Source organism: Cupressus sempervirens, chromosome 3 (genome assembly GCF_028749045.1).
Source record: "Cupressus sempervirens isolate cs-2001-9-10 chromosome 3, ASM2874904v1, whole genome shotgun sequence".
NCBI lineage: Eukaryota > Viridiplantae > Streptophyta > Pinopsida > Cupressales > Cupressaceae > Cupressus > Cupressus sempervirens.
The window spans coordinates 307379097-307451185 of record NC_143120.1 but is presented as its reverse complement, the minus strand read 5'-3'; the positions used below and the strand labels follow the sequence as shown (position 1 = coordinate 307451185).

General features: G+C 33.9%; 2 protein-coding genes and 1 pseudogene across 3 annotated transcripts; all 3 read right to left on the bottom strand.

The window, feature by feature from the left end:
* Positions 1–2182: 2182 nt before the first annotated feature.
* Positions 2183–5673, bottom strand: LOC149566204 (disease resistance RPP13-like protein 4). The gene has a single exon (XM_089819622.1). It carries the CDS (start codon positions 4953–4955, stop codon positions 2235–2237), a length of 2721 nt encoding a protein of 906 aa, XP_089675748.1. The 5' UTR covers positions 4956–5673; the 3' UTR covers positions 2183–2234.
* Positions 5674–40695: 35022 nt separating this feature from the next.
* LOC149566203 (disease resistance RPP13-like protein 4) lies at positions 40696–43656 on the bottom strand (annotated as a pseudogene). Its single transcript, XR_016362144.1, has one exon. The product of XR_016362144.1 is annotated as a disease resistance RPP13-like protein 4 (transcript).
* A 15787-nt stretch (positions 43657–59443) lies between these two features.
* Positions 59444–63503, bottom strand: LOC149566202 (putative disease resistance protein RGA3). The gene has a single exon (XM_089819621.1). It carries the CDS (start codon positions 63356–63358, stop codon positions 60629–60631), a length of 2730 nt encoding a protein of 909 aa, XP_089675747.1. The 5' UTR covers positions 63359–63503; the 3' UTR covers positions 59444–60628.
* Between the last annotated feature and the right edge of the window lie 8586 nt (positions 63504–72089).

Sequence of the window (72089 nt, the reverse complement as noted above, 5' to 3'; positions counted from 1 at the left end):
AAATATAAGAAAAAATTGTTAAAATATATAGCTAAAAGAAATTTAAATGGAGGGTTGACTAAGAGAAAAACAAAAGTTGTCATGTAAAGCCCATCACTTAATTAATATTTTTAAATTGACAATTCTACTCAAAAGTTTTGAACTTGGATGTTTACCTTGGGATTGTTGGCTTTAATTTTACTCCAATATTCCATGCCTTCCTTCAACTGCTCCCACCAAGGGCAATCTTTGTACTCGTTGCATCCACATGTCAACTCCTTGAGCATTTTTTTGGGCAAATGTAGCCGGAGCTACCATATATAAATATATAAAATAAAAACCTAGTTCAAGGGCTACACAGGGAAAGAACTAGGAAGAAAACTCTATTTTGCTATCCAATTATAAAAAAGATGAATCCAAATAATCGTCATTATCCATCAACTAGATCAACATTCCTTACTTGAACATTGCTCACTTTTTAGAATATCAACAAGCCCCTTATTCAAACTAAAACAATTTGTTGTAGAATGGGCTTCCAAATTAATACAATCATGCCCCAAATTTGAAAGGAAATCAACAACATAATTGTCATCTTGTTATGTATGAGATATCGTACAAATGTCAAAAGTATCCAAGAGTCTCCATATTTGGACAAAAATATAGGTCAACTTACAATTAAAAATTGTCCTCTTAATACACACACAAATAATTTAGTCTAATTTTATAATTTAAATAATTTATAAATAAAATATATATATTAGAAGTGTTGTTTATTTATAGATTAATTACTTTTTTTTTCCATTTTCTACTAATTTTTAAATAATATAAGTTTACGTTTTAATTTTAAAAAGTATTAATTAATTATTTATTTATAATTAGTATGATATATATAAGTGTGTTACATTTATATCTAATATATTTAATCTTAAATATGATAGATATTAAAATTTATTTTTGATGAATGTTTAATAAAGTGTACTAAAAATTTGACTCGTAGATTGAAAATCTTACATATTAACAAATACCATAAACAATGTGTAATCTAAAGCCTACAAATATATTTCCAACCATAAGTAGTAAATCTAACTCTAATATTACATATTAAAATAAATAAAAACTCATAATTACAATTATAATCCAAAACCAAATCCTAATCCTAATACTAATTATATCTAAAATCTGTTAAGTAAATAATAATTGAGCTTTTAGTACCTTCCAAAATCTACTCTCATTTTCAATGAAAAATTAGCATCACTTGATAAATGAATCCTTAAACCTAATCCTACAACTTATGCTAAACAAAATTTAATCTTAATTACGATCTAAATAAATTAACCTAATCCTATATTATATTATGAAATTAAAGTAGATATCATAATCATAAGCCAATCTAATATAATTTGAAAGATAACCCTAAATATAACTAATCCTATCAACTTACCATTCCACACAAAAATGTTCAACTACTAGTCAATTATATGTTAAAAAGATAAAGATTATTTTTTAAACAATATAACTTCATATATATGATTTCTATCACGTCCATTTTTAATCATTTTAACAAAACCTCCATAATAAGAAACTCACAATCAACTATTGTGTTGTATGCCTATTTTTAAAATTATATTTCAAAAGAATTAAGATAATTATAATTTTCTAAACATTTAATACTTTAAAACATTATTATATAAAAATATTAATTTATTGTTGTAAAAAAGATAAATTTGTTTGAAACTTTATAATAATAAACTACACTTTATTTACAAAAAGTGTGTTGACTATAAATTATACTAAATATTGTGATAAAATAAACTAGAAATAATTTTCAATATAAGTAAAAAATTAAAAAATTAAATAGATCAAAAATATATTATTTATTTATTATAAATAAAATGTTTATCTAAACAAATTTTACGTAACAAATATATTATGAAAAACTAATAGAAAAATTACATGAAAAAAATAATAAAGCAAAAAAAACAATTAAAAAAAAATTAATTTTAAAAAATTAGACTAATTTTAAAAATAAACTAAAGTAATTTAAAAATAAAAACTAAAGTCAAATTCTAATTTTCTAAAAGAAAACATAGATTTCTTAAATCATATTCTTATATTAAAAAATAATTAAAATATAAGAAAAAATTGTTAAAATATATAGCTTAAAAAAAATTAAATGGAGGGTTGACTAAGAGAAAAACAAAAGTTGTAAAGTAAAGCCCATCACTTAATTAATATTTTTAAATTGACAATTCTTCTCAAACGAGTGTAATTTTTACCTTGGGATTGTTGGCTTTAATTTTACTCCAATATTCCTTGCCTTCCTTCAACGGCTTCCACCAAGGGCAATCTCCGAACCCTCGGGTTTCACATGTCAACTCCTTGAGCGTTTTCAACCGCTCCAATCCCTCTCCCACTCTCTTCAGTTTCTTACACCTCGATATCTCCAACACCTCAAGACATGCCATCGCTCCATCCTCCAAATCAAACAACTCTTCTAATTCATAAAATCTATAAATTCTGAAAAAGCGGAGGTTTGGAAACCTTCTTGACTTTCCAAACGCCTTTGGCAATTCTCTGCAGCTCCCATTCCCTTCCAAATTCAAACTCACTAGATTGGAAAGCCTTTGCAACTCTGGATATTCACTACACTCACACGAATATAATCCAAGTCCCCTGAGATTTTGCAAATCACAGATCCATCTTGGCACTCGAAACTCGCTTAATTTAAGACTTTCCAGATGTTCCATTTTTCTCATATTCTCCGGCACGTGCAAAGGATCGTAATCTGGATGATCAGATGACAATACCAGACGACGCATATTCAACAGCTCCCATTTTTCCATCCTCTGCAACTCCTCCTCATTAGGAATACGTAACCATAGTTCCTGAAGCTGAGTCATCTTGCCCAAATCCTCCACCTGCTTACTTACTCTCACTGGGCATCGCAGCGTTCTCAAAGAGGCTAGCTTTGGTATTCCCTCCAGCGGCATGATGACCCCACCTCTGCTTTCTAAACGTTCAAGGCATTTACGTTCACTTATCCATTCTGGTAGGGAACTGCAATAATCAGGGAGAGTGAGAAACAAGAGACTTTTTAAGTGCCTCACACACTCTGGAACCAGGTCCATATCCGTACCTCCTAAGTTCAGGACTTTGAGAAGCTTCATCTTCCCAACGGATGCAGGCAACTCAGAGATGCTTGTCCCGCTCAAATCGAGAACCCGCAGTCTGCTCATACCACTCAAGAAGTTGCTGGGAATGCCTCTAATCTTGTCATTCTGAGAGAGTGAGAGTGTACGGAGACAAACTGGACGGCTGTCTGAGACGGCATTGTCGTCTATCTCTTTCTTTGCCACTAAAATCCGACAGCAGCTGCCACTGCCGTCACTTGCACTTGTACGGGCTTTCTCAAGAGAAAAAGCACATTTATTTTCTATCGATATATGGATGGCCAGATCTAGCAGCAAATCATGAATTCTGCAATGTTTGGGAAGCCTATAATGAGACACATCTTCCCATAGTTGAAGGAGACAAAGATTGGCAAGCTGATGTAAGCAATCCCATGCCACATCCAATTGGTTCTCTCCCGCAGGTATAAAACCTTCCCCAATCCACAGATATATGAGATACTCAGCATCTATCTCCTCGTCCTCGGGAAAGAATGAAAGATATGCAAAACAGGCTTTCAGGCGGGCAGGCAGAGAATCATAGCTCAATTTCAGAATGCCCATGATCGCCTCATTTTCGTGGCCAACAGAAACAATTACCTGCTCCAGCTGACGGAGCTTCAACTCCCATTTGTCCAGAGTTTTGGAGTTGGCCAGAGATGCTGCTATCGTTTTCACGGCCAGTGGCAAATTTCCACATTGCTTCACAATATTACGGCCAACTTCTTTTAGCTGCTGCTGCTGAGGCTCTACATCTTCTTCAAATCCTCCAAATGCATAAACACAAAACAGCCTCCAACTATCTTCATCTGTCATCAATTGGATCTCATACTCACGAGCATTCAAATTAGTAGAAACCACCTTGCTTCGTGTGGTAACGACAATTTTACATTGACTATTGCTCCCACTTGGGAGGCCAAGTCTGGACAACAAGTCTTCTTCTCTTTCAGCCCTCCACACATCATCTAAAACTACAAGACACCTTAAACCTTGCAACGTTTCATTAATCCTTTGACCTAATGTCTGCTCACTTATTCCACTATTTTTTCCTATCTCCTCACTTAAATCTTTATCTTTTAACTGAAAGACTATATCTTTTTGTAACATAGAAACAGAGTAACTTTGAGAAACTGATAGCCATATAGATTTCTCGTACCTTTCTTTTGCCTTGCTATAGACTTGTTGAAGAAGATAGGTCTTGCCTATCCCTCCCATCCCAACCACCGCAATGACTGGAATGGCTGAATTATTCAACAGGTTGAGTATGTCATCAACTTTGGACTGTATTCCCACCGGGTGTGAATCGCTGGGCGGAAGATAAGACCTCTTCAACTCTACAGGTACAATTTGAGATGTAGTGGGTAATGATGGTTCATCTGCAGCGCCCAGAAATTGACGACGTAGACTCAGCTGGGTGGCTTTTTTATTAATATATCGCAGGCGATCCTTGATGTCTCTAATTTGCCGCCCTCTCTTGTAGCGGAAAACCCATTGACTAAAACTGAAGCCACGAGATTGGGCATCGTTTCCATACATGGTTTCAAGAGCACACTCCTCCGAAATGTCCTCTGCTTGCATGGCAATATACCGAAGTTTTTGCAGCCACTTTTTGACATCCTCCTTATGATGAGACTGTTGATCAGCATCTTGCAAAAAAGCCCTTAAAGATCCGAGCTCATCGTTTAACCATATCAACTCTTCTCTGAAATTCACCACAGATTGTGTTGCCTCGGCTAATTTCTGAATGGCCCCCTGAACGGCCATCTCAGTAATTTTCCCCACAACAGCTCCACCAATTACAGATTCCATCTCTACTGAAGCTAAAAATGATAAATCCCTCTCTCAAGTCTCTATGCACAAAAAAGGAAAACAGAATTGCTCGAAGCACTAATAACAAAACAGACTTGATAAGCTTGAGTGCGATCATGTAGAGACCGGGCACTTATAGCAGCAACATCGAAGCTACTGGATTATTATTCACTCAAAGAAAAGCAAAATGCGTTTCTTGTGACTTGGGAATGAATTAAATTCGTTAACCCGAATAATATAAATGGCAGACAGATGGAAAAGCGAAAGAAAAAGAGGATAAAGAGGATATTGCAAGCTGAAGCAAAGTAGCATTACCTACTAAAGGAGATACGCCAGTCAATTCGTGCCTAAAGTTTGAGTTTAATAATAATATAAAAGGACGACTGTTATTGAGTATATTCTATTAGTTATGATAAATGGGAGACGGAGGAAAAATAGAAAAGGTAAAGAGAATATTGCAAGGTGAAGCAAAGTATTACCTAATAAAGGAGATAAACCTGTCCTTCATGGCCAAAGTTTGTGTTATAATTAAAGCAAGGATTGTTATTCTAGCAGCTGGAAAATGGAAAGAGTGAAGAACATTGTAAATTGAAGCAAAGTAATATTGCCTTTTTCTAATTGTCAAGAGACGGATAAATACCATTTTTTTAATTGGAATAAGATAATGAGGGACATATAGAAACAAAAGGAAGTGCACCAACGACTTCCAAGCTATTTAAAGACGTCATTATTAAAACCATTGTATGAAATAATATCCAATGTAAAATTAAGAAGAAACTAATTTATAGATTTAAAAATTGGTTTTGTATTGTAAAAGAAATGAAAGCTAAAACAAAAGCATTTTAAAGAAAATTATTAATTTTGTTATATAATAAATTTATTATTTTTAAAAACTAAAAATTAATGTAAAATATTGTATGTAATTATTTGTTTAATATCTAAATTTAACTAACAAAAATTCTATTTTCCTAATATTATTCTTGTTTTTCTTGTGTAGGTGACAAGTGAAAAATATGTTGGATCTAAATTTAGAACTGTGTGGTATTCTACTAAAAATCTTGGGCTTCCACATTAGATTTTGGTAGAGGAAATCATCTCAAACAAGATGGGGCAATTCTATTCACCCTCGACTATCTAGGTCACTCTTGATAGACAATTTGTGCTAATATTTAGAGTATGTAGGTTAGGCTCTAAGATGTGGTCTCAAAAATTACATATAAGTCTAATAACTATCTTTTTAATATAGAAATATCATTCTCTCAAGCTTCTTAGTATTGTATCTTCCATATCTCATTCTACTTATACATTTTGGTTGCAAAATAGGATATTTATGTTGATTCAAAGCTTGTGTCCTCCTAGGCCTAGTGCATTATTCTCCTATATATTGTAATGGAAATGAAAATAGGTGTAATATTTCCTATTTTGACATTTTATTCTAGTAATTATCCTTTCCAATACATCATGTATGTAAGGTCCTACACTTTCTTTTATTTTGTCATCAAATATCTTATAATATTCCTTAAAAGGGAATTCAACAAAATATTGGCACACTCTTCCACAGTTAAAACATTTTTAAGGCTTAAAATACCTTTATATTTTTTGGTTATTTTTTAGTCCTCTAAATAAATTTGCTTCTAAATGATCCTAATCATACCTTACACTGGGTACATCTGCAATCTTCTTAGCATCCTTGAATATCTTAAACTTCCTATCTTTGAGTTTATACATCTCAAAGGCGAAAATAGATTCATCAAATTTTCCAATGTAGATATTTACTCTGTTGAGAGTAGAGGATATTTTTGGAACTTAGGGAGAATATTAAGGTAGTGGACATGTTGTATTCATGAAATTTTTTGTTATGTTGATGTTAACATTTATTATGAAGTTGCATACTCAAATTTTTTATGAATTAAATAGGTTAATTATCGATACAATATAGAAATAATTAACAATTATTAATATGCAAGCATGATTTTGTGTTGCAAGATGAGTGTACACAATATTTCTATGGTCATAGTATCTTATCTGATAGCTTGGATGAGTTACAAAAGATTTAGTGAAGACTAGTAGCAGACAAGTAAGAAGAGAGTTATGCTTGACACATTTGTCATATATTAACTCTAACTCTATGGAGAGAAGGAATTAATTTTGGTGAGCATAGGATGATAGAATACTCATTGTTTCATACATTTCTATAGTTTTGTAGATGATTTGGCTAACGTAAGAATGGTCACTGGCATGAAATGTGTGATATGTTTTATTGGCAACTAACTAGATAGTGTAACATGTTTATTATTATTGAAAATATTTAACTATGCATTATATCATTTGTATTACTTATGTAGTGATAGTATAATTTATTGAAGATGCATGTATGCCTTAGCATGGTCCTATGTATTTAATTGTGCATTGGGAAATTTCTAGAACAAACCAGGTTATTTGCTTATTTGCAATGGTGCAAAGGTAAGTTATTATATAGCCATGATGATTTCCTCATGATTGCAAAATTATTGAATTATATATTTAATATTTAACATTTAATTTTCAGCATGACATCCCTATTTTACTCCCTACTTAAGAATTATTAGATACAAATTTATACAATTTGGGTTTCTATACTCTTATATTTAAAGGAGATTGATGCATTAATTGCTAACATATAAGGTTTTGGATAATTATTCACTTATCATTCCAAATGTATACATTACCCTTTACCACCCCTGAAGCATAAAATTTTATACACTTAAGATAAAAATCACTTAATACAAAACCATTTAGCCTTGTTCATCACGAAAATAAGAACCCAAAATATTCATAATGACCCAAAAAATATTAGTATCAGAGCCCAAGTTGCTACATTGGGAGCTCTGGGTATATTTTGGAACAACTAAAACTTTGAACTATTAAGTGTATTTTTTTTAAAACTTGAAACTAGGTGAACCGAAACAAAACTTGAACTGTTACTTGTATATTTTTCATACTTCAACACTTAGTTTCAAAACTGGAAAATCTTACTTAAACCTAAACATAGTAACTGAACTTAGTCTATTGCAACGTGTGATTGTAATAGTACTTTGTATTGTTGTAGGATGGTATCTGGGACTATGTCTTCTGTTAGAGGCCATGGTAGAGGCCGTGGAAGAGCCTATGATCGTGGTAGAGCTATTAGTGTCCATGAGTCTATCCACGAGGGATCGACTCATGTAGAGAGCAGGGAAGAGCACACTAGTAGGCAGCAGGAAGAGAGTCGTAGAGAGGACCAAGCTGAGTCTGAAGAGGTTGGTTTGAGATAGATGATGCAAACTATTCTAGAACATCTACCTCATGTTCAAGAACAACCCAAAGTGCATCAGATTGAACAAGAGCATAGAGCCAGGTCTAGGAGTCCTCGGAAGGATCGTCAAAGGTCCATTGTGTCCACTCAGATGAAGGATCTTTCAAGATGCAAGATCAAGCCTTTCAATGGGCAAGGTTCTGGTTATGTGGCCGAGCAGTGGCTTATTTCCCTTGACAAGATTTTTGCCATGCAAGATTTCGACAGCAGTGTTAAGGCAAGATTTGCGATCACAAATTTAGAGAATTTTGGGGCCACTTGGTGGACAATTGAGGAGAAGAATTTGGGAATCGATATGAGCAGTGTCATGTGGGAACTATTCTTAGAGAGTTTCCATGAACAATTCCTACCAGAGGAATGAAAACAGCAAAGGGCAGATGAATTTCATAATCTCAGACAATACACTATGTCAGTGACTGAGTATGAGCATAAGTTTTATGAGCTCATGTCTTTTTCAGGATTTAGTGAAAATTCAGCTCAATTGACACAACACTTTATTAGGGGTTTGAACAACCGTATAATTGGAGGTGTCAAGGTATTTGAGCCAAAAACCCTCAAGGATGCAGTACGTCGAGCTATCCTTGTTGAGCAAAGTGTCAACCTTGGTCAAGGAGGTTTTGTAGGAGCGCCAGTATCTTCATGATCTAAAGGCAATTACAATTCAGGTGGTAACAAGAAGCCTTCTTTTTCTAAGGTGAAACAATATCAGCAACAGAAGGGATCGAATTCTCAGACTCAAGGTGGTGGCAAAGGTTCTAATTCCAAGAAAAATTGCAATGCTCAATGCAATAAACAAAATCAGCCCAATCAGCCAGCTCAGAGTAGCCAGTCTTTTGCTAATAGGAACAGTCGTGGGCAATCAAATGTACCACCTATGGGTAGAGGATCTGGCAGGAATATAGAATATTTTTCATGTGGTCAAATTGGACATTATGCAGCTCGATGTCCATAGCGAGCACCTCAGTTTTCAGGACCATGGCCTATAGTTTCAGAGCCTACAGTGGGTGATGTAGGTAGAGCCCATAAAGTTTTTGCAGCAGTTGATCGCCGTTAGGCAGATCATCAGGGAACAGTGGTTGAGACCACAGGTGCTATTCAAGGTATATCTCTTTCAGTATTGTTTGATTCAGGAGCTATAGATTCATTTATTTCACCATCTATAGTTTCTAAGTGTAAGCTAGATGCGGTGAAGCAAGATCATGGTTGGCAAGTGGAACTAGCCTCAGGCATTAAGGTCTCCACAGATTCTGTAGTTCATAAGTGTGGGCTTAGCTTAGGAAGCTTTGATACTGTAGTGGATCTTCGAGTCATACCCCTTGGTTCCTATGATGTGGTTTTAGGCATGGACTGGCTTGGATCTATTAGAGCCAGTATAGATTATTATTATGTGCCAAGATGACCAAGGGAATGATGTGAAGATAGTTGGGGTACCAAGGCCTATATCTCTGCGGATGATTTCTGCTATGCAATTGAAGCGAAGTTTCTGTAAGGGATGTTAGATATTTGATGTTATGATAAATGATCTTGATGAGGAAGATCCTGTAAGGAAGACTTTAGATCACCCGATTTTACAGGAGTACGCTGATGTTTTTCCAAGTGAGATTCTGGGCATGCCTCCAAAGAGGGACATTGACTTTAGCATTGATTTAATTCTTGGAGCGGATCCTATCTCTAAAGCTCCTTATCGCATGACTACACAAGAATTGGGTGAGCTACATCTTCAGCTTGAGGAACTTCTAGCCAAAGGGAGCATTCGACCTAGCGTATCACCATGGGGAGCTCCAATGCTCTTTGTGAAGAAGAAAGATGGTTCTTTGCGCCTTTGTATCGACTACAGACAGTTGAATAAGGTGACGATTAAGAACAGGTATCCTTTGCCTAAGATTGATGACTTATTTGATCAGATCAAGGGAGCTACAGTATTCTCCAAGATTGACCTTAAGTCAGGATACCACCAGCTTTGCATTAAGGAGGCTGATATTTACAAGACCACTTTTCGAACGCGCTATGGGCATTATGAGTCACAGTGGTACCTTTTGGGTTGACTAATGCTCCATCGATTTTCATGAGTTTGATGAATGGTGTGTTCCGATCTTATCTGGACAGGTTTGTACTTGTGTTTCTTGATAACATATTGATATATTCTAAGACTCAGAAGGAGCATGAGGAACACTTGCAATTGGTATTGCAGTGTTTGAGAGACAATCAGCTTTATGCCAATGCAGCTAAGTGCTAATTCTTCAAATCAGAGATTCAGTATTTAGGGCATGTCATTTCAGGTGATGGTATTTCAGTGGATCCTGCAAAGATTCAGGTGATAATAGATTGGCCTACACTGACTAATGTGTCAGAGATTCATAGTTTCATGGGTTTAGCTAGTTATTATTGTAGATTTGTCCAGAACATCTCTAGGATAGCACATCCTATCACTTCTCTTTAGAGGAAAGGAAAGAAGTTTGTATGGACAGAGAAATGTGAGGAAGCTTTCCAGAAGCTCACGGGGCTTTTGACCAGTGCACCAATTTTAGTCGTACTAGATCTAGAAGGTGATTTCATGGTGTGTACAGATGCTTCTCTTGAAGGGATTGGGGCAGTGTTGATGCAGAATGGACGAGTGATTGCGTAGGAATCACACAAGCTCAAGGATCATGAGTTAAATTATCATATGCATGATCTTGAGTTAGCAGCAGTAGTTCATGCTTTGACAAGGTGGATACATTTCTTGTTGAGGCACAGATTTGAGCTACATAGCGATCATCGTAGTCTTCAGTACATTTTCACCCAGCCTAATTTGAATGCTCGCTAGAGATGATGGATGGAATTTATATGCAAGTATGATTTTGAGGTTAAGTACATTCAAGGTAAGGAGAATGTGGTGGTGGATGCCTTGAGTCGCAGGAGACATGTGGTATCATCAATGACTCTTAGTGTGGACTTGAGGAGTTAGATTCTTCAGGCACTTCCTATGGATTCTTGGTATTAGGAAGTGTGCAGAGAGATTGATTTAGGAAGACCTTTGGAAGGTAGGTTTACAGGTTACATTCAAGAATTAAATGGTCTTTTAAGACATTTGGGAAGGATTTATGTGCCATTACTGGATGAGCTTCGCACCTTGATTCTAGCAGAAGCCCACCGTACACCTTACTTAACACATCCAGGTGTCAAGAAGATGCACGCTGATTTGAGACGTTTGTTCTTTTGGTCTGGGATGAAGCGAGATATAGCTAATTTTGTGGCCAAGTGTCTTGAGTTTCAGGGAGTTAAGGCAGAACATCAGCACCAGACTGGACTTTTGCAGCCAAATCTCATTCCTTCTGGGAAGTGGGATATCATCTCCATGGACTTCATAGTAGGATTACCTATGACTGTTCGTTGTCATGATGCTATCATGGTCACCGTTGATCAGTTGACTAAGGTGGCGCATTTCTCACCGATCAAGTCTTCCTACACAGCAGCTTCTGTAGCTAATGTCTTCATGCATGACATTGTGAGATTACATGGTATTCCTAGAAAGATCATTTCTGACAGGGATCCTATATTCACATCCGCATTCTGGACATCGTTGCATCATGAGCTTGGAGCACAGTTAAACTTCAGTTCGTCATATCATCCGGAGACTGATGGTCAGATAGAGAGGGTGAATTAGGTTTTGGAAGATATGTTACGAATGTATGTGATGGATAGGCAGACACATTGGGAGGACTATCTCTACTTAGTGGAGTTTACTTACAACAACAGGTATCATAGTTATATTGGTATGGCACCATTTCAGGCATTATATAGATGTCCTTGTTGTACACCCTTGAGTTGGGATAGCCTTGAGGATCGCATCCTGTTGGGTCCTGAGATGCTTCGTGATATGGAGCAATAGGTAGTGCATATCCATGAGCACTTGACTATGGCATAGGATAGGTAGAAGAAGTATGCCGATGCTCATAGGACTGATAAGCAATTTTTTGTGGGTGATAAGGTTTTCTTGAGAGTGCATCCGTGAAAGAGTCTAATCTGATACGGAAAGGGTTCTAAGTTAGCACCTCGCTTTGTGGGACCATTCGAGATTCTAGAGAGGATTGGCCCGGTTGCTTACCACCTTGCTCTACCACCCAGCCTAGCTCGCATTCATGATGTTTTCCACATTTCAGTGCTTTGGCAGTATATTCCTGATATTTTACATGTTCTTGATTGGAATGCGTTACAGGTAGAGGATGGGCAGCTGGCTTTGGAGCCGGTTCGTATTCTAGAGCAGCGGGAGTTGACCCTCAGGGGTCTAACCATCGAGCAGGTAAGGGTCCAATGGGACCCTACTGATGATTATTTAGCTACATGGGAGGATTCAGCTAGATTACAGGAGTCATATCCCTACTTGTTTGTAGGCTTCCAGGAGTAAGCCTAACCCAAGGGGAGGTGGATGTAGTGACTGCCCTTGTTCACATCTTTTCCGGACATTGTTGCTATTATTATCAGACTATGTTGGACTAGTTTTATGTTGAAGGATTAGTAGTATTGTTTTGAGACTATCAGACATTATGTTATGGATTTAGTGGTTATATGATGAGATCATTTAGACTTTACATTTCATGTATGCATGATGATCATTATATTGCTTTCAGTTATTGTTGATGATTAGTTAGATGGTTTATTATCTCATGTGTTTTATTATGGATACTTACCCCATAGTTGCATGTGTATGGTGTGCGTGTTTTCATATTGTATGGCATTTTTGATATGGTTAAGGAAGGGAGTTGTAGCACCTGCTTAGTCGGGATCTACACGATGCACCACTTCCTGCCATTGTCTATTTAGCTTAGCATTATATATATTGTATGTACATGCATGGTTTTTTTGCAGGTTGCAGGTACCAGGTATCGACTTCCCTGAATTTCCAGGATGAGCGCACCCTATTATACTATCTCAATGATAAGAGAAGGGAGATAAATTCTCAAGTCCAAATCTCAAACCCTTAAGCCAATTGTCCTAGTGAGGTAGGACAAGTATCTGGATATTTTACCTACCGAATGTGTCGGATGACATAATTTGTGATTTTTAACCCTTTAGACTGATTTTGTGTGAATTGCTCTATGATGGGTTTTCATATTTTATCTTGGAGGTTTGTGGTGAATTTTCTATTAATTAAGTCTTAATAAATAGATTTAATTAATTAATTATTTGAGAAAATTAATATAAAATATCATGATATTTGATATTTTGTTTATAATTAATTAAATGAGAATTAATTGAGGAAAAAAGAATTAAATAAAAGAAAATTAGAAATTAAAATTAATAATAATTATAAAATAATAATAAAGTAATAAATAAATAATAATAATAAAAGTTATAAAAAAAATTAAAATGAAAGTTATAAATATTTAAATAGAAATTATATAAAAAGTAAATTGGAGTTATAAGCTTGCATGGGAATTAACGCATCTTTTCATTTCTTATATGTCAACAACACGGGGGTTAGTGCATCAATTAAGCACATGGTGTCTACAACCCTATGACTCATCTAGAAGGTTGGAAAAGACCCATGCTTAGTTGGTGACACCTTCTAGCTGTTTCTAGAAGCATTCTAGAGGTTTCCTGAGAGCTCTTTATTTTCAGGCATTCCTAAAAGCTTAGACATAGCGTTGGAGAGCAATTGGAGCATTGGAGGACTCGAGAACTTTGAAGGAGGGAGGAGCTTGCTCTGTGGGTTTTCTGAGGAAGAGCGAATTAGCATCAGAATTTGGGTAGATTCTTGTGATTTTACTTATGCTATTTCCGCATCTTGCATTCCTTGTCTTCTTCGTGTCTTCCATATGTCTTCTAAGGATTTTCTTATTTTTATTGTATGTATTCTCAATATGGGTAGTTAAATTTATTTGAAAATTTTATATGCATAGAAAAGAACACGGGACTAGGGATTAAATTGTAGCCAAGCCATTAGATAAACTATTGAGTAAATTTTGAGATCAAAAGTTTATAGGAAAATTTTGAGAATTAGAATTTATATATTGTGTATGTATATGTTTATATTTTTAAATCTAAATAAATATATGCATATGTGTGTGTGTGTGTGTGTGTGTGTGTGTCTATATGTTGTGATATTTGATTACACACACACACACATATATACATATATACTTTTATATATATATATATATATATATATATATATATATATATATATATATATATATATATATATATATGTATGTATGTATGTATGTATGTATGTATGTATGTATGTATGTATGTATGTATGTGTGTGTGTGTATGTGTATGTGTATGTGTATGTGTATGTGTATGTGTATGTGTATGTGTATGTGTATGTGTATGTGTATGTGTATGTGTATGTGTATGTATATGTATATGTATATGTATATATATATATATATATAGATATATATATATATACATATATATATACATATGTATATATACATATATATTTAATTAAAAGTCGAATGACATATATTTCGTAGCGAGCGAATGTTAAACGCATCGTGATTTACATTGGAGGGAAGCATTTTTAAGAAACATATTGATTGAATCAATCCTTAATAACCTAAGAAGAATGAATCATCATTTAATCTAATCAAAAACTTTGAGGACTTATCTAAATTCTAAGAACAATTAAGCTTTTAAATGAAATTAAATGGGAAGGTAAACAAGATAGATCAAGACTTATCTTCAAACCAACATTTAAATCTGTATCTAAGCTTAAAAATTCTAATTATAACATTAGTAGTAAATAACGTAGTGGCTTTGTTGGCTATTTAGGCTATTTTCAAATCCAAACTCCTCACATATTTTTGGTTTACTTTGTCAAGGAGGGATTACATCTTTATACCCTGGCTATGAAAGGCCACAATATCACCCTTTTGATTAAGTTTTCTAAATCATGGAACAAGGGTCAGGTGGAGATAGGGAGTATCAATTTCAGAAATACATAATATAAGAAATACATATATCATTCAGTGGCAATATAAGAAGTACATCTGTCATTCGGTGGCAAAAGTTTGTACCTAATTAAAGCATAAAAGAACATAATGTTATTTTAGTAAACATTGTTTTAGAATAATATAAATGAATGATAGATATAAAGTAAAAAGAGTAAAAGAGGATATTACAAGCTGAAGCAAGTAGCATAAGTACCAAAGGACTTATGCTAATTAAGGTCAGGAAAATTACAATTGGAGATAGACAGAATCTCATGTATCATGGCCTATTTTATTTACACACATTCACGTTATACAACAATTCAATAAAATTTAATTTAATAATATAAAATGTTAATTATTCTATAAACTAAATATTTTGAGGACAGATACAAGCCTTGTCTGACATGTGAAAATGACTCTGAAGTCATTTAAAGTAATCATTATTATTAAATCAATTGTATGCAATTAGATCGTTTGCAAATTTAAGAAAAAAATAATTTATATATAAATTTTTTTATTTTGCGTTAAAAGAGGAGGGGGAAAAAACTAAAAGAAAAGAATTACTGATTCTACTATATTATAAATTGTATTTGTTTTCCCTAATTATTGAAAAATTAAAAAATTAATATAATTTTTATGTAATTGTTTGTTTTATATACATAAAGTTAGACATCGTACAATTGTATTCAATTTTGTATAACTAGTGAATTATTTTAAAATTAATTAATTAATAAAATGAGCTATTTTTAACTAGTGAAATATTAGTTAAATTAATATATTATTTTATTATTCTAGTGTAATATCTAAATCATTTATCTCAATGACAATTGGTTCATTTCATTCGATGTTATGGGGTGTTATAGTTCGAACCCCTTTTATCATCCAGGAGGCTCCTTCCATATTAATTTTTTTTCACTAGTTATTTAATTTTATTAATTTTTTAACATGATCATTAATATAATTTTTTAAATGATCTTTGTTATAATTGAAAAATATTTTATTTTCATAATTTTTTTTGAAATGATAAATTAACATGTATTATTAAATTATTAATTTTTTGTCATATATTACTTATTTATCATTATCTTAGGTCATTTTATGATTAGAGAATTAATTTCACCAATTATATTTAACTATTTTTGCATCATTTAAAGTTTTGTTATTTATAAGCAAGAGCCTACAGTTGTTAAGTTGCAAATTTCTCATGGGGGAGGTCTTGGGTTTGAATTTTGCAATCTAAGCTTTAGGCTTCAGCCAATTACGTATTATAAAGAAATTTTTTATTTATTTATAAATTTATTATAGAAATTAGTTTTCTCATGATTAATTTGATTTGGTCTTATATGAACTCAACATTTTCTTTAAAAACAATCAATTGTATCATCATAAATAAATTTGGTAAACCTTTCTAATCTAATCTTTATCAAAAATTTATTTATACGAATACAAATTTAGAACTATTTTGTATGATAACATCTAAGATACTTATTTTTAAATTAAGTAAATATCTATATGTATTAGAAGTTTTATATATCCTCCATAAATTTATTTATTTTTTCTAAATTTCTATAGAATTAAAATATGCTATTATAATAGAAGCATTAAATTTATTATTTATAATTACTAATTAATATAAAAATTATAACGACAAGTACATGTCACCACGTAGCACTTATTTTATTTATAAACTATTCCTTATATTCACCAGTTCTTTTAAAAAAAAGCTTTCTCTTATGGTTATTTTCAAATATAAAAATTATGACAACAAGTACATGTCACCATGTAGCACTTATTTTATTTATAAACTAATATATTTACCAATTCTTTTTAAAAAAATGCTTTCTCTTATGCTTATTTTCAATTTTAAATTAAAAATAATAATTTATTCATAATTGATATTTAATAACAATTATTTCTTTAATCTTTTAAAACATTAAATAACTCATAATTTTAGAGTTTTAGATTTGGTAATGTAATCTATGTTTTTATTATAAATTTTATCATTATCCATTTTGACAAGCTTGATTTTGTTAAAACTCGAAAAGATTTGGCAAATTTGAAAATCTTTTATTTCATTAGAGCTCTTATTTATATACATATTGATTCTATGTTGCGAGAAGAGGGAGTTCAACCATGGGGGAAGCTCCACAATTAGAGTAGTGCAAGGATATTAGCAAGCCGATGTACTTAGGGAATAGCTAAAAACATAAAAAATACTACCAAAAATATAATTGGGTCCCAACAACAAGGCTTGATGAGGTACCCAAGCACAGCCAAATCTCTAAAAAGTGGAGAAATAAAGTAAATCACTTAGGAAAAATCCTACTCCAAGAGGAGATGGAAAAAATGTTGAAATAAGTAGTGAAGGACTAAAGAATCTTCCAAAGTAGAGAATGTCCCAAAATAGAGGAACAATATATAACCATGAAAAACACCATTGAAGCATGTAGAAGTTATAAAGCTCTGTCAAAAGTAATTGCTAATCTCGAGAACCTCCTCTGAAATAGCACCTAACCAAGTAGAGATGTCTATAATCTACATGAGTTCTCTCAAAAGAAACTACTTGAATCAAGAGTCACACAAAGGAAACCAACTAAACTTAAAGATACAAATGGCATGGAATACCAAAGCCTAAAGAGTTGATCAATCAAACATGGAACAATGCAACCAAAGTAGAATAGAAAGAAGAGTGTCTATATGGTAAATTATCCATCTCACCGAAATGTATAGGTACCCAACCACTTCATTCACCTAGTACATAAGAACAAAAATTGAATACATAGCTCACTCTATTGAACCAAGGAAGCATGAGAAACAACAGAAGAGCCCCCCTAATGCAAACAAGGGTGAAGTGATAGGCAACTGTAGAAATGGGCCAATAGAACCACATATTAAGGACCCAAGATCAAGTTGCACAAAATATTACATATGTATGTACTGAGGTGATCAATCTCAGACACATCATAATGATAATATCATGAAAGGAAAACTTACTAGAAAAGGGAAAATGGAAAACAAAAGCAAAAAATCAACCCCCCCCCCCCCCCATGGCACTTCAATCAGAGTAGTGCATGTAGAATAAGACACAAGATTTGGTGAATCGCAAGAATACAATAATCTACATGAGCGTCCTCAGATGAAACTACTCAAATCAAAAGATAAAATAAGGAAAAATAACTAGAATGAAAAGACGAATGTAGTATGGTACTTTATCTCAGTGAATTTATAAGAATGCATACAAACAATGTCTAAATAGACTAAAAGAGACATAAGGCTAATACAATAGATAGTACAAACCATGATGAATCATCTGAAGCAATGAAATTGATCCCTAGACCTGAAATAAACAAGATACCCACCAGAATGCAAAAATCCAAAAAACTAAATTGAATGTGCTTGGAGAAAAATCTAGAAAAAAATGGCATCACTAGAAAGAGCTCTAAAAGACCTTTCCAATAATATAAAGAATTCCAAAATTAGAGATTGGATGCTCAAGATCTATTTCCTAGTGTGAAAAAATAATTTCTGAATTTGATAGTGAAAAAATCCATACAAAGTGCATTAAAATTGAAACTCACCTAGACCACTATGACAGGCTTGGAAATAGCTTTTTGGTGATATCTAGTTTGTAGAAAATAGAGTCCGTATGCCTAAGATACGAGAAAAAATATGAAAGTAGGTCTAAATAGAGTTTAAAGGGCAAGTAAGTATGCTGATGCAAGCTAACATCACCAAGTGACTAGGCCAAATTTGATGGTCAAATGACCTTCAAGGAAAAAAAAGCTCAAAAAATGACCCCTACCAAAAAAAAATTCAATTGCAAGAAACAACCGAAAAGACAAAAAGTTGGTGCCAAAAACAAACACAATGGCCAAAATACTATGCATGTGCCAAATGTCAAGAGGAGATTCATTGACATGAAACCTCCAAACAAACACCAAAACTATCATGATGAAACTGAAATAGCTACTTCAAGCAATATACAAACTATCATTGTTAATGGAAAGAAATAAGTGGGGTTTGGCCTAACATGATGGAGGTCATAGTTGATGCAAATAAAGTGGGTGTTATTTTATAGCATTCCTGAAAACTAGCATTAAATCATGTTGACTAGTGCATGAAGCTAACAATTCAGCTGTGTGAAGTTGATGCAGAGAGAAAGCTGCACAAGACTAAAGGAAAAATGTGAGCGTTAAAAAAGGCTTACGTGCATTGTATTAGATTGTCTATAGGTATTGTCTAGGTAGGAGATCAGGAGTTCGAGCCATGTAGTAGAATAGAGCCTAAGGTGAGATTTGAAAGCCCATGAGGAAGTAGATATATTGAAGTTCAAACAACATTGATCAAAAGAAGAACATCTTGCAAGATCCTCAATAAGGGCTTATTCTCTAAAAAAGGTGCCCAATATTCCAAAGAAAGCATGTGTATTATCCTGGTAGGATAACCAAGACCCTTCCCATGGTGGTCCATCATGCTCAAAGAATGTGCCAGACATCATGGGATTGGTGGATTTTGAATCGCTGTGGGAGCAACCCAAACATTATTGTTACATGTACTCCCAATAGACAACATGTAGTGACCACTGAATGTGGGAAAATCTCCATGTGTAGGGGCCCAATTAAGTTGAGGCACTAAAAAATATGAAATTAGTGCCTGGATGCATGGAAGCACCCATGAGTCTAAAAATAAAACAAGAAACAAACTCCACCATGGCCCACCAATCATGAAGATGCCTAATAAAAAGGTAGGGGTGTGGATAAGGCAAGATTCCTAAAATGCATCCATGCAGCCCTATGTGCATTTTTATTGGAGCACAAACAGAGACCATCCTTATAAATGAGATCAAAACCCTAAAAAGGTCTAAGCTAGGTTGGATTATAATAATTATTAAAAGAATTAATTATTATATGCCTAAATTTAGCTTAATTAAAGTAGAGTTAATTAGAAAGTACCTAATTAGTAACAATTACTTTTGGTTTTATGTCTAGTGTTAGTGAGGAGTTTTTTATAAACTTGAAAGGGCATTTGTTGGATCATAGTTGTTTTTGGTAGGGAAGACAAAGTGATTTTGGTAAGCTTAGAAGGTTTAGGATCTTTAGGAAAATCCTTAAAGGTTTGGGGTTTTTAAAAAACCCTACAAGGTTCTTGGTTACTTTTGAAAACCCATTAGATCTTGGCTTTAGAGTCTTGCATTGTTAGCTATGTTTTTAGTTAGTTATATTTTGTTGTATGTTTCTTCTCACTATAATAGGTTTTGAGGCTTGTCAATGCCTCTCTATGTGATCAATTTTTAATTTTTCAAAGGGTTATTTATCACAAAATGCAACAATGAAAAACAACAGATAGTAGACCCTGACATACAAAAAGACAAATTATCCTGATGCATTCACCTTAAGGTACCAAGAGATAAATGTTTTTCTTTGCATCAATTAAATAATCCACACAAATGCATAAAGGATTTACTAATTTAACATATAATAAATTATCAATTATGATTCAAAGGGAAATTTGGATATTCTTTATTATTTCTAAGAAAGTACCAACCCAAAAACCCTTATAGATAACATGAAACCATAATTTATTTAAAGTTTCTCTAAATATTTCTACAAAGTTTCCCCCCCCACCCTCCCCACCTCCCTTGCTCCCCTTCCCTCACATTCAATTTTCCTTGTATTTGTAGGCCTCTTCACATAGCTAACTTCTCTTTGGGTTAATAAATAACTTACTTTTACACATTTCAAGAAAGGTTAATTAACCTCAAGATTTTGTGCGAAATAGGTTGGTTAATTAACCTTAATGAAATTAATCCACAATGAATAAAGTCACTAATTACATGATATAACTTGAAACATTTTTAGAGGAAAGATCAATTTTTTACTTCACTAAGATTAAGTTTTATCAATTTTTTTACTTCATTTTTGTGCTATCCATGCTACCATCTACCTCTACTCTTCCCATAAAGAAATTCACCAATAACTTGAAACCACGTCCATAATCCGTCCACTTGCATCTGCATTTGCTAAGTGCATCATGTTCTTCCATGATTATAAATAAACTTTGAATAATGGAAGGGCTTGTATGATGGTTTGATAAAATCTCTCACACATATCTTTGATATAATTGATTAGATCTAACAATTTATTACTCATCAAACACCAAATATTGAAATAAGCATATCCACATGCCTTCTTTAGCATGTCTCACTTTTCTCATTACACTTATTATTTTACCATTTAGTACACTGCATATAATTATTTATAGGAATATGCTATGAAATGTTGTGAAGAACTACTAGTGAACTTGATCATTGCTCAATGCTACAAAAATTGATGTACAAAATGTTGTAAGATGATAAGATCCTTGATAGATATTCGTCGACTCTTCTTCATTCCTTAACTTCATCATATGAGACCAATTCATTGGTAAATTCATCAAAGTATCCATTCTCTTGTACATCATCCCTAATGGAAACTTTTTTCCATGTATTCCAATTGACTTATATGTATATATGATATAGAGGCATTGAGGAAACTTGCCTATGCAGCAACCATAATTTTTGTCTAGCATTTTAATAGAAATCTTTAGAGGGTCTTCAATATAACTAGTAAGGCGCTAGAAGGTTGACCACGGACCCATAGGGGCCATTTGGCTGTTGGAATAGGAATTGGGAATTGTGATAGGAATTGAAAATTGGAATGTGAGTTGAAAATTGGAATTCCAGACTCGTTTGGTTCGACAAAACTATAATTGAAATTTGAACTCCATGTCGTGTCAGACATATTTTCAAAGACTTTTCTTGCATCCCTCATGCTCCTAGATTTTTCTACCATTTGAAGACCCTTAACGATGGTTGAGTATTTGTTAGATCGATGTAAGACAATTCAAAAAAATGCATTTCTCATTCATTCTCTACATCTGTCAATTTCATTTACCATTGGAATCTTAATGACTACTTTCAAAAATTCAACAAATTTATTCTCTTATTGGAGATATCATTTGAGCCAAGGTAATGGAGTAATAGGAGATGAAAGGGACAAAGAACATCGTAGAAGTAGGGATCATTGAGCAATAGTTTTAGGCTACATAAGAATAGGAATGATAGACGACTGCAATAGCACCACAATTTATAGACATGCTTGAAGAATGAGATTATATTTGCATTTTGTTGACATTAATTTATAATCCTCTATAGAAATGTGGTTCTTAACAAGCATTAAAGCAATCTCACTACAACATTTCTTTATATTGTGATCAAATTCAAGTCTTGATGCTTTCAAGTGATGGAACGAAGAATCTTGGGAATGGCTCTCTCGAAATCTCAAAATCATTGAAATACGATTCCTTTCTACCATTTGCTACATTCTTTAACCAAATCCTTTATTCCTTCAGTAGATCCCAAATTTTAATCAAATATTTGAAAGTGAAATGGGAATTGGAATCACAGTTCCAATAACAACTATTTTGATGAAATATTCAAATTCTCATTTTGAGGTCAAAATGAGAATATTAATTCCAATTCTCATTCTGATTTGACCCACCTAAACAAAATATTAAAAACATTAGATATTTGTTGATTCCTATTCCAACTCAATTCTCACAAACAAACTTGCCATTAGCTACATATGGAAGGGACCGTCTACAATACAACTTATATGCAACTTGCAGTGACCTTCCTCACAATCCGAACGGCTTAAAGATCACACACTAAGGCTTGATTCCTAGTGCAAAAGTGTTAAATAGTCAAAGTTTGACTTACTTTTCCAGGCTTAATTTCTTCCTTAGTGTGTGATGTTTAAGGCTAGCCATCTGAGAAACTAGGGATCTTCTTGAGGAGGGTGTTGGATAATGGGCATTTTGATTAAATCGAGTGGTATTGTACTGGTTAACAATCAACCAAAACCACTTCTCTTTCCCCTGCAGTAACAAGTGGGGTTTACTGCGCTCCTTTCCAATTTGATCTCACCATGAGGTACGCACAATCAACTCAAATAGTGATCGCAACATAGGTAGCAAGGAGATTGAAATTTGCATTTAAAATGATCACCACACATTCATTCCAATGGTCTCTAATTTCTTTCAATAGTCAAATTCCGCATTTATCCTACAATCATTGCAATTGCATACCTTGAGATGGTGTCTCCATGAGGCATTTTTTCTAACTGTTGCATCACCTGCAGTTTCAAGATATTGTGTCAAACAAATCACATGTCAAGCAATGAAATAGTATCAATAGCCTATAGTGAACTAGAAACTGGAGGTTTCCAACTACAAAATCTGACAAAACCTTTTGTACCAAAGTCTATGTCATCATATCAAAAACCTATGAGTAGGTTGGGAGATAGGCAAAAAACTTAGTTGCATTCTGTCAAACAATTCACGAACTTTGTCCATAAATCCATGTTTGGCATGGTCATCTACCATAACATTTAGGTGGCACATGCAAGGAAGCAAAGGTGTGCAGAATCGCTTCCTACACTAATCTTTGAGAGGACGATTATGCAAATCCAAGTAATTATTGCAAAGATCTCAAGAAATGCATAATAACATAATCAAGATAATAAAGAACACACAACACAGTGATTACCATGGGGAAACCCTTCCAGGAGAAAAACCCCACCCTCCAAAACTCACATAATGTATTATCAAACCAAGATGATTACAATACACTTGCAATGCAAGTTCTTACAGGAGCGCATCACCACAACTCAAACTCAGAGAGACTTCTTCTAGCAGCAGTCTTGCAAACTGAACTCAATTACACAAACACTTCCCCAAGCCCTCCTTTTATAGTGATTTTACAACCTAGAAACCACTTATGGTTTTAAAAAACCATGGGCAAAACTACCATGCCACATGTTACCCATTTTGTACATTTACATTTCCAATATGGAAAAACAACCAAGTTAAAATAGTAATCCCGTCCACAATTTTGTCTCTTAGTCTAGACCCCCATAAAAGTCACAAAATGAGTCATCAAGGCTCTAAAAATGACCTACCTATATTCTACTATGGACAAGACTCATTTTAACAACTCAATAACCATTTTTCAATGCATAAACAAGTGGAAAACTTCCATAAACAAATTTTGGAATTTTCTAGGAAAGGATTGTAAGGTTGAGACACATGTTTCTCAACATTCTCCCACTTGTTGAACACCTTGCAAGAGTCAGTGGATCTAAAATATCATGGACTTAATTGCTAGGGGATGAGAGGCCCATAGACTCTGAACACCATCTGAATTTCTCTGTGCTCACAGGCTTAGTTAATGTATCAGCAACATTCACCAAAGTTTCTACCTTTTCCAGCTTCCCCTTGCCATCCTCAACCATATCTCTCACAAAATGATATTGTACATCAATGTGCTTGGTGCTCACATGAAAAGTCAGGTTCTTCGCTAGGCAGATTGCACTTTGGCTGTCACTATAAATTGTCACTGCACCCTATTTGAACTCTATACCTGAACATAATCTCTTTAGCCAGATGGCTTCTTTGCAGGCATGAGTAGTTGCCATATACTCTACCTCAATAGTGGACAAAGCGACCACAACCTATCACTTACTCGTCCAATTGATTGCACCACCAAATAATGTAAACACATATGTACTAGTCGATCTTCTTCTATCAACATCACCAGCCCATTTTGAATCCACATAGCCTCGAATATCCAAGGAATGCTCACTTCCTATTCCATGAAAACGTATTGAGTACTCTAAGGTACCTGCAAGTATTTGAAAACTCTTTTTACTACATCCCAATGTGCTCTTCTTGGATTAGACATATAATAGGAAAGTACTCCCATTGCTTGGGCAATGTCTGGTCTTGTACAAACCATAGCATACATCAAACTTCCAACAACACTCGAATATGGTACTTGACTCATCTTTTCCATCTCCAATGGGGATGTAGGTCACTATGAGCTAGAAAGCTTTGTTCCTATAGTAACAGGAACACTCAATGGTCTTGCATCCTGCATATTGAATCTTTTCAAAATAGTACCAACATACTTACTTTGGCCTAGCCAAATCTTTCTATTCCATCTATCTCTTATAATCTCCATTCTCAGAATGTGCCTAGCTACACCAAGATCTTTCATTTCAAACTTTATTGAGAGTTGAGATTTTAACTCTGCAATCAAACCTTTTCCTTTGCCAATAAACAACATGTCATCAACATACAAGGCAATAACCAGGAAACCATCACCATCAGATTTGAAATATATACAATGATCAGATTTAGATCCCACAAATCCCAAACTCAACACATATGTATCATACTTCTGGTACCACATCCTAGGACTCTGTTTTAAACCATACAAGGATTTCTTCAATTTACAGAACAAATGACTTTTTCCTTTCACCACATAGTGCTCTGGCTATGACATGTAAATTTCTTCCTCCAAATCTCCATGAAGGAAAGCAGTTTTCACATCCATTTGCTCGATCTTTAGATCATAAGCTGCTACAATAGAAAGCAAATATCTAATGGATGTCATTTTGGCTACTGGAGAAAAAAGCTCACCATAATCTACTCTCTCAACCTGAGAGTAACCTTTTGCAACCAAACATGTTTTGTACTTCTCAATGCTTCCATCTAAACCCATCTTCCTTTTGAACACCCATTTACAACCAATAGGCTTCCATCCTTCAGGCAATGGTACAAGGTCCCATGTTCGATTCCTCTTAAGAGCTATCATTTCTTCATCCATGACTATTTTCCAGGACTCTGAATCATTCATACCAAGAGCCTCTTCTATAGATCTCTGTTCATCAATGTTAGCATTCAATGCAAATATGCACCTCCAATCATCAAGAGAATACCCATACCTTTCAGTTGGTTTCCTTTGTCTAGTAGATCTTCGAACAAGATCTACTTCAAGTTTAGGAGGTTCAGGTTCATGATTAGGTTCTCCCTCTTCCTCTGATGATTCAGAACTTATAGAGCTCTCTTCAACATCTCATCTTTCTAAGGGCCTTGATTCAACTTTCTTAGGTGTAGCAGGAAGTTGAATCACATCTTTCTTTTCTTTAATTTGTTATGGCTACATTGTAACAGAAGAAGGCTTAGTTTCTCTAAAAATAACACTTTTGCAATAAAATACCTTTTGTGTAACAGGATCCCAAAGCTTGTATCCTTTCACACCATAACTATATCTAATGAAGATACATTTGACAGCTTTGTTGTCCAATTTTGTTCACTTCTCCTTTGGCACATGAGCATATGCCTCACAACCAAACACTCTAAGATGTCTAAGTGAAGGCTTGTGGCCCAACCACGCTTCCATTGGCATCTTATCAACAAGAGCTGATGTAGGAGACTTGTTTATCAGGTAGCAGGTAGTGGCTATAGCTTCAACCTAGAACTTTTGTTCTAGTCTAGCACCACTCAGCATACTCCTAGCCTTCTCCATCAAGGTCCTATTCATTCTTTCTGCAACTGCATTCTGTTGTGGAGAATATGGAGTTGTCTTCTCTCTTTTAATACCACAATCTTTACAAAATGTGTCAAAAATATTGGAGAAAAATTCACCACCATTATCAATTCTCAAGCATTTTATTTTCTTTCTAGTCTGCAATTCAACCATTGCTTTAAATTCTTTGAAACGACTGAAAACTTCAACTTTACTCCTAAGGAAATAAACCCATGTTCTTCTACTGAAATCATCAATGAAAGAAACATAATAAATTGATCTACCAATAGAAGGAACATCAACTGGACCAAATACATCCGAATGAATTAGATCCAAAATACATGAAGACTTATGAGAACTTGAGTAAAATTGAATGCGATTTTGTTTACCATGGATACAATGCTCACAAAAATCAAACTCAAGATTGCAGTCATTCAACCCATCAACAAGGTTCTTATTTTTCAAGGTCCGTAGGCCCTTCTCACCTATGTGGCCGAGTCTTTGGTGCCATAACAGAGTCTTCTTTGCAGGAAACTTTGATTTGATAGACAGAACACCCTTGGGTACCCAAAAATCATGACCATCTGTTGAAAGAGAAACTCTCTCCTTCCCCAATTGCGTAGTCTTTTGTACAATCTTATCAGAAGTACTATTGCACTCGACTGTGCGTGCATCAAGTTGGTAAAATGTACCCAATCTACTTCCTCTTGCTATTACCATAGCACCTCTCACCATTTTTACACCTGCTTCAAAAAACTATACATGCACACCCACATCTATTAGGTTACTAATAGATAGAAAATTCCTTGCTAGTCCAAGGATATGCAAGGCGCCATCAAATCTTCTAATTATATCATAAAAAAATTTCACACGAATACTTCTACGACCAACAATATCAAATACCGAATTATCACCCAAATACACCTTACCACCATCAAAATTTTCATACTTACTAAACCAGTTCCTATTAGGAGTCATGTGGAAAGATGCACCTGAATCTATTAACCATGCATTTTCACTTGCATGAGTGGCCAAGGCTGCAATGAAAGCATGTCCATCTTCCCTCTCGGACTCAGAATCAGAAACTTGCTTATTCTTCTTCTTCTTCTTCTTCTTCTCCTCTTTTCAATCTTTTTGGAAGTGTCCAGGTTTGCCACAATTCCAGCAGATTGTCTTGGACTTACTAGGGGATTTCGATCTCCCCTTATTTTTGGACTTAGAATGGCCATGTTGCTTTTCGTTCTTGCCTCTTTCTTTTGGTCTTTCGCGAACACTCAAAGCCTCTTTGGCATTCAGAGAGACCTTCCTTCTCATCTCCTCAGAAAGTAGAGAACCAACAATGTCCTCCATCTTCAAGACAATTGAAGTGCTCCCTATAGCCATCACAAGACTATTCCATGAGTCTAGCAACGAACATAACAAGATTTGACACCTTTCTTCTTCATCCATTAGCACTCCTACTAAGGTCAACTGAGTCACCAACATATTAAACCTTTCCAGATGCTCATAAATTTGTCCACCTTCTTCCATTCTCAAGGAATACAACTTCTTCCTCAAGAAAAACTTATTCACAAGTGATTTCACCTGATAGATCTCACTAAGCTTTTTCCGAAGCTTCTTCGCAGTAGGTTCTTCATGGACATTAATTAGAATCGAGTCTGCAGGAGACAATCTAATGAGACCTTTAGCTTTTCTATCAGTCACATTATATTGTGCGGCTAATGTCGGATCTATGGGCCTGAGCTTGTTCTCATCAATTGCATCCCATAGATCCCGATCAGTCAACAGATCTTCCATCTTCAGCTTCCACATCTCAAAGTTTGTGCCAAAAAAATTTTCAACATCAATTCTCCCTGACATGCTCGCCATCTTTTCAATCTTGCAACACAGAAATGAAATGCTCTGCACAACCTCCCACTCAAACCTTGATTAGCTCAAAAAACTTTGTACCCAACAAATAGAACCAAAACTGGCCAAGCTCTAATACCACTTGTAAGGAAGCAAAGGTGCACATAATCGCTTCCTACACTAATCTTTGAGAGGACGATTATGCAAATCCAAGTAAATATTGCAAAGATCTCAAGAAATGCATAATAAAATAATCAAAATAACAAAGAACACACAACACAGTGATTACTATGGGGAAACCCTTCCGGGAGAAAAACCCCACCCTCCAAAACTCGCATAATGTATTATCAAACCAAAATTATTATAATACACTTGCAATGCAAGTTCTTACAGGAGCGCATCACCACAACTCGAACTCGGAGAGACTCCTTCTAGCAGCAGTCTTGCAAACTGAACTCAATTACACAAACACCTCCCCAAGCCCTCCTTTTATAGTGATTTTACAACCTAGAAACCACTTATGGTTTTACAAAACCATGGACAAAACTATCATGCCACATGTTACCCATTTTTGATATTTACATTTTCAATATGGAAAAACAACCAAGTTAAAATAGTAATCCCGTCCACAATTTTGTCTTTTAGTCTAGACCCCCATAAAAGTCACAAAATGAGTCATTAAGGCTCTAAAAATGACCTACCTATATTCTACTATGGACAAGACTCATTTTAACAACTCACTATTTTCCAATGCATAAACAAGTGGAAAACTTTCACAAACAAATTATGGAATTTTCCAAGAAAGGATTGCAAGGTTGAGACACATGTTTCTGAACAGCACAATACTAGAGGCACTTTATCAAATAAGTTGATGGAATGTATATAGAAGTCCACATTGTGCATATCAGTTTTAGGATGTGGTGGAATTGGGATTCATTAAAGCCAGTTATATTTACTTGAGAGCCCTTAAAACTTTGTGCACAGTATCATGTACTATGCATTGATGCAATTGAGACATTCTGTCAACCAAGATACATGGCCGCATTTTCTATTGTTTACACAGGTACTCATTCTTCTTTCACCCGCGTAAGCATTAAATCAAACATGTGACATGCCAGAAGTCTCGATACCACTAGATCAGCGTCCCTTGGAATTGGGCATCGTATGAACAAGTAGCATATGAAACAATAATTTTTTTGAAGTTCACCTGTAGTCTAGTAGTGGTTAATTTAGGTGACCTCCATATTAGTTTTAAATTCAACTCTCATAACCTATATTCCTTAAGAACATTTTTCTGTGACTTGGATTTTCTGAAGATATTCTCTCAAACAATTTGCAAGAGTCTTGAGTGGTTTCTACTTTAATTGAATACAACTAGTTAGAAAGAGGAGGTCGCAGGTTGGCTATAGAAAACCACAGAGTCCAACGTTATACTTGCTAAGGTGTTTTATAATCTTATAACTACACTATGTGCGTTGTCAATAATCTCACCTTCATTGTGTGGTTTTTCATTTTCATTAGTCCACTGGTCAACTTTCATCGGCTGGTTTCGTCTACTTAAAAAGTTTAGAACTCTTTTCAACATATCCATCACGTGTATATTCTTTTCAGTGGAGGTGGAAGCCTTTGAGTCTTAATTGTTAGAAAACCAATGGTGTGAAAACGGTTTTCAAATGTCAAATTAACAAGGAAATATGCAAGAACAAAATTGTAAAGATGTGCAAGTAAATAAATATAAGACACAAAGCATAGAGAAAACATTAGATTTAATGTGGGAAACTCTTCTGGGAGAAAACTTACCACCCAAAAAACCTCTCAGAAAACTTTGTATTATTGTAAACAATTTTAACATATAATGACCCCAGATTTTTGTCATAGGCTCAAATTGCCCTATTTAATCCACCTAATTTTAACCACATTTATATTTAATGAATTCTTGCAGCCATTAATTTATACTGTAATTCATTTCAAGATTCAATATAGAAACCATTATAGGCAAAACAATATACCAATCCAATTATCAGTTAGTGGCTAAGAGCATCACTGCATGATGAATACTCTCTTCGACCTCCTGTGAGTCCCTCTAGCATTGGACATTCCCTTCAGCATCAAGAATGAGTCATTCTCTTCGATATCAAGAACCTACAATATGATTGTATGCCAAACAAATTTCTCCTTCACCATACCCACACTATGACCATGGGAGACTTGCTACACTGTACAATGAAGTTGTTCTTTGTACGCTCAATTTCAAGTATGTTGGCCTCCAATTGTCTTACGGTCCACCACACACGCACCTTGTCTCCTCACTGTACACTGAGATTGCCTCTATTGTATGGTGGTCTTGTTGTATGGTGAGACACATCCATCGACAATGGACTCTCACTTCGTCACTTCTCAACAATCTCCCACTTGACAAAGTGTGGAGTCAATCAACACAACTAAAAAGAGTTAGGGGTTTTAAGCCCCATGGAGGTTGTGCACTACTTGAATTTAATTGTGTTTACTGGCTTCATTAATGCATCTACAACATTCTCCTCCATGTCAACCTTTTTTATATTTACCTTTCCATCTTTGACCATGTCATATACAAAGTGATATTATACATCAATGTGTTTTGTCCTAGCAATTAAAGTAGAATTCTTTTCCAAACATATTGCACTTCGACTATTGCAAAATATTGTAATTCTTCCTACATCATAGCCAACATCTGAACACAAATGCTTCCTGACATGCATGAGGGTATGTGTAGGATCATGGTGTGCCAAAAAGTGGCGATGTGAAAAAAATAGAGTTTGAAGACGTCTAAAAGTGCTTCAAAATCCGCTCTGACTTTTTTTCACCTATCTAGGTACCAAACCTAGAAAGTAAGGCCGAGCCTTATCGGATATCCGATAATTAACATAATAATATTATCATAATATAATAATTATAATTATTATAATATAAAAATATTATATTATAATAGTATAATATATTATGTAATATTATATAATATAATATAATTATAATTATAATTATTATACTATACTATATTATTATTATTATTATATTATAATCGTATAATATTATACTATAACCATAAAATTATATTATAATAATGTAATAATGTATTATATTATAATAATATATTATATTATAATAATATAATAATGCATTATATTATAATAATATAATATAATATTTTATATTATAATATATAATAATGTAATATAATATAATATAATATAAAATTTAATATAATGTAATATAATATATTAAAAATATAATATAATAATAAAAATGTAATATATTATAATAGAATATATAATTAAAAAGTATAATATATTATAAATTATAATAATATAATATAATACATTATAATAATATAATATAATATTATTATTTTTATATAATATAATAATAATATTATATTATAATATAATAATATTATTATATTATAATAATATAATAATATATTATATTATATTATATAATAATATATTATATTATATAATATAATAATATATTATATTATAATAATATATTATAATATAATAATATATTATATTATAATAATATAATAATATTATAATAATATAATAACATATTATATTATAATAATATATTATAATATAATAATAATAATATAATATATAATAAAAAAAGTAGTATATTATATAATATATGCGGCGAATATTGGATATCTGATACTTGTGACATTACATTAAAAAAAATCATAGACCCATAGGCCTTTATTTCACATATTTGGGGGTCAGTATTTGCACTGTGATCAGATATCAAATATATGATCGGATATAAGATATCAAGGCATGTTTTTTTTATTTTTTTAACTCATTTTTAACCTAAATTCAATAGATTTTAGCATGATTTTGTTTGTTTTAGTTGAATCTAGGGTTTCTGTGAAAAAAATTGTTAAAATTACGGTTTTAAAAAAAAAAATATTACGTTTTGCAATTCAATAAGAATGGCTGATCAAAATGATGACACTAAGGCCGAGAATAATATTTCTCATAACCCCCTACCAAACAATTTGGTACCCCTGCAAAACCATCCACCAAATGATCCTCTACCCCCTCAAAACCCTCCTCGAATCGAGGATTTGATAAATAAAAATCTCTCCGAATTGAGAGGTTTGCATACAACATATAATAATGTACCTACATTGGCTCCTATGTTATCCACATTAAACATCATAGTGGATAACATTGAAACCCTTACGAACCAACATAATCTTGCTCTTCATTGGTGTGATGAAATGCATGAGATGTTTGATGATGGTTTGGACTATGATGAGGTTGCGACCCTTAATATAACTAAAGAGGATTTGGCTAGCCTTTTCGCAAACCTGAAAATGGCTTTACCAATCGATGCAAAAAAATCCAAACTATCAATTAAATGGTGCACAAATGACACCATACGTGGAAACTTTCGAGATCGTTGGTGCATGGTCTTTGATATCCCTCCACATGGAAATTTAGACATACCATTTTATTTCCTTAGAAAATTATATGCAGAATTTGTGTTGAAACTTAAAGTGAACTATTGGAGCATGAAGCCCAACATGGGCTTAGGACTAGGAGCTCCTTAGGATAGACCCTCTTCCCAGCAGAAGAAAGCTAGAACTTTTGTCGCCCCCACTAATATCTCCCCCCCGCCCTCCTCAAGTGCAGCATTCAGATATTATGGCAAAGGCTAGCTGTCAGACCATCAGAGCCATTCATAGGTTGAGTAGCCTAAAGATATCTCAGGCTAGGTCAGTCGTACCTCCTCGTGTTGATGATGTTGGTGCCAATTCATCATCAGCTAGCTCATCACACATTTATGTGCCTCACACTTGCATTATGTGTAAGAATATTTTCTTGGGTCCCATAGGTAATCTTCCTAAGTATCATTTTGTATTAGATGAGGATACACCAGACGTAGAGGCTACAAACCCTGATGCGAGAGAGGAGGGGAATATAGAGGCATGGACTCCTTCGATGTCGATACATGTATACATTTTTTTGTTATGAAATATACAATTTAAAGTTAATTTTTATAATAGAGTAATTTTAATTTTTAAGCCATACTGACTTTTACATGTATGTGATCTTCATTCATGTTTAGTTGATGACTGAGGAGGAGATCAAACAAATTGATGATGCCATTCTCTTAGCCATTTCATTTGGCCTTGAGACATCTATGGTACATTATGTTGTGTTCAAATTTATTTTTTCTATTTGATATTGTAGCATATATGGTTGCTAATCTTTCTTTTATCTTGCAAGTACCACCTGTCTCAAGGGGACAAAGTGTGGGGGTGAGCCATCATGCATTGACAAAGGAAAGGTAATTAGATTCTTTATATTTGATTAAATATTGATGCATTCTTGTAAAATGTTTGTGGTAATCCCATTTAATTACATTCTTTATTGTATATAGGACGTAGCTACTGGCGATGAGCCTGTACAGATTCCATGTCATAGACCATCAAGGATTTCCATTCGCACTAAGAGCCCCATTGTATGTATAAGTATCATTTATTTTTATATTCCTTATCTTCATAAATAAATTCAAAACTGATTTCTATGATATTAACAACTACTATTTTTTATCTCATAGGAGACTCTTAGTGCACATGAGGTCCGACGAGAGAGTTATGTAGATTGGATGATGCAGCCACTCTCTCCTGAGGAGGAGCCTACAATAGTAATTTGTAGTTTAAATTCATGATTAAATATGTTATAAATTTAGCATGCTATGAATTATAATGTTGTAGTTTAAATTGTAGATTCATCTGACAAACATATTTGAACATATACAGCCTAGACTCTTGACCGACGTAGGAGGTCGACGAGAGACGTATTTATTATGAAATTTTGATAGTATAAATTTTCATTAAAAAAAAGATCATTAAACATTTGAGTAATTCAATGTTAGATACAAAAAATCATATAAATTTAGTAGTCTAACTTTGGGTTTTCCTTTTTTGTTTATGTAGGAGGCATCTAATCCACCTAGTGCAGCGAAGAGGCTACATTTTGATCATCCACCAGCACCCTAGGATAGTATAGATGTTGTAGGATGCACCATGAGACATTTTGAGATGGCATATGCGACATTGTATACAGAAATATTGATATTATACACATTCTTATGGCATGATCAGCCACATTTTGTATATGGATCTATGTATTTTGATATATATTTGAGTATTTTGTCTATGGATACATGATCTTTGATATATATTTGTGTAAAATATTCCATGATCGCATTTGAGTGGATAGTAATCAAGTTTTTCTAGTTCTTCTTTTTCATGTTTTTCACATTTCTATACTTCACCTTCTTTGGAATGGTGATAGTTGCCGTAACTCCAAACTTCCATGTTGCAGCAATCATTTCATCTGCATTTTATTCTACATGGAACCTTTTTTGTGCCTTCATCATTCCTCGACCTATAAGGAAATGTGAAAGCTTTTTTGTTGAGGCAAATTTTATATATCACAGTTTTAATAAATGTTACGTGTTTAACAACGCATCATGATTATTCCTAATGCAATCAAGTGGTTTTCCTTTGAACCAGAAAATGCCTGTGTGGTGGAGATGGAATAACTGGGCATCACCTCTTTCCTAGACACTCTATGGTCTAATTGCACCATAGCTTGGAGATGTGGATACAAAGATGGAGATAGCAGATGGGGAAGTGATGGTATCTAAATTCATAAAGAATCACTTTAGGATGAGACATGACTTTGTGGGAATTGTAGCATTGGTGATTGTTTGCATTCCTATTGGGTTTGCCATCTTGTTTGGTCTTGCCATTAAAAATATCAATTTCCAAAGAAGATAGGGATTCCATACAACCATTATTTAGCAGATTGGTATGACCATTAAGAAGCTTAATTTCTAAAGTCGATAGTCATGCAAACCTTCTCTTAGTTTATTAGATTTCTCATAGTGGGTTCGAGAAGACAGTTGAGTTCACTCCAGATTTAGTTTTCATATGGGATAGTATGACAGGAGGTATTGTTGCTACAAGGACAGTTGATCTTTCCACTCGTCTCTACTGCTTTTCACACTATGGTCCACCTTTTCCAAAGCACATCTCTCCTTTGTTGAGATAGAATCGCGTGGCACAGTCAAGTTTCTTGAATCTTTATGTGGTTCTTGAGACTACTATTGTGACTGCCTTGCCACCTCCTCTTGAGCTCTTTTTTATTCAGCAGATTTCTTCTTTAGCACTGCCTGATCCTCTAGCTCCATTCATCGAGCCACCAGGTGCAGTTGTTGAGGATTCTACAGAGGACATTCATCTCCTCTTTGATGACAGTGTCTACACACCTATCATACCACTTACATTGGGGATTTTCTTTCATGATCCTCATGTCTACTCCTTTGATCATTAGTTTGGCCTTCCAATGACACCTTGGCTTTCGAGGTTCCCTCTACCGTGTCCACTAACTTTCACTCCTCTACATTGGATTCATAGTGGTTTGTTCATTGATCCAAGGGTTCTTTCATTCTGGGGTGGCTTTGGAGCCTTAACCCTCTCTCATATGGGGGGGGGGGAGTGGTAGGTTGAAGTCACGTATTGTACTTATGGCTTTGAGAGAGTCTCTTGAAGCTATTACATCTCTTTTTGGAGAGGAGTTTTTTTCCACTAGGTTTTCTCCTTTGCCCCAATTTATAGAGATTTCCTTGTATTGGGTACTTGATCAGGCCTTGTTGCTGGGACCCACTTGTTTTTACTTTCATAGCTTTTCTTTGCTAGGTAAGCTTACTCCTTACTTTCAAATTAAGGGGGGCTATTAGAGTATTTTTTCATTTATACTTATTAATTAAATCATATTGATTTAATTAAGTTTCTTTTACTCTAGTTACTTAAGCTTCATTTACGTACATTATTAATTAATTAGTAATTAATAATGTGCAACCTAGCTTTTTCATTTAGGGTTTCTATCTTACCTTTATAAGGTTGAGCCTTGTACTTTTCTCTTTATCTCTTATGCATTTTTCAAATTTGATAGCAACTTTCTGTGACAAGTTATTAGCTAACAGGGTCTTCTTGGGTTGTGTAGAATTGATGTTAATCAATTCTTTCAGTTTTTTTCCACCCTTCTCATTTCTTTGAAAAATTTCATGTGTGTGATTTTTCGTTGATATATAGAGAAATTGATTTTGAATAGTGGTCTATTTGTGATAATTTTGATATACTCTTGGTGATAGAATTATGGTTTGAAGTTAATTAAGAGTTTTGCTGATGTAGATTTGATATGGTGAGGTTCATAACCATTGATCCCCCTAGAAAAGCTCTCCAATTTGAATGAAAATTTTGATGTCATATAAATTAGATGGGATGTTATTTAACATTATTCATCTTGAGAGGTTTAGGGAGCTAACTAGGGTTTCATTAAAGTTGGGTTTCCATTTTAGAAAGTTTCAACTGTATACATTAATATAATTTAGAGAATTTTCAAGCAAAGATTTCCTAATACTTAAATTTATACAATGCAGGGAAAATAAAGTGTCTAAGAGAAAAGTTATATTTACCTATTTGGCATTCATGGATTTGAAACAATTAACCATTTTTGGCCATTCTAATTTTGTCCTTGTCCATACCACATACAAACCCCTTTCTTCATAATTAGACCATCTATCTACGCTTACCTTATTGTTGATAATGATGGTAGTGGCTACCTTTGCTTCTTTTTTCTAGCTAATGAGTGGTTGTGGTAGTTTTGTTCCTACTTTATGAACTAGAAATTGGCCAAATTGGAATATGTGTGATGTGAGTGAATTCATTTTTTTTGAATGAACTAGGTTTGAGGAAAAATATGGATGGTTTCTAGGTTTAGGGTTAATAGGAATTCTATTGGCTTTTGATACTCAATAGGGTTTAGAATAGATCTATGGAGCTTGAAGATTTGTGTCGTGTAAGGCTTTCCATTCCTTAGATTAGCTGCTAAGATTTTTATTGTTTGAAAACTCCTTGAATGATTAGGCTATTAAGCTTTTTTTTTTTAATGTATTTCTTGCATACTTTGTTTTCCCATAGAAATTTTCTTGTTTTTTATGTCTTTCTTTGTCTCTTTTTCCCTAGCTTTGTGTCATCCTTGGAGATCCCTATTGTTTTTGTGATTTAGATCAATTTGATCTCAGATCTCCTTCTGGATGTGGACTTTCTCCCATCCTTCTTCCTAATTATGCTTATGATTTCATGTTATTTTATGCATTCGTGACTTTGAGATTAGAGGACATTTGTTGGTTTGTTGTTGGTTTTGATAGGCTATTTCCTTGTTTCGTTCTTCATGATCCTTAATTAGTGCTTTGAATTAATTTTTAGGGGGAATTTTTTCAAGCTTTCTTTTCTTTAGAGAGAGAGGAATATTCAAATTTACAGTATAAGAGGATTTGTTTGAAAGATGCTACCATTGAAACTTAGGGTTTCCATTCCGTGGATTTTTGAGATAAGATCTATTCTTTGCATTTTTTTCTATTACTACCATTTTTCTCACTATTCTTCCCTTATTAATATTTCAAAACACAATATATAAAATTTTAAAGGTCTTAATTAAATCCATCAGTCTGATAAAAATGCTCAACCTATTTAAGAGAGGCACAAATCATCCTTAAATGCATAATCTTTGTTTCACCCAATGATAGCATGTTATCTCATTGCAACTTGATTTTTTTGCCCTTCTTTTCAATTGCTACATGCTCCTTCTTCCACTATTAATTAAGATTAAACATTCAATAATGCCCATTCTGAAAGCTCATGGCTTAATAGCTAAATAAATGTAGTTGATATGATGCTTTTAAAAAAAATTATTAATTAATTTGAAAGTCGTGACTTTCAAATTAATTAGTAATTTAAAAAAGTGTCAAATTGGGTACATTTATTCTACTAGATAGACGTCACCATTCTTAAATAACATAATTTCTTATGCCTAAATCAGATCAAGAAAATGATATTATACTAAATGAATCACAAAACAAATCATACTTTAAAAATAAAATTTTAGAAGTTCAAATAAAACCTCATTTAACTATCATTCTCACAAACTGAGATGCAAACATGGCTGAAACCCTTCATTATCCCTCCACAATCTTTCTATTATTGAACAAATAGTACTAATAGAGAAAGGGCAATGATAAATGATTCTAAAATATCCCCTTTTCCAATAAATATGAATAGTAATTGAAACAAATAAGGAAACTTATGAAAATGGGAAATAAAACTAAAAGAAATAAATACAATAGAAAGAATAGAAATTATGAAATTAAAAAAAAAAATTCTTTGTGCACATGAATTATTTAACAAAATGTCTCATAAAAAGACTCAAGATTGAATTTTATTTATTGATTAATTTATTTTCTTTTGACTATTTAATGCAACATTAATGTTTTTAATAATCACACTTTCTTATTATAAAAAATAATCTAATTATAAATTATTAATTTAATTGGAGTTAAAATTTTAATAATCATATTTTGTATTCTAATTATAAAACAAATATTTTGATTATTATTACTAAAAATCTAATATATTTTGTAAATGTGTATAATGTTTCTATTGTGAATTCTAGAAATAAATTGAAATTTTAAATATTTTCTATTTTCACACATTCTATTTCAATTTATATTTTATAATTTCATAACATGTAATTTTTTTAACTATGAAGTTTCCTTTTCATATTTAAAAATTAGCTTAAATTTTTTATACAACTCTTTAAAAATTGATCCTTTTCATTATATTTTATTTTCAAAAAATAATTCTAGTATAAAATTTTTTAAATTTGAATCTTTTTAATAATTTTTTTAATTTTATGTTTTTTATTAACATTTATTTTTTAATTCTAAAATTAATATATTTTTCAATTTAAAAATTGTACCGAAACAAATCAAGGAAACTTATTAGAAGGAAAACTAAAAGAAATAAATAGAATAGAAAGAATATAAATAAATAATATTAAAATAATAAAATAATGAAAGTAATTGAAAAGGAGTGGGATAGGGTGACTATTTTGTAGTGAAATTTTAAAAAATCAGAAGCATAACTACCATCATATAAGTCTATCCACTCAATAATGTTAATATATCAAAGAAACAAATTAGAAAGATTTTATAGAGATTTAGACCTATTCAAAAATTAAGTGATGATAATAGTTGCACATTTTTGTAGGTGCAATAAAAAGTCAATAGGAGTGATAGACTTCACATATCTTACTTCCATTCTAATAGATAACATAAATATAGTAGTTTGTATTTCAAAACATCTAAACAAATAAGAATAAAAAATCTATAATAAGATGAAAGCTAAAGAAGGATTAATGGAATAGAGAAAATGAGCTCTGCTAGGGTTTGTACAAATCTTATCTGAATTCTCATTGGATTTTACCATCTCTCATACTGCATTTACTAGAAGAATTAGTTTTCATTTATAATGAGCTCGACCTTCTCTAGCCCAATAGTTGATGTTGGTGCTAGAGTTGTTGTTGCTATTGGAGAGAATGGCTCCACCAACCAAACACCTATGCAAGTTCTTACCCAAGGTGTTTCATGAGGTAATTCCTCTCCTGATACTATTTTGAATGTCAAGGAGTTTGATAGTGCATGCACATGGCTAGAACCAAAAACTCTCATTATATTTCAAAATAATTAAGATAATTATAATTTTCTAAACATTTAATACTTTAAAACATTATTATATAAAAATATTAATTTATTGTTGTAAAAAAGATAAATTTATTTGAAACTTTATAATAAAAACTACACTTTATTTACAAAAAGTGTGTTGACTATAAATTATATTAAATATTGTGATAAAATAAACTAGAAATAGTTTTCAATATAAGTAAAAAATTAAAAAATTAAATAGATCAAAAATATATTATTTATTTATTATAAATAAAATGTTTATCTAAACAAATTTTACATAATAAATATATTATGAAAAACTAATAGAAAAATTACAAGGAAAAAAAATAAAGCAAAAAAATAATAAAAAATAAGTTAATTTAAAAAAAAAATCTAATTTTAAAAATAAATGAAATTTTAAAATAACAACTAAAGTCAAATTCGAATTTTCTAATAAAAACTAAAGTCAAATTTGAATTTTCTAAAAGAAAACATAGATTTCTTAAATCATATTCTTATATTAAAAAATAATGAAAATATAAGAAAAAATTGTTAAAATATATAGTAAAAAAAATTTAAATGGAGGGTTGACTAAGAGAAAAACAAAAGTTGTCAAGTAAAGCCCATCACTTAATTAATATTTTTAAATTGACAATTCTACTCAAAAGTTTTGAACTTGGATGTTTACCTTGGGATTGTTGGCTTTAATTTTAGTCCAATATTCCATGCCTTCCTTCAACGGCTCCCACCAATGGCAAACTTGGAACCCCCAGATTTCACATGTCAACTCCTTGAGCGTTTTCAACCGCTCCAATCCCTCTCCCACTCTCTTCAGTTTCTCACAACTCGATATCTCCAACACCTCCAGACATGCCATCGCTCCATCCTCCAAATCAAACAACTCTTCTAATTTGTCAAATCTATCAATTCTGAAAAAACGGAGGTTTGGAAACCCTCTTGACTTTCCAAACGCCTTTGGCAATTCTCTGCAGCTCCAATTCGCTTCCAAATTCAAACTCACTAGATTGGAAAGCCTTTGCAACTCTGGATATTCACTACACTCACACCGATATAATCTAAGTCCCCTGAGATTTTGCAAATCACAGATCCATCTTGGCACTGGAAACTCGCTTAATTTAAGACTTTCCAAATGTTCCTTTTTTCTCATATTCTCCGGCACGTGCCAAGGATCGTAAAGTGGATCAGATGACAATACCAGACGACGCATATTCAACAGCTTCCATTTTTTCATCCTCTGCAACTCCTCCTCATTAGGAATATTTAACCATAGTTCCTGAAGCTGAGTCATCTCGCCCAAATCCTCCAACTGCTTACTTACTCTCACTGGGCATCGCAGCGTTCTTAAAGAGGCTAGCTTTACTATTCCCTCCGGCATGACGTACTCACCTCTTCTTTCTAAATGTTGAAGGCATCTAAGTTCACTTATCCATTCTGGTAGGGATCTGCAATAATCAGGGACAGCGAGAAACAAAAGACCTTTTAAGTGCCTCACACACTCTGGAACCAGGTTCATATCCGTACCTCCTAAGTTCAGGACTTTGAGAAGCTTCATCTTCCCAACGGATGCAGGCAACTTCGAGATGCTTGTCCCGCTCAAATCGAGAACCCGCAGTCTGCTCATACCGCTCAAGAAGTTGCTGGGAATGCTTCTAATCTTGTCATTCTGAGAGAGTGAGAGTGTACGGAGACAAACTGGACGGCTGTCTGAGACGGCATTGTCGTCTATCTCTTTCTTTGCCACTAAAATCCGAAAGCAGCTGCCACTGCCGTCACTTGCACTTGTACGGGCTTTCTCAAGAGATAAAGCACATTCATTTTCTATCGATATGTAGATGGCCAGATCTAGCAGCAAATCATGAATTCTGCAATGTTTGGGAGGCCTATAATCAGACACATCTTCCCATAGTTGAAGCAGACAAAGATTGGCAAGCTGATGCAAGCAATCCCATGCCACATCCATTTGGTCCTCTCCCGCAGGTATAAAACCTTCTCCGATCCACAGATATATCAGATACTCAGCATCTATCTTCTCGTCCTCGGGGCAGAAGGAAAGATATGCAAAACAGGCTTTCAGGCGGGCAGGCAGAGAATCATAGCTCAATTTCAGAATGCCCATAATCGCCTCATTTTCGCGGCCAACAGAAATTATTACCTGTTCCAGCTGATGGAGCTTCAACACCCATTTGTCCAGAATTATGGAGTTGGCCAGAGAGGCTGCTATCGTTTTGACTGCCAGTGGCAAATTTCCACATTGCTTCACAATGTTACGGGCAACTTCTTTTAGCTGCTGATGCTGAGGCTCTATATCTTCTTCAAATCCTCCAAATGCATAAACACAAAAGCCTCCAACTATCTTCATCTGTCATCAATTGCATCTCATACACACGAGCATTCAAATTTGTAGAAACCACCTTGCTTCGTGTGGTAACCACAATTTTACATTGACTATTGCTCCCACTTGGGAGGCCAAGTCTGGACAACAAGTCTTCTTCTCTAGAAGCCCTCCACACATCATCTAAAACTACTAGACATCTTAAACCTTGCAACGTTTCATTAATCCTTTGAGCTAATGTCTGCTCACTTATTCCACTATTTTTTTCTGTCTCCTCACTTAAATCTTTATCTTTTAACTGAAAGACTAAATCTTTTTGTAACATAGAAACAGAGTAACTTTGAGAAACTGAGAGCCATATAGATTTCTCGTACCTTTCTTTCGCTTTGCTGTAAACATGTTGAAGAAGATAGGTCTTGCCTATCCCTCCCATCCCAACCACCGCAATAGTTGGAATGGCTGGTTCATTCAACAAATTGAGTATGTCATCAACTTTGGACTCTATTCCCACGGGGTGTGAATCACTGGGCAGAAGATAAGTCCTCTTCAACTCCACGGGTACAATTTGAGACGTAGTGGGTAATGATGCTTCATCTGCAGCGCCCAAAACTTCACGACGTAGCCTCAGCTGCGCAGCCTTTTCATTCATATTTCCCAGGCGATCTTTGATGTCTCTAATTTGCCGCCCGATCCTGAACTGAAAAATCCATTGACTAAAACTGAAGCCGCAAGATTAGGCATCATTTCCATACATGGGTTCAAGAGCACACTCCTCGGAGATGTCCTCTGCTCTCATGGTAATGTACCGAATTTTTTCAAGCCACTGTTTCACATCATCACTGCGATGAGACTGTCGATCAGCATCTTCCAGAAAAACCCTTAAAGATCGAGCTCCTCGTTTAACCATATCAACTCTGCTCTGAAATTCACCACAGACTTTGTTGCCTCAGCTAATTTCTGAATGGCCGTCTGAACGGCCATCTCAGTAATTCTCCCCACAACAGCTCCACCAATTACAGATTCCATCTCTACTGAAGCTAAAAATGATAAATCCCTCTCTCAAGTTTCTATGCAGGAAAAAGGAAAACAGAATTGCTCAAAGCACTAATAACAAAACAGACTCGATAAGCTTGAGTGCGATCATCTAGAGACTGGATTATTTTTCACTTCAAGAAAAGCAAAATGCGTTTCTTGTGACTTCGGAATGAATTAAATCCGTTAACCCGAATAATATAAATGGCAGACAGATGGAAAAGCAAAAGAATAATATAAATGGCAGACAGATGGGAAAGCAAACGAATAATATAAATGGCAGGCAGATGGAAAAGCAAACGAATAATATAAATGGCAGACAGATGGAAAAGCAAAAGAAAAAGAGGATAAAGAGGATATTGCAAGCTGAAGTGAAGTAGCATTACTTACTAAAGGAGTTACGCCAGTCAATTCGTGCCTAAAGTTTGCGTTCAATAATAATATAAAATGAGGACTGTTATTGAGTATATTTTATTAGTTATAAGATAAATGGGAGACGGAGGAAAAATAAAAAAAGGTAAAGAGAATATTGCAAGGTGAAGCAAAGTATTATCTAATAAGGGAGATAAACCTGTCATTCAGTGGCCAAAGTGTGTTATAATTAAAGCAAGGATTGTTATTCTAGCAGCTGCAAAATGGAAAAGTGAAGAATATTGTAAATTACCTTTTCTTAATTGACAAGACACCGATAAATATCATGTTTTTAAAATTGGAACAAGTGTCATATAGTGGCATGTACTTGCCTTCATAGTTTAGAAATCAATTATAATATAATTTTAGTAATAAAGATATTCTATTATTTAATTATTTAATATTAAATTTAGTATAATAAAAAAGTAAAATATTTGTATGAAAAAATTCAAAATCATTTCTCTGAATTTTTACTCTTCAATATATTAAATTATATTATAATTATCTCTTATTATAGTTAGTATAGTTAATGAAAGTTATTTGTTTCTTTTATAACAAGATTTCAGATATTATAAATAATTAAAATATTAGTTAATAAATAAGTAAATTTATAAATTCATTCATTTAATTGTAGTTAGGTGATATAGTTGATAATAAAGAAATAGATTGAGTTATACCAAGTTGTGGTGCCAAAAGGGGGGTATAAGTGGACAACTTTTTTCTGAAATCAGCAATTTATAAACTTTAACAAGAATTTGAAGATAGTTACACTCAAAATTTTAAGATATGACAAAAAAAAAAGTAGTAGTCCTTTGAATCTAGTTTCTAAACTACTATTTTTTTTTTTTCAAAATGGTTTAGTTTTAGGTTGTCAAAAAATGGGGCCATAGAAAGTGGTACTATTTATTTCAATAAAATATAACATAGTACAAAGTGTGGCCCCCCAAAAATTATAACATTTTTTTTGAAATTCTTTAATCACTCTAGTCAAAAGTTACCTAACACTATGTAGTTTATCCCAATTTTTTTGAGTAATTTTATAATGTGTATTTTTTATTATGAACTTTTTAAATAGAAACATCCCAAAAATGTGAAATATCTATGTGCTCCCCCTAGAAATGATTGAAAACTAATATAAAATAAAAACTTATTTTTTTCAATGTGTGTAGAATGGAGTCTAGTTTCTAAAAAAGTAAGTTGTTGCAAAATTCGATTAATGAGCTAAAATCTATAGCCTAATTAGTACATGTTGGTTTTTGACAAAAAATGGACATACATTCAAAATAAATTATGGATGAAAGACTTGAAATAGTTCTAATAAAAAATAAATTATATGGTTATACAGCTAACACAGAGACCTACAATGTCATGTAACCTAATTTAATTAATGCTTAACCACGAGGAAAATTGAAGGAGAGCACATAACAAAAATCAATCATTTTTTTGTATGTTTGTAGCAAAACACGTTTTAGACTAGTTTACAAACTCCAAACCTTTGGGTTGGATCCCTAAGGAAAAAAAAAACCTTAGGCTTGGTAGAATGCAAAGCTTTGAATAGCTTGTGTGCCCTATAGTGCATGCACGCTATAGCACACACGAGCTATTTAAATCTTTTTAAATTTAATTCTTAATAGCACGTATGCACTTTATTAAAAAAATTGTTTTGAAAAACACATACACACTATAGCACGTACACACTATGGCTTGGGATACCAAGGCCATAGCACATGTGCACTATAGCACATATGCACTTTTCAAAACTAGGAAAAAAAGGTGTCATCTTTTTGGCATCACAACTTGGTGCACTTACCCCAAGCTCCAAAGATTATGAAGCATCCTTATAGGAAGATGGAGCAAGAGAATAAATATCACCTCCCCTCAATGATGGATGCACACCCATGATAGAAGCTCCTTGATGACTAAAGAAGGTGCACCATGAAGGCTAAATAATGTTCCTCCTTATAGCAAGAAATGGTGCCATAGGTGTAGCAGAGAACACTCCCCAACTAATAGGAAGAATCCTTAGAAAATATGATGTTTAAGGAAATTGGAATAAAATCTCCAAAGACTAATATGAATCCTCATAAGTGAAAGAGTCCTCCTCCATCTACTGTAAAGAAGCTAAAATGTTGTTAGCATAATTAAGTGGGTGAGGATCAGAGTGTTCCCTTGCAATGAGCGAAGAAGCCTCCTCAATAAAGAGAATATTGATGTCATCAATGATGTCTGCCACATCTTCATTGTGAGACTCCATGAACAACCCTGCAATGTATGGAAGGAATTCATCCCATGAAGCTGAAGTAGGAAGACATGGTATATCCTATTGCACTAAATCAAGAGCATATGTGGCTAGAATTGGATCAATAGAAGCAATTGGAGCATCAAGAGATGGAATCTCATCTAGAGTTGGAGGTATCATAACTAGAGTGATTGAAGATAGAATGTCTTCTAGAAATGGAGGAATAGTAGGATCTCCATATGCTTCCCAAAGGCACATCCAATTGTGATAAGGATACCAAAACTTGTCAATGAGTTTATAGAAATTAGGTGTGATACTGAAATAAATTATATCTAAAAGTCTTGCAATAGGTGGCTATTAAATGGAAGAGATCAATTTGTTGGAACATAAATAAGGAAATACTTCCTTATTCTCTCTTCTTAGATGGTCAAGGATTAAAGCACTCCTTTTTTTATAGTTACTCTTTATCAACCTTGGTCTAAGACCATCTTGATATGTGAAACAAATCTCTATGAGATCAATGTATGTATGCACCCCCCAAAATACAAAAATAATCAATCAATCCCCCCCCCCCCCCCCCTAATGTATGATTTGGCACTTTATAGGTAGTGCATTTACAATGGTAACTTGCCAATTTAGGCCTATTTCTATCCATAGAAGCCTATAACCTGATTGCAAACTAGACAATAGAAAAAAAATTACACACTTTCAAAAAAATGGAACTTGATTTGGAGTCCAAATGAGCTTGTACTAAGCTATTGAAGTGGAAAAAATTAGAATTTATGATTTGCAAAAAAATTAGGACTAGAGATCTCAAACATCCTGCACTAATGTGTAGATCATGAAATTCTACCCCAAAACAAAAAGAAAAAAAAAATTTCTCATAAAAAGGCATCCATATGAGGAAGATATTGCTATTTGAAAATCACCTTTGTTGTTATTTTTCTTAAATTTCCACCATTGCACCTCTAAAAATTAGATGACTCTAGATTTCACCTCAGATGTCCGATTTTGGTAAGACAAAAGTTGATTTGGTGATTTTTGACGTTCTAACTGTGATGCAAATATCTAATTTGCACCAACAAGCTTCAATCTTCACCTACAACAAAACTCTTCTATTGGCCTAATGCCCAAAAGTTTTCCAAAAAATAATATAGAGATGTAGATGAAAAAAATGTAGATCTGAAAATTAAATTTAGAGATCTAAAATGATCATACCAATTCTACAAATTGGGCCTTTGGGTTCTAGTTTGCAAAATAAATGTTACCTCAATTTTGACTATGGCCCAACATAGGTGAATTTATAGTCAAATTTCACCAAATTGACTCTCTCAATACAATAGTGAGGTCCACTTTGGCTCTAGACACTCCTAATAGTTATAGATACTTCAGATTTGAATCAAGGTGTCCTTAGAGAGGTGAAGCAAGAATAGTTTCTAATGGCTATGAAATGACGCTCCTATGGCTCTGAAACAATGTAAGAATTTGCCTTAGGGAAAAATTCACCCAAGACCAAGAAGCTCAACAACTAGCACAAAATAGACCAATAGAGTATGATCAAAATATCGATATGAATAATGAATTGATTTAATGTGTATAAGAGGTGCTTGTATATAAAGGCCTCTATGATGCATCTAGAATGTCTCTAAAATGAACTAGGAGATAAGCATTGCAACTAAGCACACATCCACCAGAAGTGGATTATCCTCCATTATGCATGAATATGAGTGCTTCAATGAGAGGATAAGTATGACAAAGTGTATCTCATGTAGAAATGTTGTAGACACCATTTGCTAAATTACAATTGCTTACTCCTATGTTGTCAACATGACAACTCATATGAGTGCACAAACTCCTAGGTGTCTAATCTAATAAATAATAAAATAATGCATTTATCCTAAATAAACTTAAGTAAAGTGTAAATGATAATTATTTACTCTACCAACTATCAAGATTTAACTGTGTGATTTCATGAGCAGTGATTCAACATGAATCCATCTCTCATGAGAATTAATTGAACACTTAACACTCATTGGATCTAGGTGATTCTCATAAGGGTGAAGCATCGACACTTCCTATGAGGTCACCTATCCCAATACTACTCCATTCTGAGCATGCTTAACTAAGGAATTTCCTCCATGGTTAAACCCAAAGATTGCAACCCCATTTATAAAACCTTCACCAAGTATTGTACCTTATAAACCATTCATTATAAAGCCCCTCAATCTCATCAATTGATAAATAGGAGATAATTTCCATAGCAAGTAAAATTGTGGTATTGCTATTAGGATTTAACTATGTGATTTTGAGTCAAATAATATGACTTACTATGGAAATTATTTCCTACTTAGAAATTGATGAGCTTAAGGGGCTTTATAATGAATGGCTTATAAGGCACAACACTTGATGAAGGTTTTTCAAATGGGGTTTCAAGCTTTGGGTTTAACCATGGAGGAATCTCTATAGTTAAACATGCTTAGGTTGGAGTACTACTAGGATGGGTGACCTCCTAGGAAGTCCTTGTGCTTCACCCTTATGAGCATCACCTAGATCCAATGAGTGCTAAGTGTTCTATTTATTCTCATAAGAGATGGATTCATGTTGAGTCACTACTCATGAAACATGGGTCAATGAGTTTGATTCAAAATCACATAGTTAAATCCTGATAGCAATACCACAATTTGACTCGCTATGGAAATTATCTCCTACTTATCAATTAGTATAGAATATTAAAAAATATTAAAAAAACATTGCAAAAAATTTAAAAAATATTAATCACTAATATTAGAAAAATATTAGTATAACATTAGGAATTTTTTTAAGAAAATATTAGTGTTAAATTAAAAAAATATTAGAAAAGAAATTAGAAAAAACAATAGAAAATATTTTTTTTTAAAATACTCTAGAATATTAGAATATATTAGAAAAATATAAGAAAATATTTTTAAAAATTACAAACTAGAATATTAGAAAACTATTAATTTAAGATTAGGAAACAAATTTAGAAAAAAAATACTATTTAACATTAGAAAACACAAAATAATACTTGTTAAACTCTTTGGCCCTAACCCTAACCCTATATAAATTTCCCTTGTTCTAAGCTTAACCCTAACCCTAAGCTAAACCCTAACTCTAACTATAATCTAACCCTAACCCCAACTCAAACTCAAACCCTAATCTAACCCTAACTCTAATTCTAATTCTTAACCCTCACCCTAAGCCGAACCCTACCTTTAACCAACTCTAACTCTAACTTTAACCCTAACTCTAACCCTAGTCTAACCCTAATTAAAACCCTAGTATAACCTTATCTCAAACCCAAACCCTAATCTTACCCTAACCCTAACTCAAACCCTAATCTAGCCCTAGAACCATAAGCCTAATCTAATTGTTACCCTAATCTAACACTAACTCGAATTCTAACCCTAATCTAACCCTAAGTCAAATTCTAACCCTAATCTAACCCTAACTCAAACTCAAAACCCAATCTAATCCTAACCCTAACTCAAACCTTAATCTAACCCTAACTCTAATTCTAACCTAAACCCTAACTCTAATTCTAGCTCAAACTCAAACCTAGCTAGATAATCCTTTAATTCTAGAACCCTAACCCTAATCCTAACTCTATCTCTAATCATAACCCTAATCACATAATCAGATCTCTAATTCCACCCCTAGCCCTAACCTTAACTCTAGCCCTAGTTCTCCTTATATATTTAACCCAAGTAGTTTTGTAGCCCTAATTATAAAGTTATAATTACATGACAATAACCCTAATTTTCTAACCCCAACTTTAACTATACCCCTATTGTTAACCTAGAACTCTAATTCTAATTCTTAACACTCACCCTAAGCCAAACCATAACTATAACCAACTCTAACTCTAACTCTAATCCTAACTAAAACCCTAATCTAACCATAACTCAAACTTTATCCCTAATTATAAAGTTGTAATTAAATAACAATATCTCTAATTTGCTAACCCAAACTTTAACTATATGTACCCCTATTGTTAACCCTAGACCACTAATTCTAATTCTTAACCCTAACCCTAACCCTAGCCCTAACTCTAACTAACTATAACTCAAACTCAAATCCTAATCTAATGCTAGAAACATAATCCTAATCTAACCCTAACCCTAACTCAAACTCTAATATGATCCTAGCTAAAAATTGAAACCCAAATCTAACTCTAGAACTATAACCCTAATCTAACTGTAACCCTAGAACTTAAACCCTAATCTAACTATAACCCTAATTGAAACCCTAATCTAACCCTAGAACCATAATCCTAATCTAACCATAATACTAGAACTCAAACCCTAATCTAATCCTAACTCAAACTCAAACCCTAATTTCTAACCCTAACTCAAACTCAAACTCTACTTATAAAGTTGTAATTACAAAGCAATAACCCTAATTTGCTAGCCCAAAATTTAACTATACATACCCCTATTACTAACCCTAGAACTCTAATTCTAATTCTTAACCCTAACCCTAATCCAAACCCTAACTCTAACTAACTATAACTCAAACTCAAATCCTAACTCAAACCCTAATCTAACCCTAACTCAAACTCTAATCCTAATGTAACCCTAACTCAAACTCAAACCCTAATCTAACACTAACCCTAACTAAAATCCTAATATAACCCTAGAACCATAATCCTAATCTAACAATAACCCTTGAACTCAAACCCTAACCCTAACTAAAACAATATTATAACACTAGAATCGTAACCCTAATCTAATTGTAACTCTAGAACTCAAACCCTAATCTAACCCTAACCCTAACCAAAACCCTAATCTAACCCTAGAACCGTAACCCTAATCTAAGCGTAACTCTAGAACTCAAACCCTAATCTAACTCTAACCTTATATCTAACCATAACTCAAACTCAAACCCTAATTTCTAACCCCAACTCAAACTCTAAAGCTAATCTAACCGTAACTTAAAAACTATAACCCTAACTCAAACTAAAACTCTAATCTAACCAACTCAAACTCCAACCATAATCTAACCCTAACTTGAAAACTTTAACCCTAACTCAAACTTAAATTTGAATCTAACCCTAACTCTAACTCTAACCCTAATCTTACCCTAACTCAAACTCAAACCCTAATCTAACCCTAACCCTAGTTCACCCTATATATAACCCAGGTAGTTTTGCAGTTCCCTAATTATAAAGTTGCAATTACATAATAATAAGCCTAATTTGCTAAATAAACTTTAACTCTAACTCAAAATCTAACCCTAACTCTAACTCTCATGTATGATATATTGATGTGTAGATTAGACAATGATTACATATCTTTTAAATAAAAATTTGTGTACTAGACTACAATTATGTATATGTGTATTTAGAATGCATGTTATCTTGATCATTGTAGATATGACTTCACATGATCAGCTTGCTCATCAGCCTGAGGGAAATGATGCTCCTATTGTGACTCCTCCTATTGTAGCTTGTAGTGAAATTTGTGGTGCTGCTCATGGTGGGGCTCATGGTGTGCCTCCTATTGTAGCTCCTAGTATAGCTCCTAGTGTGGCTCCTACTATAGGTCCTGGTGTGGCTTTTGGTGCAGCTCCTAATATGGCTCCTATTGGAGGTCTTTGTGTGGCTCCTGTTGTGGCACCTCCACACATTGATATTGATGCATTATTTTCATTTGCAGTGTCTAGTAGGTTATTAGATTAGAGATGTCTATATTGTCCTCCAATGATGGTTTATATAGAGACATATGTATGATCTCACTACTAGATTTAGAGCACATCATTCATTTACCCTGATGTATTAGCTACCATATCTATGGATCTTAGAGCTAAGATTTCAAGAGATGCATCATTTGATGACATCAAGAGGACGGCCCTCAAGGATAAATGAGATTTTTTTCATCATATAAGGGTACCCAAGGTGAGGGGCTATTGAGTGACACATTGTAGAGATCCTATTGTCACCAGTATGATCTATCCTCATTTCTTAGCTATGCATGGTCATTACCCTAATAATGATTAGATATGTCTTTATTTTGCATAGTACTTGTATGCTAATTTTTGCATGGGACTCAACATCAACTACTTAGATATTCCAAATTATTATAGACAGGGGTGTTAGATTGTAGATCATAACTAGTATCACAGTGCATAGTGTCTTCCACCTCCAAATGTCAAACAATTCATTGGGTACAAACTTCCTCGAGTGACTCCAACACCAACTCCTATTGTTGATAGAGTTGTCATTTATTTCCAGAGGGGAGCAATTGATAGTATTGGACACATTGCATCTACAACTATTGGTATAATATCTGACACTTTGGGTTCCTATATTCACACTCGACAAAGTTGTCTAGGTCGAGCATCTTTAGAGGCATCAAGTAGCACATTAGGAACCTCCCTTAATGAGGCATATAGAGCTATTGGACTATCAATAATAGGTGATGTTCATGCTCTTTGTGGATAGCACACACAAATGGATCTAGCACTATATTTTTTGGATGATGTGTTGCAAGGTATCATTTATATTTATGATACACATAGGATACTAGTTCACTTAGTGATGGACACCATTAGACTGCATTAGAGCTCCATAGTTCTTCAAACACTAACCATACTAGTGTTAGTTGCCACACAACATTCTGCACTAGGCTTATGACACTCTACAAATGGCTTGACCATACAAGTTGGAGATGTCAGGATCATAGCTGAGGTGCTTAATGTTTTTGTTGAGCAGTTACAAGGGCTATCTGAGATTGATACTAGTCAGAACATGGGATTTTCATCATACATGGACATGTTATTCCAACTTGGCACTGATTCTACACCATTACCCACTCAGTTACACACACCACTTCACTTGTCATTACTAGCAATTGGAGATTGTGGCACTGAGGGTGGTTCAATAGGTGTTGGAGTTTCAGGAGATGATGTTGGTGTATTAGGATGGGATTGACTCTAGAAATGCATCGATAGATGATACGATGGAGTATGATGGTCATCGTCTACCTCCTAAGACCCAAGTACATATATATAATAGATATTAAAAAGTTATAATAAATCATGTAGACATAGGTGGCCAAACACATTATCACATCTAGTGTTCGGTCAGGGCATGTACATCAGAGAGAGAATTCTAGTGAGACACCCACTAGTGCTTAGGTACAAGTTTTAAATAGTTTTTAAAGTTATTCATGTTTCAAATTATATGCACTCATATTCATCTACACATGTATATATATGTCTAGATAGTTATAATTTATATAAATTAGTAGGGCTCACTTCTTGCGCCTCGATCACAAGATGTACAGGAGACTCGATCAGAGGGTCATTCTGTTTGTATGCATCTTGAGGGGTCCCTCTAGTAGTACTAGATTTATATATATATTGATGCATTTATATATTGGAGACTTTGTATACATGTGTTTTTTAGTACCTCGATGACACGTACATTTCACTATTTATTTGACTATTTAGTACTTCAGTAGTTGGATAACATGTATTTGACTATTTATAGTTCGTGTACAATTTACGTAGATGCATTTCAACATAGATATTTGATCTAGATGTTCATTCTTGAGACATGGGTGAACCCACAATAATGGGTTCCACTTTAGTGGGACGAAGAAACTTGGAAAAATTGCTCAATTTTCGGATTTCTAATTTTTGACTGTTCCCGCGAACAACCGAGACATGTTCGCGAGAACATGTACACTGGACATGTTCGCGTGAACATGTGCGTGCCTAATAAGGCATGTTCGCGCAAACATGTCCAATGTACATGTTCATGCAAACATATGGGGCACCGATTTTTAGCGCTTTATATTGCGTTTTCTGATTTTTGAACGTCATTTTCACGGCGACTGTTGATCGGGTGAATGTTGGGGCGAACGTGCATTTTGTCTACCTCCGTCAACATCATCTGGTCATTTTCCTTCTCATTCTTATTATCGGGTATGTGTAAATAGTATTAATTTAATGTTTTTAAAGTATTTTTAAATGTTTTTAAAGTAGATTTTAATGTTTTCTATGCATTTTTTTAATCTTTTAAAACTATATTTGAATGTTATTTACATTTTTAATGGTTTTGAAAGCATATTTAAATGTTAATTTAATATTTTCATTGTTTATTTATATTAATTTAGAAAACAGAAAAATATTATATAGAAAACATTAGAAAACAATTTTAGAAAACATTAGGAAAAATAGTAGAAAATTTGGGAAAAATATTAGAAAATAAATTTAGAAAAATCATTACAAAAACATTAGAGAATTTATAATTTAATATAAAATTTAGAAAATAAATTTCGGAAAAAAGGTAAATAAATATTAAATAAATATTAGAAAATTTAGGAAAAATATTAGAAAATTTAGAAAAAATATTACAAAAACATTAGAAAACTTATAATGTAATATAAAACTTAGAAAACAAATTTATAAAAAAATATTTTTAAAAATTAGAAAATTTAGAAAAAAAAAAATTAAAAAAAATTAGAAAAATTAGAAAAAAAATATTACAAAAACATTAGAAAATTTAGAAAACAAATTTGGAAAAAACATTACAAAAATATTAGAGAATTTATAATTTAATATAAAATTTAGAAAAAATATTAAAAGAACATTACAAAATAAATTTAGAAAAACATTAGAAAAAATATTAGAGAATTTTTAATTTAATATTAAATTTAGCAAAAATATTTAAAAAAATTAGAAAAAAAATTTAGAAAAATATTAGAAAATTTATAATTTAATATAAAATTTAGAAAACAATTTTAAAAAAAAACATTACAAAAAATTAGAAAATTTAGAATTTAATATAAAATTTAGAAAATAAATTTAGAAAAAGAATTACAAAAATATTAGAAAATTTATAATTTAATATAATTTTTTAAAAAAAAATTTAGAAAAAACATTAGAAAAATGTTAGAAAATTTATAATAATATAAATTTTAGAAAACAAATTTATAAAAACATTAGAAAAACATTACAAAATTTATGTCAACTACAAATTTTTGAAAACATATATATAATGTTAAATGTAGACATGTATGTCTTCGATATTAATGTCTATGTATATATGTCAAATTCACCTTTATGTCTTAATCTTAGAAGTTTAATTAAATGACATATCTTAAGGGTTTAGATCCTAAATTGTACATGTAAAAATGTAGATTAGAATGTATAATTTTTTATTTTGAACATAGATGTACATGTATATTTGTTCATGGTTAAAAGTAGATGTATGTACATGTTTTTAATAAATTCACATTTTTATATGTATAATTTGTGTATATGTTAACTATTGATCTTAATTTATCTAATAAAGTTAAGTGTAATTAATTATATTTAATGACATATGTCTCAAGGGGAGATCCTAAATTATACATAAGAATGTAGATTAAAATGTATATTTTATTTCATAAATGTACATGTAAATATGTTCATGTGTTAGATATAGACGTGCATACATATGTTTTCAATATTCATGTTTAAATGTACATATATTATTATTTTTAATGTCTTAATAATTAGAAGTATATAATTAACTAAATTATTCAATGACATGTCTTAAGGGGAGATCCTAAATTATACATATATAAGAGTGTAGATTAGTTTGCATATCTAGGTATGAGTATAACATACATGTACATCCAAACCCTAACCCTAACCTAACCAAACCCTAACCTTGATCTTAAAATTTAATTTCTAAACCCAAGATTATAAATGATAATAAATACCCTGAATCATAATCTTGAACCAAATCATAAACTTCATATGCTAAGTTCCCTCATGTATTACAACTAGCAATCGCACCTTAGTGTGCAATGGATCAATCGTAGATGTATGGAAGATCAATTATGTATGTCCTATTTTTAATCTCTCCCTCTCATCCTCTCTATTTCTCCTCATCTCTTTACCTTTCTATCCTATAATCTATATCTATAATTATAGTCGTTCACAGTTAAAACATTTTCTATTTCAGATTTGTTCACACAAGTTTCATAATAATAGAACCTGGGCAATTCCCACAAGACAACCCACTACAGATTGCACTGCATTTTTAAGCTCTTCCCGAGAATCAAGTTAGCAACTTGAGAATTGAACCTAATAAGTCTTCCATACAATGGAACCCACCCTATCTCTAAAACACATTGCTCAAATTCTTACAATCTCAAAAAAATACCTCTATAAAACTGCATTAAATATAATATAAAAGAGAACAAAGAAAAATGAGACCTGGTTTGCATTCGTAGAAAAATCTCCGTACGTAATTTTGGGAACAAATTTTTCATTTTCAATTTTGTCAGGAGCTATTTGTCTTAGAGGTAATACTTGGTAAATTTGAAGGCTATCTTTTTGGGCAAATTCTCCTTCCTCCTCACTATCTTCATATTCTACCAGATTTTTGTACACATACAAATTTATACATAATTATAAATTATTGTGAGAAATAAAATACACGGATGCAAAATAAAATCTGTATAATAACAATGAATCATATGCCACACTCGGCATACCATTTTAAATTAATAGCAAATTAACATAAATCTTGGCAAGCTAAGAAATTTTTTCACTACGAAAGTTTCTGGTTGCCAAAGAGTGATGAGAGAATGAATTTATGCCCGCTCTGACATTGAGGTTTGCGTAACTTGTTGGCACTCAAAATTGCATTCCCGTTTTGAGTGCCTGTTCGTGATTTTGAGTCAGTTTTGCCCCCTATACACGCTTTTCATGCTTGTGTCCCGGTTGTTGTCTTGTTAGTCAATGTGGTGTTTTATGTTTCTAACACCTTTCTTTCAGCCTATGCATATGTTTCATGATGATAAACTGACATTCTAAGCCATTCAGTGAAGTTCCATTTTGAGCGTTTGTCATTTTGCATTTTCTGCCCAAGTGTCAAACAGTGGTCGGAAGCCCAGTTTGCCTTTGAATATCTTTTACCTGGTTATGTTTCATGGTATGCCACTTTGAGGATTTTTAATATGAATAACAAAGAACCTATGTTTCTATTTTCAAGTTGTTTTGACATGTTTTGACTAGGTTTCGAACCTCTCAAAGTTGGTTAGTTACCTTTGCTGTAAATCTGCAAATTATGCATTTTTCCAGGTAGCCCTGTTTGACAGGTAATAACTTTTAACTAGTTCACTCAAATGAGAAAATTTCTTTTGCATCATTTTCTAGGGGTCAAAGACATGCTACGCTCTAAATTTGAAGTCATGAAGAATTCGTTTGATCAGTTTTTAAATGCAATTTCGAATGCAATTTATAGAGTTTCACGGGTAATCAGAGATGCAGATTGTTCAGGTGCCCTGTTCGTGATGCTATATCTTTTGATTCAGGATTGTTGGGATTAAATGGTTTGTTCCCCTACATTCTACTCTAAAAATACTTTAAGTGTGCCAGTTTATAGACCTTGATGAATCCGTCTTCACACTTTTCCCGGGCCTTTCCATTTGCCAAAAATGTTATTTTGTTGTTGTTCCCTGTCCTGCAGTTTCAGGTTGCCAACTTCAGACGCTTGCCAAACGCGCCTTGTGATTCGTCATGAGCCCAAATCATAGAATCATACTCTCCTCATGGCAAAGTACCAGTGCCCCATTTTTCAGAATCCCAAGTGCTCCTTTATTCAGTTTTCGAAGCTCAAACCAAACACACTTTGTGGTTTTCTGACTTGTTTAATCTGCAGGCAGTTTTAATTGGGCATGTTCGGAGGTCGATATCTTTTGACTCTGATGTCGTCATGTGACGAGATTTTGCAGACCTGTTGAACGTCTCAGAGAGATGATATATCCAAGGTTTCGGAGCCCGATCACATGTTTGAATCAGTTTTTAAAGCCAAGCAACAGGCCTCCTGACACAGTTTTCTCAATGGTGCAAAAATGTTTTTAAATGGTTTTTAATGATCAATCAGCAGAGAAAGGCGTCTATCTGTAGGGCACATCTTTTATTTTGTGAATAGCCCCGCTGCCTTTATCCCACATTGGCAAGGATGGGGGACTCTTAGTCATTTTAATACCCAATAGCGCAAAGACTTAAGTGTTGAATGGTGATTCAATCAATTCTATGGTCATTGAAAGCCTCTTCGCTAGAATGCACCGTTGATTGTAAAAGTTAGCCAGAGTTCTTTCATATGGAAATGCCTATGTCGTAATTATAGTCGTTCATAGTTAAAACATTTTCCATTTCAAATTTGTTCACACAAGTTCCATAATAATATAACCTAGGCAATTCCCACAAGGCAACCCACTGCACATTGCATTGCATTTTTACGCTCTTCCCAAGAATCAAGTCAGCAACTCGAGAATTGAACCTAATAAGTCTTCCATACAATAGAACCCACCCTATCTCTAAAACACATTGCTCAAATTCTTACAATCTCAAAAGATACCTTTATAAAACTGCATTAAATATAATATAAAAGAGAACAAAGAAAAATGAGACCTGGTTTGCATTTAGAAAAATCTTCGTACGTAATTCTGGGAACAAATTCTTCATTTTCAATTTTGTCAAGAGTTTCTGGCTACCAAAGAGTGATGAGAGAATGAATTTATGCTCGCTCTGACATTGAGGTCCATGTAACTTTCTCAAGTACGTGTCCTTAATGGCTTTAGTTCTCATTTAATTTCTATAATTGTAATATAAATGTATATATTAGAGGAAAGGTCTCAATGGTTATATATGTAAGATTTCTATGTTTTATTTTTCTTTGATTATTTATAATGATCACAATATGTTTAAATAATTTCACCTTATTAGCTAAGTTCTAACCAAAACAATTATAAAGTACGAAAAATGAAAGTCCTCGATATATCAAAGTTATACTTGACACATCGAGAGTATTGAAAGAATTGCAACCTATGTATTTTTAAGGGTTTCACATCAATATTTAAGAATCTTTATATAGATGATCATAAGGTCCTAAATCTTACCCTAAAATTGAGCCTAATTACACTAAAACCCTATTTCAAAACCTAATTGAGGCCTAACTTACATTAAAATTAAAACAAGTTGACCCGAATCCTAAATTGGTAAAAACTACATTTGAGATACATGCACATACATGAAACTTATGACACTTTTTTTAAATGATATATATGTAACCCAACTTGAAACCTGAACCTTGAAACATTATCATTTAAGAGTAATAATACGGGCCCTTTAATTGAATTCTCTAATAATACGGGCCCCCAAAGTATATAATAAAATCCTAGAACAATAAATTAACTCTAACCATAACCAAACTCTCAACTTTAAAGTTATCTTATACTTATATGAAAATTAATCTAGGTCTGGATGTTTTACAGATTATCTAGGTCCATGATGTGTGATTTATGTTCAATTACATGTGTATAATTTTTTATTTTAAAACTAAAAAATTGTGTGTACAGTAGGCAATTTAGCTCTTTATACATTTCTACAGATATGGCTTCACACGATTAGCTTGATGCGGCTCCTAGTGTGACACCTAATTTAGTTCCTGGTGCGCCACCTCATGTAGTTCCTGCTCTAGCTCTGACTGCGGCACAGGTTGATGTGGTTCCTGTTGCAGCCCTTGATGTAGTTCCTGATTTGGCTCCTTGTGCAGCTCATGGTGGGGCTCGTGCTACAGCTTTTGGTGGGGCTCGTCGTGTACCTTGACGTAGGGCTCGTTGTGCAGCTCATATTCTGATTCCTGGTGCAACTCCTGTTCCAGGTCAGGCTGCACCTGCAGCTCCTGCTGGAGGTCCTGCTACACCACCTCCATGCATCGATATCGATACTGTAGTTGCATTTTTAAAGTAGGAGGTTGCCAGACTGCAACACTCTATATTGACCTCTGAGGATGGTCTTTATAGAGACATATGTGTTATGATATGTAGGAGTTTACAGGATTTGACAGCTAGGTTCAGAGCTCACCATTCATTTACTCCTGACATATTAGCTTCCATATCTAGGGAGCTTAGAGCTAAGGTTTTCAGGGACTACATCTTTCGATTATGTCAAGAGGGTAGCCCCCAAAGATGTCATCTAGAGAGAGCTCTTTCCAGAGTATGAGGGGACACAGGGTAGGGTGAGAGGCTACAGAGTCACACGATGCAGAGACCCTATTATTGCTAGCATGATCTATCCACGATTTTTAGCTGCACATGGTCATTATCCTAATAACGACTAGATACACCTTTATTTTGCACAGCAGTTGTATGCTGAGTTTCATATAGGTCTCAACATCAACTACCTTGATATTCCTAGTTATTGCGGACAAGGGCATGGTTGGATCGCAGATCGTGACCAGTATTGCAGTGTAGATCATCTGCCACCTGCAGATCTTAGACAGTTTGTTGGACTGAGGATGCCTCCTGTGACTCCTGCACATGCGCCTATTGCAGATAGAGTCGTCATTGCTTCCTAGAGGGAAGCAATTGACACTATTGAGTAGATTGCATCTGTGGCAGCTAGTATCACGTCAGATTCTATTGGTCGTTATCTTCATAGTCAATGTCCTCGTCCACTTGGTCGACCATCTTCACAGGCATCTAGTAGCACTTTAGGTGCCTCCTCTGATGATTGGGATTGTTGTCTTTAATTTTACTCCAATATTCCATGCCTTCCTTCAACGGCTCCCACCAATGGCAAACTTCGAACCCCAAGATTTCACATGTCAACTCCTTGAGCGTTTTCAACCGCTCCAATCCCTCTCCCACTCTCTTCAGTTTCTCACAACTCGATATCTCCAACACCTCCAGACATGCCATCGCTCCATCCTCCAAATCGAACAACTCTTCTAATTTGTCAAAGCTATAAATTCTGAAAAAACGGAGGTTTGGAAACCCTCTTGACTTTCCAAACGCCTTTGGCAATTCTCTGCAGCTCCAATTCGCTTCCAAATTCAAACTCACTAGATTGGAAAGCCTTTGCAACTCTGGATATTCACTACACTCACACGAATATAATCCAAGTCCCCTGAGATTTTGCAAATCACAGATCCATCTTGGAACTCGAAACTCGCTTAATTTAAGACTTTCCAGATGTTCCATTTTTCTCATATTCTCCGGCACGTGCAAAGGATCGTAATCTGGATGATCAGATGACAATACCAGACGACGCATATTCAACAGCTCCCATTTTTCCATCCTCTGCAACTCCTCCTCATTAGGAATACGTAACCATAGTTCCTGAAGCTGAGTCATCTTGCCCAAATCCTCCACCTGCTTACTTACTCTCACTGGGCATCGCAGCGTTCTCAAAGAGGCTAGCTTTGGTATTCCCTCCAGCGGCATGATGACCCCACCTCTGCTTTCTAAACGTTCAAGGCATTTAAGTTCACTTATCCATTCTGGTAGGGAACTGCAATAATCAGGGAGAGTGAGAAACAAGAGACTTTTTAAGTGCCTCACACACTCTGGAACCAGGTCCATATTCGTACCTCCTAAGTTCAGGACTTTGAGAAGCTTCATCTTCCCAACGGATGCAGGCAACTCAGAGATGCTTGTCCCGCTCAAATCGAGAACCCGCAGTCTGCTCATACCACTCAAGAAGTTGCTGGGAATGCCTCTAATCTTGTCATTCTGAGAGAGTGAGAGTGTACGGAGACAAACTGGACGGCTGTCTGAGACGGCATTGTCGTCTATCTCTTTCTTTGCCACTAAAATCCGACAGCAGCTGCCACTGCCGTCACTTGCACTTGTACGGGCTTTCTCAAGAGAAAAAGCACATTTATTTTCTATCGATATATGGATGGCCAGATCTAGCAGCAAATCATGAATTCTGCAATGTTTGGGAAGCCTATAATGAGACACATCTTCCCATAGTTGAAGGAGACAAAGATTGGCAAGCTGATGTAAGCAATCCCATGCCACATCCAATTGGTTCTCTCCCGCAGGTATAAAACCTCCCCCAATCCACAGATATATGAGATACTCAGCATCTATCTCCTCGTCCTCGGGAAAGAAGGAAAGATATGCAAAACAGGCTTTCAGGCGGGCAGGCAGAGAATCATAGCTCAATTTCAGAATGCCCATGATCGCCTCATTTTCGTGGCCAACAGAAACAATTACCTGCTCCAGCTGACGGAGCTTCAACTCCCATTTGTCCAGAGTTTTGGAGTTGGCCAGAGATGCTGCTATCGTTTTCACCGCCAGTGGCAAATTTCCGCATTGCTTCACAATGTTACGGCCAACTTCTTTTAGCTGCTGCTTTTGAGGCTCTACATCTTCTTCAAATCCTCCAAATGCATAAACACAAAACAGCCTCCAACTATCTACATCTGTCATCAATTGCAACTCATACACACGAGCATTCAAATTTGTAGAAACCACCTTGCTTCGTGTGGTAACCACAATTTTACATTGACTATTGCTCCCACTTGGGAGGCCAAGTCTGGACAACAAGTCTTCTTCTCTAGAAGCCCTCCACACATCATCTAAAACTACTAGACACCTTAATCCTTGCAACGTTTCATTAATCCCTTGAGCTAATGTCTGCTCACTTATTCCACTATTTTTTCCTATCTCCTCACTTAAATCTTTATCTTTTAACTGAAAGACTATATCTTTTTGTAACATAGAAACAGAGTAACTTTGAGAAACTGAGAGCCATATAGATTTCTCATACCTTTCTTTCGCCTTATTGTAAACATGCTGTAGAAGATAGGTCTTGCCTATCCCTCCCATCCCAACGACCGCAATAACTGGAATGGCTGGATTATTCAACAGGTTGAGTATGTCATCAACTTTGGACTCTATTCCCACCGGGTGTGAATCGCTGGGCAGAAGATAAGACCTCTTCAACTCTACAGGTACAATTTGAGATGTAGTGGGTAATGATGGTTCATCTGCAGCGCCCAGAAATTGACGACGTAGACTCAGCTGGGTGGCTTTTTTATTAATATATCGCAGGCGATCCTTGATGTCTCTAATTTGCCGCCCTCTCTTGTAGCGGAAAACCCATTGACTAAAACTGAAGCCACGAGATTGGGCATCGTTTCCATACATGGTTTCAAGAGCACACTCCTCCGAAATGTCCTCTGCTTGCATGGCAATATACCAAAGTTTTTGCAGCCACTTTTTGACATCCTCCTTATGATGAGACTGTTGATCAGCATCTTGCAAAAAAGCCCTTAAAGATCCGAGCTCATCGTTTAACCATATCAACTCTTCTCTGAAATTCACCACAGATTGTGTTGCCTCGGCTAATTTCTGAATGGCCCCCTGAACGGCCATCTCAGTAATTTCCCCCACAACAGCTCCACCAATTACAGATTCCATCTCTACTGAAGCTAAAAATGATAAATCCCTCTCTCAAGTTTCTATGCAGAAAAAAGGAAAACAGAATTGCTCAAAGCACTAATAACAAAACAGACTTGATAAGCTTGAGTGCGATCATGTAGAGACCGGGCACTTATAGCAGCAACATCGAAGCTACTGGATTATTATTCACTCAAAGAAAAGCAAAATGCGTTTCTTGTGACTTGGGAATGAATTAAATTCGTTAACCCGAATAATATAAATGGCAGACAGATGGAAAAGCAAAAGAAAAAGAGGATAAAGAGGATATTGCAAGCTGAAGCAAAGTAGCATTACCTACTAAAGGAGATACGCCAGTCAATTCGTGCCTAAAGTTTGCGTTTAATAATAATATAAAAGGACGACTGTTATTGAGTATATTTTATTAGTTATAAGATAAATGGGAGACGGAGGAAAAATAGAAAAGGAAAAGAGAATATTGCAAGGTGAAGCAAAGTATTACCTAACAAGAGGCGCAAGCGCCAAAGTTCCTGCCGAATTTGATGATTTCAAGATATTAAATGTGTCGTAGTCTAGAGATCTATGAAGTTGAGTTTGTGAGATATGAAATGTTTGTTTAGAAGTTTTATAATTTCTAAGAATATATTTATAATTGTTCAATTTGCATTGTGCAGAAAAATAATAACCATAAAATAAGGTTGAATTAAAAATAAACATGAATATTATACTTTCAATTGCTTCCTTCAAAAGATATGTATAAGTTTTGCTTAATTAAATGTTCTAAAGAGCAAAAGTAGTAAAAATAGAAACAAAATTGAAAATAACAGGAAAGTTTTAGAAATTTGAAGATTTTTTTAATTACTAAAATCACACTTATGCACACGAGTAGATTTTTTTTTACATGCAATTTAATGTAATGTTTTCAAATCTTCAGAATCTTGGAAGCTGCGAGAATTTGAGAACTTTGTTATAGTAGAGTTATTGCATGATGTGGACATAATAAAGTTTTTCAAACTTCGTAGTTTTTTTAGTAATGTAAATATAAAATACATGCATGAGAATTTTTTGAAAACCAATTTAATAAATAAATAAAGCATAATTTCTATTTCAATTGACTAATTACTAATTTACCAATTACTTTGACATTTAATTGACCTTATAAAATAGCGTGGGAAGCACTCAAACGGGTATCTAAGAAGGGATAAAAAACAAAGGTATTAAATTTACTTCCTGACTAATGCATAAAAATAAATAAACATAACTTAATTTAAAAATAATATTTATGCTTTAAAAAAATGAAATACACTTATAAAAATATCAATATAATAAAAATTATATATGTTAAATAAATGTATAATCTAATAAAATTATATTAAAAAAAAAAAATCTATTAAAAGCATTCGTTTAGATATGTAAAAATAAAAATAATTAAATTCTAATTTAAACTATATATAAATTAAAATAAAAATAAATATGAAATTAAAGCATATAAAAAATAATTTTTAAAATTTGACAATTTAAAAGAGTTAAAATGTTATATTTGATTAAAATATCTATATTTGAATAACATTTTACAAATGAAAAAAATAAACATCAATTAAAACTATTATCTTCTTTTAAAAAGTTTATCCACTTGTCATAACATTTTACAAATGAAAAAAATAAACATCACTTAAAACTATTATCTTCTTTTAAAAAGTTTATCCACTTGTCACAAATGTGGAAAAGATAAGATTGAAATTAATGCATTCATTAATAGAGATAAAGTTGCAATTAATGCTTGCATTAATAGAGGTGTTCAAAAAATAGTTGTATTTTTGTTGAAGGAAAATGAATTTTTCATTGCTTTTTTCATTATGAGCCAATAAGATTTCAGTTTAATGGTATTTTGTTTTTTCATTAAATAAGATGAAAATGTGAACTTTATAATAAATTTTGACCTCAAGTAATTCTGAAATCTTATTGGACAAATTAATTGGTTTTAGAAATTGAAGAGATCCATAAGTATTCCTGCCGTAGGCAGGAACTAATAAAGGAGATAAACCTGTCCTTCAGTGGCCAAAGTTTGTGTTATAATTAAAGCAAGGATTGTTATTCTAGCAGCTAGAAAATGGAAAGAGTGAAGAATATTGTAAATTGAAGCAAAGTAATATTGCCTTTTTGTAATTGTCAAGAGACGGATAAATACCATTTTTAAAATTGGAATAAGATAATGAGGGACATATAGAAACGAAAGGAAGTGCACCAACGACTTCCAAGCTATTTAAAGACGTCATTATTAAAACCATTGTATGAAATAATATCCAATGTAAAATTAAGAAGAAACTAATTTATACATTTAAAAATTGGTTTTGTATTGTAAAAGAAATGAAAGCTAAAACAAAAGCATTTTAAAGAAAATTATTAATTTTGTTATATAATAAATTTATTATTTTTAAAAACTAAAAATTAATGTAAAATATTGTATGTAATTATTTGTTTAATATCTAAATTTAACTAACAAAAACTCCATTTTCCTAATATTATTCTTTTTTACTTGTGTAGGTGACAAGTGAAAAATATGTTGGATCTAAATTTAGAACTGTGTGGTATTCTACTAAAAATCTTGGGCTTCCACATTAGATTTTGGTAGAGGAAATCATCTCAAACAAGATGGGGCAATTCTATTCACCCTCGACTATCTAGGTCACCCTTGATAGACAATTTGTGCTAATATTTAGAGTATGTAGGTTAGGCTCTAAGATGTGGTCTCAAAAATTACATATAAGTCTAATAACTATCTTTTTTATATAAAAATATCATCCTCTCAAGCTTCTTAGTATTGTATCTTCCATATCTCATTCTACTTATACATTTTGGTTGCAAAATAGGATATTTATGTCCATTCAAAGCTTGTGTCCTCCTAGGCCTAGTGCATTATTCTCCTATATATTGTAATGGAAATGAAAATAGGTGTAATATTTCCTATTTTGACATTTTATTCTAGTAATTATTCTTTCCAATACATAATGTATGTAAGGTCCTACACTTTCTCTTATTTTGTCATCAAATATCTTATAATATTCCTTAAAAGGGAATTCAACAAAATATTGGCACACTCTTCCACAGTTAAAACATTTTTAAGGCTTAAAATACCTTTATATTTTTTGGTTATTTTTTAGTCCTCTAACAAAATTTGCTTCTAAATGATCCTAATCATAACTTACACTGGGTACATCTGCAATCTTCTTAGCATCCTTGAATGTCTTAAACTTCCTATCTTTGAGTTTATACATCTCAAAGGCGAAAATAGATTCATCAAATTTTCCAATGTAGATATTTACTCTGTTGAGAGTAGAGCATATTTTTGGAACTTAGGGAGAATATTAAGGTAGTGGACATGTTGTATTCGTGAATTTTTTTGTTATGTTGATGTTAACATTTATTATGAAGTTGCATACTCAAATTTTGTATGAATTAAATAGGTTAATTATCGATACAATATAGAAATAATTAACAATTATTAATATGCAAGCATGATTTTGTGTTGCAAGATGAGTGTAGACAATATTTCTATGGTCATAGTATCTTATGTGAGAGCTTGGATGAGTTACAAAAGATTTAGTGAAGACTAGTAGCAGACAAGTAAGAAGAGAGTTATGCTTGACACATTTGTCATATATTAACTCTAACTCTACGGAGAGAAGGAATTAATTTTGGTGAGCATAGGATGATAGAATACTCATTGTTGCATACATTTCTATAGTTTTGTAGATCATTTGGCTAACGTAAGGATGGTCACTGGCATGAAATGTGTGATATGTTTTATTGGCAGCTAACTAGATAGTGTAACATGTTTATTATTATTGATAATATTTAACTATGCATTATATCATTTGTATTACTTATGTAGTGATAGTATAATTTATTGAAGATGCATGTATGCCTTAGCATGGTCCTATGCATTTAATTGTGCATTGGGAAATTTCTAGAACAAACCAAGTTATTTGCTTATTTGTAATGGTGCAAAGGTAAGTTATTATCTAGCCATGATGATTTCCTCATGATTGCAAAATTATTGAATTATATATTTAATATTTAACATTTAATTATCAGCATGACATCCGTATTTTACTCCCTACTTAAGAATTATTAGATACAAATTTATACAATTTGGGTTTCTATACTCTTATATTTAAAGGAGATTGATGCATTAATTGTTAACATATAAGGTTTTGGATAATTATTCACTTATCATTCCAAATGTATACATTACCCTTTACCACCCTTGAAGCATAAAATTTTATAACTTAAGATAACAATCACTTAAAACAACACCATTTAGCCTTGTTCATCACGAAAATAAGAACCCAAAATATTCATAATGACCCAAAAAAATTAGTATCAGAGCCCAAGTTTCTACATTGGGAGCTCTGGGTATATTTTGGAACAACTAAAACTTTGAACTATTAAGCGTATTTTTTTAAAAACTTGAAACTAGGTGAACCGAAACAGAACTTGAACTGTTACTTGTATATTTTTCATACTTCAACACTTAGTTTCAAAACTAGAAAATGTTACTTAAACCTAAACATAGTAACTGAACTTAGTCTATTGCAACGTGTGATTGTAATAGTACTTTGTACTATTGTAGGATGGTATGTAGGACTAGGTCTTCTGTTAGAGGCCGTGGTAGAGGCTGTGGAAGAGGCCGTGGTCATGGTAGAGCTATTAGTGTCCATGAGTCTGCCCACGAGGGATCGGCTTATGTAGAGAGCAGGGAAGAGCACACTAGTAGGCAGCAGGAAGAGAGCCATAGAGAGGACCAAGCTGAGTCTGAAGAGGTTAGTTTGAGACAGATGATGCAGACTATTCTAGAACATCTACCTCCTGTTCAAGAACAACCCAAAGTGCATCAGACTGAACAAGAGCATAGAGCCAGGTCTAGGAGTCCTCGAAAGGATCATCAAAGGTCCATTGTGTCCACTCAGATGAAGGATCTTTCAAGATCCAAGGTCAAGCCTTTCATGGGAAAGGTTTTGGTTATGTGGCCAAGCAGTGGCTTATTTCCCTTGACAGGATTTTTGCCATGCAAGATTTTGACAGCAATGTTAAGGCAAGATTTGCAATCACAAATTTAGAGAATTTTGGGGCCACTTGGTGGAAAATTGAGGAGAAGAAGCTGGGAATTGATATGAGCGGTGTCACGTGGGAACTATTCTTAGAGAGTTTCCATAAATGATTCCTACCAGAGGAATGGAAACAGCAAAGGGCAGATGAATTTCATAATCTTAGATAGTACACTATGTCAGTGACCGAGTATGAGCGTAGTTTTTATGAGCTCATGTCTTTTTCAGGATTCAGTGAAAATTTAGCTCAATTAACACAACACTTTATTAGGGGTTTGAACAACCGTATAATTGGAGGTGTCAAGGTATTTGAGCCAAAAACCCTCAAGGATGCGGTACGTCAAGCTATCCTTGTTGAGAAAAGTGTCAACCTTGGTCAAGGAGGTTTTGTAGGAGCCCCAACAGCTTTAGGATCTAAAGGCAATTACAATTCAGGTGGTAACAAGAAGCCTTCTTTTTCTAAGGGGAAACAGTATCAACAAAAGAAGGGATCAAATTCTCAGACTCAAGGTGGTGGCAAAGGTTCTAATTCCAAGAACAACTACAATGCTCAATGCAATAAAAAAAATCAGCCCAATCAGCCAGCTCAGAGTAGCCAGTCTTTTGCTAATAGGACCAGTCGTGGGCAATCAAATGTACCACCTATGGGTAGAGGATCTAGAAGGAATACAAAATGTTTTTCATGTGGTCAGATTGGACATTATGCAGCTCAGTGTCCACAACAAGCACCTCAATTTTCAGGACCTAGGTCTACAGTTTTAGAGCCTACAGTGGGTGATGTAGGTAGAGCCCATAGATTTTTTGCAGCAATTGATCACCGTCAGGCAGATCATCAGGGAACAGTGGTTGAGACCACAGGTGCTATTCAAGGTATATCTCTTTCAGTATTGTTTGATTCAGGAGCTACAGATTCATTTATTTCACCATCTATAGTTTCTAAGTGTAAGCTAGATGCGGTGAAGCAAGATCATGGTTGGCAACTGGAACTAGCCTCAGGCATTAAGGTCTCGATAGATTCTATAGTTGATAAGTGTGGGCTTAGCTTAGGAAGCTTTGATATTGCAGCAGATCTTCGAGTCATACCCCTTGGTTCCTATGATGTGGTTTTAGGCATGGACTAGCTTGGATCTCATAGAGCCAGTATAGATTATTATGATGTGAAGATAGTTGGGGTACCAAGGCCTATATCTCTGAGGATGATTTTTTCTATGCAATTGAAGCAAAGTTTTCGTAAGGGATGTTAGATATTTGTTGTTATGATAAATGATCTTGATGAGGAAGATCCTGTAAGGAAGACTTTAGATCACCCGATTTTACAGGAGTATGCTAATGTTTTTCCAATTGAGATTCTGAGCATGCCTCCGAAGAGGGACATTGACTTTAGCATTGATCTGATTCTTGGTGTGGAGCCTATCTCTAAAGCTCCTTATCGCATGACTACACAGGAATTGGGTGAGCTACGTCTTCATCTTGAGGAACTTTTGGCCAAAGGGAGCATTCGACCTAGCATATCACCATGGGGAGCTCCAGTGCTCTTTGTGAAGAAGAAAGATGGTTCTTTGCACCTTTGTATCGACTATAGCTAGTTGAATAAGGTGACAATTAAGAACAGGTATCCTTTGCCTAAGATTGATGACTTATTTGATCAGATCAAGGGAGCTACAATATTCTCCAAGATTGACCTTAAGTCGAGATACCACGAGCTTCGCATTAAGGAGGCTAATATTCACAAGACCGCTTTTCAAATGCACTATGGGCATTATGAGTTCACAGTGGTACCTTTTTGGTTGACTAATGCCTAATCGATTTTCATGAGTTTGATGAATGGTGTGTTTCGATCTTATCTGGACAAGTTTGTACTTGTGTTTCTTGATGACATATTGATATATTCTAAGACTCAGAAGGAGCATGAGGAACACCTGCGATTGGTATTACAATGTTTGAGAGACAATCAGCTTTATGCCAATGCAGCTAAGTGCGAATTCTTCAAATTGAAGATTCAGTATTTAGGGCATGTCATTTCAGGTGATGGTATTTTAGTGGATCCTGCAAAAATTCAGGTGATAATAGATTGGCCTACACCGACTAATGTGTCAGAGATTTGTAGTTTCATAGGTTTAGCTGGTTATTATCACAGATTTGTCCAGAATTTCTCTAGGATAGCACATCCTATCACTTCTCTTCAGAGGAAAGGAAAGAAGTTCGTATGGACAAAGAAATGTGAGGAAGCTTTCCAGAAGCTCAAGGGGCTTTTGACCAGTGCATCAATTTTAGTCGTACCAAATCCAAAAGGTGATTCATGGTGTGTACAGATGCTTCTCTTGAAGGGATTGGGGCAGTGTTGATGTAGAATGGACGAGTGATTGCGTATGAATCATGCAAGCTCAAGGATCATGAGTTAAATTATCCTATGCATGATCTTGGGTTAGTAGCAGTAGTTCATGCTTTGACAAAGTGGAGACATTTCTTGTTGGGGCACAGATTTGAGCTACATAGCGATCATCATAGTCTTCAGTACATTTTCACCCAGCCTAATTTGAATGCTCGCCAGAGATGATGGATGGAATTTTTATGCAAGTATGATTTTGAGGTTAAGTACATTCAAGGTAAGGAGAATGTGGTGGCGGATGCCTTGAGTCACAGGAGACATGTGGTATCATCGATGACTCTTAGTGTGGACTTGAGGAGTCAGATTCTTCAGGCACTTCCTATGGATTCTTGGTATCAGGAATTGTGCAGAGAGATTGATTTAGGAAGACCTTTGGAAGGTAGGTTTGTAATTTATGTTCGGGAATTAGATGGTCTTTTAAGACATTTGGTTAGGATTTATGTGCCATTACTGGATGAGCTTCGCACCTTGATTCTAGCAGAATCCCATTGTACACCTTACTCAACACATCCAGGTGTCAAGAAGATGCACGTTGATTTGAGACGTTTGTTCTTTTGGTCTGGGATGAAGCGAGATATTGCTAATTTTGTGGCTAGGTGTCTTGGGTGTTAGAGAGTTAAGGGAGAACATCAGCACCCGGCTGGACTTTTGTAGCCAAATCTCATTCCTTCTTGGAAGTGGGATATCATCTCCATGGACTTCATAGTAGGATTACCTATGACTATTCGTCGTCATGATGCTATCATGGTCACCGTTGATCGGTTGACTAAGGTGGTGCATTTCTCACCGATCAAGTCTTCCTACACAGCAGCTTCTGTAGCTAATGTCTTCATGCGTGACATTGTGAGATTACATGGTATTCCTAGAAAGATAATTTCTGATAGGGATCCTATATTCACATCCACTTCTGGACATCGTTGCATCATGAGCTTGGAGCGCAGTTAAACTTTAGTTTGGCATATCATCCGGAGACTGATGATCAGATAGAGAGGGTGAATCAGGTTTTGGAGGATATGTTACAGATGTATGTGATGGATAGGCAGACACATTGGGAGGACTATCTCTACCTAGTGGAGTTTTCTTACAACAACGAGTATCATAGTTATATTGGTATGGCACCATTTCAAGCATTATATGGACGTCCTTGTCGTACACCCTTGAGTTGAGACAACCTTGAGGATCGCATCCTGTTGAGTCCTAAGATGCTTCGTGATATGGAGCAACATGTAATGCATATTCGTGAGAACTTGACTAC

Coding starts and splice junctions, on each gene's coding strand:
- LOC149566204 (XM_089819622.1), bottom strand. CDS start 4,955: ATGGAATCTGTAATTGGTGGAGCTGTTGTGGGGAAAATTACTGAGATG.
- LOC149566202 (XM_089819621.1), bottom strand. CDS start 63,358: ATGGAATCTGTAATTGGTGGAGCTGTTGTGGGGGAAATTACTGAGATG.